Source organism: Ipomoea nil, unplaced genomic scaffold (assembly GCF_001879475.1).
Source record: "Ipomoea nil cultivar Tokyo-kokei standard unplaced genomic scaffold, Asagao_1.1 scaffold0642, whole genome shotgun sequence".
Taxonomy (NCBI): Eukaryota; Viridiplantae; Streptophyta; class Magnoliopsida; order Solanales; family Convolvulaceae; genus Ipomoea; species Ipomoea nil.
The window spans coordinates 6079216-6146985 of NW_017617070.1; the positions used below are offsets into that span (position 1 = coordinate 6079216).

Sequence of the window (67770 nt, forward strand, 5' to 3'; positions counted from 1 at the left end):
AAAATCCCCGAAGGGATTATTTTGCACAGGTAGATGTACCCGCGGGCGGAACGACGGGTCGAGCTCCACCCGTCGCCCACCTGCGAGGAACATAAGCCTCGTGGGTAGTGTACCCGCGGGCAGAACCACGGGTGGGAGCCTACCCGTGGGTCCACCCGCGGGGAACACGATGGCGTTGAGATGGGATTTGTTCCCCGTGATTTGTTTGACTCGGTATTTGGTCTTTTGGCTTCCCGTTGTTCTTTTGTGGAACTATTTGAGTGTCTTCTTGATGTTTCGTACGTCTAGAGCTATATGGTAGGTATCCATGTAGGACTTTGGTGTCTTGAATCGTGCTAAGTGTTCAACATTGTGTTTCGTTGGACCAAGAGATGTCTTGTGTGTTCCTCGGAACTATCTTGAGTTTCCCCGTTGATAAGCATGCTAGTTTGTTATCTTAATGCTAGCGTGTTTGTTGTTTGTACCTTCCGTTTGGTTGATGATAACTTGTGTTATTCATTGTTGTTGTCGTTGGGCTGTGACCTGTTCCTTGATTGAGTATGTTTCATACCTTCGTTGTGATCCGTTGTTTGACTCTTGTTGAGTTGTGGTGCGTGTGTGGCTCTACCTGGATTGCACGATTAGTGGTATGGGACACTAGTCACCAAGGTATTGCAGCGGTCCTCGTGGTGGCCGTGACGTGATTATGGAGTTATGGCCTGAGTGATGGGTCCACGTTTATGGGGGATAACATGTGTTATCCGGGCATGTGTTGCCGTGATTGGTGGTTTTCGTTGGTGGTTGTTGGTGGGGGACGACGGTCCCGGGGGAATAAGGTTGGACTAAGAAGTACAGGGGTCCTGGAGGTAATGGTTGGAAAGAAGGTACAAGGTTGGGGGTAGCCATAAGGTTGGAACAGGGCATAAGGAAGGCATACCAACTCGTGATAGGTGATATTGCGAGGGCTTGTAAAGCCGGCGTTGTGTGATCTTCTCTCGTGACGTGTGTAGTCACGGAGGCTTGTGTCGTGTTGGCATGTTGCCGTTGGGTGAGTTTTTATCCTTGCGTGTGGTTAACCTTTGTGGTTTGGGATGTGTTCCCGTGTTATCTTTGTGAGTGATGAGTCTTGTGTAGACAGTTGATCTTGGTTTTGACTTTTATATATTTATTCCGTTTCAAAAATGGTTTTTATGACTTATATCTACCTATTTATGATACTTAACGGTATTGGTGGGTTACCAGCATTATTCGCTGACCGGGCGTCGTCCCAATGTTTATCTTTGTATCTTTCAGGTGATGTTTAGACGAGCGCGATGTCTAGAGGCTGGTAGCTTAGCACCTTTATCCTTGCTTTTGTGTCCTGTGCGCCAATGTAGTTAGATTGATGTTTTGGGATAGATGTACACACTTGCAGATTGTTTACCGTAGCGTTTACCGTGTTTGGTAGACGTGGCGTGACACCCCGTTGGATTTCTTCTTATCCAGTTTCGTTTTTATCTTCCGCTATGCTAGTTTTGTCGCTTAATCTGCATGTGTTAAGGCTTTTATATAGGTCTTGTTTGGGGGGTGTTACACCGATTGTACGGCCTTAGATAAGGGTAACATAAGCACCCAAAGGCTCGTAAGAATTGATAGGGTGGTAGCTTTTTGTGGAGTCGGAAGTACGGACTTTCAAATTTTAAAGCCGAGGATGGGAGGTAATTGATTAAACATGTAGCGGTTTCAAAAGCGTGGTCCCAGTATTGTTGAGGGACCGACCCTTGGGCAAGAAGAGCCAGGCCCGTTTCTACAATATGCCTGTTACGGCGCTCGACTCTTCCGTTTTGTTCGTGCGTGTAAGCACAGGATTGACGGTGATTGATTCCAAGGGAGGTGATATGGAGTTTTCGGTATTCACCCCCTAAGTCCGACTGGATAGATTTGGTAGAGCGCGAAAATTGCCGCTCTACCAACACACGAAACACATCAAATATTTTATAGATGTCTAATTTTACCCTTAATGGATAAAACCAGCAAAAACGGGAATAGTCATCAACAAATAAAAGAAAATAACGAAACCCGCTAGACGAGATTACTGGAGCAGGCCCCCAGATATCTGTATACAATAAGTCTAGAACGTTTTGACTAGAATTGTGTACCTATCTAATTTAAAATGAGAAGACTTGCCGAGGTGGCAAGCCGTACATGACCCGAAACTAGTGTTATTTTTGTTGACCGAACAATGCTGAAAGATTTTATTCTGGACCAAACTGTGTGGATGCCCGAGCTTACAGTGCCAGATTGCCGACGTAGCACGGGAACTGACGAACGCGAAATGACACGGGGACACGGGAAGCTTGTACAGTCCTCCGGAGGTGGGGCCTTTAAGAAGTACCGCCTGAGTTTTGGAATCCTTCACAAGAAAACAATTACCATGAAATTCAAAAAAAACACCATTTTCATTAGCGAATTTTTGAACAGACAATAACGGAACGGTCAAATTAGGGACATGTAAGACATTAGATAGAAACAACTGTTTAGATTTTGACGGGATCGATGCATGGCCAACTCGCGAGATAACTAAACATGTACCATTTCCAACCCGAAGTGTGTCCGGGCCGGTGTAATCTTTAGAGGAGGCCATCATGCCGGCATCAGGAGTGGCATGCGTCGTAGCACCTGTGTCGGGGTACCATGTGTCGACCGGCGGTACGGGTGTTGCCGAGGATTCACCAGAGACCGCAACATGGGCTTGAGCAGGAGGTTGCGTGGTGTACCGTTTATAACAGTAAACCGCAGTGTGAGCACCGGCTAAAGGGTTGGGAGTCGCCGGTGGCGGAAGAGGTTCTCTCCGACGAATCGGCGGACATGGTTAGATAGGAAAATTTTGCAGTGAGGAAGGTGAGAGAATGGATCGTTTAGGGTGATACCAGATGAGAATTCAAACTTTCAAATCAGTTACAACAACAATGGTTACACGAGTGTATATCTCAGTATACCTCTAAACACTCATATCTAATAGGATACTAATCGTAGACTTATTCTAACACCACATATTACAAACTATAGGTTACAGAATAATAATAATAATAATACTATCATTCACAATTTCGGAGTCCTAGAGTGCATTTATTCCATGCAGATTAATAATAGATAACATCCTCATTGCACTAGAGGCATGCTATTATCTTCGTCGTAAACAAGGAGGCCGTGTTGGGTGGGCAGGATTGAAACTGGACATGGCCAAAGCATATCATAAAATGGGATGGGGCTTTCTCAAATACATGTTTATGACTCTTGGATTTGATCCCAAGTGGGTTAACCTTATCATGTTATGTGTAACCACAGTAAGCTATAAGGTTGTTGTGAACGGGGTATTATCTAAAACTATCATCCCTTCATGAGGCATTCAACAAGGTGACCCCCTTTCCCCATATCTTTTCATTGTATGTGCAGAAGATTTATCTTTGTTATTGCAAAGGGATGAATGCCATGGGAAGATTTTTGGGCTCAAAGTTGCTAGGAACACCCCTCCAATTACTCACCTCTTTTATTTTACAGACGACAGTTTGCTACTTTTTAAGGCTCAATTACATGAGGCTACAACCATTAAGGAGGTGGTACACACATATGAGATTTACTCCAACCAATCTGTTAATGTTAATAAATTCACTATCTGTTTTTGCTGCAATACCACTACAGCTTGCCAAAATGAGATTGTTACTATATTTGATGTACCCATAGATAATGATTTCAGAAAGAGTTAATTTTAGGTTTGGTCATACGACTATTGGGGTCTTGTTAATTTCAGTCCATGGGTTTCAAAACTATCAATTTAGTACCTTAACTATGTAATTTTTCTCAATTTTGGTCCATCAACCCCAATTTCTTGCGAAAAATAATTGAAATGACAAATTTACCCTCAAATTTTTAAAATAATAACTTAAAATAATTTTTTTTCCAATGCTATCGTCGGCAACCATTTCTCTGGTAACTATAACACAACCAACTTTATTGAACCTACGGCAAAGCGAAAGGGTGGCCGAAGAGGGAGATACGAGAGCTGTAGTGAGAGAGAGCTTGCTTGAGCGTTGGCCACGAGTCTCTGATGTCAGGACAGACAAGGTCAAAAAATGCTTCAATCAGTACGGAATCAACCCCGACGGCTCTTTCCTCGTACCAGAACCCATCATGCCTTGTTGGAATCGAAACCTGACCGTAACCCGCCGGAACAATCGTCAACACAACAAATCCTAACACCAACCCCAAAACCGTCATCATCTCCCGGCCACCTCCATCACCATGGAATAATCGAAGAAAACAAATGAATCTTTAATTATACAGATAAAAAGGAAAAGTCGATGTTGCCTCTAACATAAAGTAGTCATCTTTAATTATCAAATTTATTTAATTTGGTTCTTCTTTAATTTATGTATAGTACACTGAAGTGATTTATAGTGTGGTTGTGTTGCAGTTACCGGAGAAATGGTTGCCGACGATAGCAGCGGAAAAAAAATTATTTTAAGTTATTATTTTAAAAATTTGAGGGTCACCCATGGGGTAAGGGGGACCTCCCCCCCCCCCCCCCCCCCCCCACCCCACTCCCATTTTTAATAAATATATAGATATATATTATTATAATATGGATAAATTACACTTTTGGCCCCCCTCCTAATTTTTTTTAAAAAAATAATCTATTATGTATATATTAAATGAACTCGAAAGTTACACTTTTCGTCCCTAAGTTATGGGATAATTGTAAAATTCGTCCATAATTGTTGGCCATGTTCACTTTTCGTCCCTAAGCTATAATTGACGTTGCAAATTTCGTCCTTTAAATAACAGGTTGTGGTCACTCTTCCTTTCTAAGGAATACTTCGTTCCTAATGTTTTGTTAGTAAAGGGACGAAATTTGCAACATCAATTACGGATATTTTAGGGACAAAAAGTAAGCACGACTAATAATTATAAATTCTTCAATTACCCTATAACTTAGTGATTAAAGTGTAATTTTTCATATTTTTTACTATTGTATAATTTTTGTGTTATGTAAAAATTTCAAAAGTAGTGTTTGACAATCTTAACGATCATACTCATATAATTATATATTTCATATATTATTGCAAATAGATATGTAAAAAATTCAAAAGTAGTGGTTGCCCCCCCAACCCCGACTTTCTGGTTCCGCCACTGTTACTATATTTGATGTACCCATAGATAATGATTTCAGAAAGAGTTAATTTCAGTTTTGGTCATACGACTATTGGGGTCTTGTTAATTTCAGCCCATGAGTTTCAAAACTATCAATTTAGTACCTTAACTATGTAATTTTTCTAAATTTTGGTCCATCAAACCCAATTTCCTGCGAAAAATAATTGAAATGACAAATTTACCCTCAAATTTTCAAAATAATAACTTAAAATAATTTTTTTTTTCCGATGCTATCGTCGGCAACCATTTCTCCAGTAACTATAACACAACCAACTTTATTGAACCTAAGCAAAGCGAAAGGGTGGACGACGAGGGAGACACGAGAGCTGTAGTGAGAGAGAGCTTGCTTGAGCGGTGGCCACGAGTCTCTGATGTCGGGACAGACAAGGTCAAAGAATGCTTCAATCAGTACGGAATCAACCCCGACGGCTCTTTCCTCGTACCAGAACCCATCATGCCTTGTTGGAATCGGAACCTAACCATAACCCGCCGGAACAATCGCCAACACAACAAATCCTAACACCAACCCCAAAACCGTCATCATCTTCCGGCCACCTCCATCACCATGGAATAATCGAAGAAAACAAATGAATCTTTAATTATACAGATAAAAAAGAAAAGACGATGATGCCTTTAACGTAAAGTAGTCATCTTTAATTATCAAATTTAATTAATTTGGTTCTTCTTTAATTTATGTATAGTACACTGAAGTGATTTATAGTGTGGTTGTGTTGCAGTTACCGGAGAAATGGTTGCCGACGATAGCAGCGGAAAAAAAAATTATTTTAAGTTATTATTTTAAAATTTTGAGGGTAAATTTGTCTTTTCAATTATTTTTCGCAGGAAATTGGGTTAGATTGACCAAAAATGAGAAAAATTACATAGTTAAGGTACTAAATTGATAGTTTTTAAATTCATGGACTAAAATTAACAAGACCCCAATAGTCGTATGACCAAAACTGATATTAACTCTTTCAGAAAATATCTCAGTTTGCCATCGGTGGTCGGACACAATAAGAAGTGAGTTTTTGAGTATATCTTAACAAAATTATGAACAGAGTTGGAAGTTGGAGTAGAAAAGTTGTCTCAAAAGCCGGTAAAGAAATTTTGTTGAAAATCGTAGCGCAAGCCATGCCACATTCACCATGAGTGTTTATCTTCTCCTCATGACCTTATGTTAGGATATTGAGCTTGCTTTTAACAGGTACTAGTGGAAGGGAAAGTACACAGTTGTTGGGGGTATCCACTAGATGAGATAGGACATACTATGTTCCCCTAAGAAGGTTGGAGGCTTGCGATTTAAACGTATTCACGAATTCAATATTGCTTTGTTAGGGAAACAAGGATGGCGTCTTTTGTCCAGTCTGCTAGCCATGATGATGAGAGCTAAATATTTCGAAAAAGATGGATCATTCTTGGCAGCTAAGCTTCAACCAAACACAAGTTTTACATGGAGGATTATAATTGTAACACCCCATTTTTCTAAAATCTAAATCCCAAATAAATAAACTTAAATAAGGTAAATAAGCAAGGTTAGATAACTTAAAATCATTCAATCCAACAACTACGGGTGTTACCGCCACAGCCACCACTCACGGTGACTGAACATGCTACAAAATAGTTAACTAAAACTAGAGTCAAGCTCTACAACATCAATAACTTTGGGAAACAAACCCGGTGTCCACGCACCACAAAAGATCAGTTTAAGCATCATCTAACAATAGTCATCTAAGGTAGAAACTACTCTAGTATCTACCACCTCAAAACTACCCACTAACTACCACGTGCGCTCTCAAACACTGGGTCCACCTGAAAGGGGTTATAAAAACAAGTAGGAAAATAAACTCGTTAGCAAATTAATGCTAAGTATAAAACCACTCAACCCTGTAAAGTACTATAGATATAGATTTGGAAAACATTTGGCATTCACACGTAATCTCAAGTATGAATTTAACAAATTACAATACTTAGTCAACAATCTCAATAAATACTCATAAACACTTCTATATGCTTGCAACCTACAACTCATATAAACATGCTTTTCACAAATACTCAACTTTAACACATTCTCATGCTTCAAACATGTATCTCTAAACATAGCTGATTATGCAATACTCAAACTCAAACTGATAGATAAGAGATGACTGAAATTCAATAAGTAAAATCATGCTAACATGCCAACTCTTAAACAACAAAAAAAATATACTTTACTTCACGAAATGCTCTAAATGCAACTCATGCTAAATCATGCAACAAGATATGACATGATGCTTTAAATATAGATATACTCTCGCTCTTTATATAAAAAGAACATTTTATGTGGAGGTTTCTGTTGAGTCACTTGACTCGCTTTTCTCTTCTTTCTTTCTTCTTTTTCAATCTTTCTCATGATTATCTTTTCTCTTCTTTCTCAATCTTTCTCTTTATGCGAGGCAGGTACTCCGCCGTAGCGAAGTCCTAGCGAACGGTGCATCTCTTGCAACCAAAACATCCGTATCAACGGAACCTCTAACTCGTGGGGGAGGTAGGAACTTCACGATTCGTGAATGGACCTATCCGGTCTCGACAATCTAGCCGGCTTAAAACTCAACTCGCCGACAGATTTGGTACTCGTGGTTATTACTCTTTCTTTCTTTCTTTCTTTATTTGTGGAATCAGGTATCGTACTTTCAGTGTGCACACCCCCTAACCGGGATTCCAATCCTAGCGGGTAGTATCCAACCTAGCAGCCCTGGATTTTTCTACCAAGCTACTTCTAAAATATATGTCGGTTCTCTGTGATCGTTGCTTTCTTGCCAGGAATCTTGCCAGATCTTTTCACTGTTTTCTCGGTTTATATACCAATATTTTCTCTTTTCTTCCGAAAGGACATAGTCCTAACGGTCCTCCAAAACAAGGTTTTCCTCACATAAAAAGATACATATATATATCATGCAACTTCTTATCTCATGCTAATAAACTCCATAATATGCAGGCCTTGCAATGCACATAAATCTCAAACAACTTCTCTTTCTCACATTTTAGAAATCAAATTATCATGCAATCTTCTCAATGCAAATAGATAGACATTTTCCAAAATAGATATATGTTTTTGAAATAGAACTTAGGCTTTACTTAGAGCCAATAATGCACTTTAACTTGGAAATATGCTAACATGCTCATTTACTGTGAAATGGAACCAATACAATGTTTCGTGCCAAAATCTCAACAACTTAGCAAATCTTCTCAAAAAATACTATCAAATATTAAACAAGCTTCTCAAACATTTAAATACACAAATGCTATAAATTCCATTTACTGCCTCAAATACACAGAACAACAAACATATACAGAGCATTCATTCCTTCAATTCTTTCACTGCTAAACATGCTCCCTAACTCTAAATCAAACGAAATTAACTCCTACTAGCGCATCGTAACGAACCCGAGTGTTCGACCCTCAAGGACCCATGATTCTCGGTCCGAACAACACATAGCTGAGCCATAGAGGGCCCGGCCAGAACAAAATATGGCCTGGCGGAGCTTAGTGACAGGGCTTGTGAAGCCCCGCCACTTGGCTCCGCCAAGCAGCGGCCCTGGGCAACGGATCCTCCTAGGATCCATTCCCACGGTCCGCCTCTCCACGGGTCTAGCCAGCGAACCTTGCCTAGGTCCGTTGGCTAGGCCCGTGAGACCACCTGGTGCACAGACAGTGTGTACCAGTGTCTTCTTCTTCACCTGTAAACAACTCAAAGCAACAATACACACCTCCAAACCTCAATAAATCAATCATAAATCATCAACAACACATAAAAACTCATCAACAAACATTATCTAGCATTTCTAAACATCTATTTCACATTTCTAGCATTTAATAGAGTAAAAACTAGTTTGGGAGTCCATGGTTTATACCTTGTGCTTCTCCTTCTTCTTGTGTGGATCCCCCTTTCCTCTCTAACTCAGCTATCACCTCCTTCACTACTTATTCATCTCAAACAAGCAACACACACAAAACTTAAGGAGAGAACTCAGAGATTGAAGGCAAAGAATGGATGACCTTAAAGGAAAAGATGAAATGGATAGATGAGATAAAACTTACTGTGTTCTTCCTTCTTCTTCTACAAAGCTAAGAATTTGAGGGTGAAGAGACAAAAGAAAGGATCAGGGAACTCAATGGAATAGTGAAGATTAAATAGGGTCCAAAACCCTAGGTTGCAAATGATTGGGTGGAGGGCAAAGGAGTAATTTTGCTTGTTCTAAAACATCAGACAAAGTTTTTGACTTGTAGAAATATCAGGGTTCACCTTATATCATAGACCTTGATCTTAAAATAATTTTAGACAACTTGGGGTCAAAAATAAATTTTCTAAAAGATAGTTTGTAATTAAAACACTTGGTTCAAGTTTCACAGGTTTCACTCAGATTGACTCTTTGGGTCAAAACTTGGTACATAAATGTACCCGAAACTTAGGATTTTCAAAATAGGATAATTCTTGGTGTTGAATCGATTTAAAAAACTCGATTTAAAATATTTAATTCATACACCATTTTTGGATTTTTTTTTTTGTAAGAGTGAAAATAAATATTTTGGAATTTTATAAAAATAGAATTTAGGAAAAATATTTTTGGGTTGTCACAATAGTGGCTAGCCAAGAGCTTTTGAAAGCAAAGGTAAGAAGATGCATTAGCAATGGTAGAGCAACAAGGACATGGCAAGTCCCATGGCTACCCCATCCTATATAGCCCATGGTTTAGCGAGTTAATTCCTTTTTTAGTCCTAGACTTATTAGGCGTTGGACAGTTTTGGTCCTCCATAATAAAAATTGCCAATTTGTAGCCACGCTTATTGGTCGTTGGACACTTTTAGTCCTCTGTCACTTGTGTCGTCTGTTGACCGTGAAACTGAAGGAATTTTTGTCTTTTTATGTTTTCTTCTTCTAATCCTTATATTTCTCCATTTCAACGGTTGTCGACTAGAAGAACAGAAAAGTCGCAAAATCGAGGAACCCTATCACGTTCGAAGAAATTAAAATTGAGTGTTAAACATTGAGTCTGAATGGAAGGATCAAAGGGAGGAAATTGTAATTGTTCAAGTTCTTCAACAACAAGAAAGACCTACGTGTATGGGGGAATGGATTTCAATCCAAGTATGTGAATATGGTCAAGAACTGATTTTGAGAACATCATGAACAAATGAGAATCTGGGTATGAGGTATTGGGAATGTTCGAAATGTAAGGTTAGTATGAATTTTTTGTTTTTACAATGAGGGTTAATATATTACGCAGTGAGTGTTAATGTTGTGAAATTTTTAATTGATTTTTTTTTTTCAATTTTTGCATATTTTCAGGATGGATCAGGCTATAGGTTTGTGAAGTGGTATGATCCTTCAATGTACCCTAGGTCAAATAGGACTATATCAGGGCTACTGAAGAGAATTAACAAAAATGAAGAAGAAATAGCAAAGTTAAAATCCAAGCTTAGAAGTGTACCAAGAGGGGAAGATGGTGAAATGAAAGATATGCGTAGGAGCAAAAAATGTAGATCCATGAAGCTACTTGTTGTGGGTGGCCTTATTGTAGTGTTAATTGCTTGTTTTACAAGTGTTATAGGAAACAATGAGAGCTTAGGTTTTAGCAAGAATGTGTATATGCTCCCATAAGGGTGAATAGGCAGTGTTATGGGCTTTGACATTTGACAATGTTGTTGTCTTTTGCAATAGGCAGTCTTATGTTTTGCATTGAAATTTGGTTTGACAATATTATGTAAGGAATTTGACAATGTTTTGTAAGTGTTATGTTAATGGTAATTGTTCATTTTTGTTGTTAGTAATGGTAAGTGTTATGACAATGATAATTGTTCTTTTTGTTTTTGGCAGTGTGATGGCAATGGTAAATGTTTTGTAAGCCCTTTGGCATTTGACAAACACAACTAGTCATTCTAATATCAAACAACATTTGTAAATGTTCAAAACAAGGCATGTCATTCCAATCACCTTACATGTGTACAATGTTTTTATACCCTGCCACATTCTAGCAAAAAAAAAAAAAAAAAAAAACAATCCAGAATATGACCAAAGATACATCCAAGTATCAATGTCACCCTACCAAAAAACCATTCCACAATGTAACCATAAATACATCCATTATCAGTTTCACCTAGGGGTGAGCGTCGGTTGATTTTTGATTAATAACTGAAATAATCGAAAAATATTATGAGACTTTATAACCGACCGATTAATATGCATAACCGACATAACCGATACTGACGATTATCGGTCGATTTTGGTTTAACCGACAGACAAGAAAAATTGGAATACAAACATAAACACAACTAAGGAATAAGGTCCCTCAATATCTCACTTGTCTTAATTCTTTGAAGTATCAAAATGAAAACTTAAAAGTAACCTCAAAGAACTTCAAGGATAAGATGTTGTTGCCTTCTTCCTTACCCATTGCTGAACAGTTGTAGAACTCCTAATCTCAAACTGGAAGAGAAAATATATTGCTACTATTTTATCATATTTACTACTTTTTATGAATGATGGCGTGTTGTCTATATGCAATTTGTATCTATTTTATCAAACTGAGATGTATGTTACTGTTTGATATGTTTTCTCTATAAATATGTTAAACATATCAAACTTAAGTATGTTTTATAAAAGCTCAAATAGTTTTTAAAATGTGTCAATTCTTCAATCATTATACTACAGACAAGTTTGAAATTATTTATTAGAATTATTTATTTATCGAACTTAGTTTGGTACTAGATCTCATTTTTTATATAAATTAAGCCTCGGTTGTTTGGTCGATTATCGATTTTTTTTAAATAAAAAAAAACGAAATAACCAATTTTTTAACTATATAACCGAAACCGAACAGATAACCTAACATTTCGGTCGGTTCGGTTATTAGTGATCGGTTTTTCGATCAGTCTAGTTATTTTGCCCACCCCTAGTTTCACCCTACCAAAAACTAATTCCAGAATGTAGCCATAGATACAACCGTTATCAGTTTCACCCTACCAAAACATCATTCCAGAATGTAGGCAAAAATAAAAGCATCATTAAGTTCAATCAAGGGTTAGAGGGTTGTCAGAGGTGTTGGTGAAGACTTGAGAGTTGTTCTGGATCTTGTCATTCCTACCAACAGTAGCAGAAGTCTTCTGGATCTTCCTTGATTTTAACCCTAATGTACACCTTCTGGGAGGAGGACTAAGTTCAGCATGAGTTGTGTTTGGTGCATGAGTGTTGTTCTCTGCTTGAGTATTGTCAAATCCACCTTTAGCCTGAGTAATATAGATCTCTTCAGGCTGAGTGCCAACCAAACCTGCCACATTATTAACTCCAATTTCAGGTGTATTCTCAAACAAAGCTGCTAGTTCTTCTACTTCATTCCATAAGTCAACATTTTCTTCTATTAAAATTGTAGAGGCTGGTGGGGCAATATGAGTTTGAGGCACATAAGGCTCAACTGAACTTTTCTTCTTTCAATTCATTTTTCTTTTTGAAGTCATATACATGACTAGAAAAGAACAGTCCAGAACATTAAAGAACATTTAAATCAGTAAAATGACCAGAAAAGAACATTTAAATTAGTGACATTACCTTTCTTTGTCTTGTAGTTGGATCATCCGGGCATGTTCTAGAGTTATGCCCTGTTTTGTTGCATTTCCTGCAATGCTTAACAAGCAAAGAAGGGTTAACATGTGTGCCATCTTTGGTTATTTCATCTATGCATGTCTTCCTCAACTTTCTTCGTCTTCCAGGCTTGCTTGTGTACAATGGAGGCAATGGTGGTTCCTTGTTTGACTTGGGCCATTCTTTAGCACTAGCAAGTGGGTTAATCCTTTCTCCATAAGTATTCAAGTAGTAGCTAATAGAGTAGCAAGGGTGTACACAGTTATGTACTGGACCTTTACCATGTCTAATCCAAATGGCACACACAGCATGCTTACATGGTATTCCTGTTAAGTCCCACTTTCTACAGCTACAAGTAGCCCTAAACAAATCCACACAATGTTGCTCTATCCCCTTTAACCATGCACTTTATCTCAAATAAATTTTCATAACTTTGAGCCCCTAAACATCCACTTGCAACCTTCTCAACTAAAGCTATCTTTTTCGTAATGGTATGACAAAAAGGTCATTTCCATTTCATAGCTTTCTGTTTACTTTCGAACAATTTTGCCATCAATAATTTCCTAATAGTTTCTACACAAGAAATGAGTAGTTGCGCCCTTACATAATTTCCTAATATAAGTGCATTGAAACTTTCAGAAATATTGTTCACTAAGGCATCACTTTTAGAAAAGGGTGTGAAATGTGATCTTGACCATTTTGAAGGGTGTTTATCTCCTAGCAATTAATATGCCTCTTTATCCAACTTCCTAATTTCTGCCATAGCATCACTGAAAGTGTTGACTGTTGTGGCCTTGACTGCTGCCCATGAAGATGCCTAACACAAAATTTGTGTGAGGCATATGGAAGCACTTCTTCACCAAAAAACAAAACAAAAAAAAAACAAAACAAAACAAAAAAAAAAAACAAAAAAAAAAAACAAAAATAGGTTAGAAATTTATGAAGATGACGGGATAAAGAACTAGTTAGACAGTGTTTATACATGCGATAAATGTCAGTTGGTGTTCTGATTCCCTTGTTATTTGTAAGTCTCTCCTAATCAACTCCAAGAACCAGCTCTATGAATCCTTGGATTCTCCTTCAACAATGGCATAAGTTAGTGGGAAGATACTGTCATTTCCATCAATCCCCACATCAGTTAACAATTGACCTCAAAACTTGCTTTTTAAATGGCAACCATATACTCCAATTATCTTCCTACAGAACTTGTATCCCTCCTTGGAAGCCCCCCAGTAGAAATACATCCTTAGAAATCTAGGTTTTCTTTCATACAGTAAGTCAGTTAGCTTCACTATACATGTAGTCATTGGGCTTTTTTTTTCAATCTCCAAATAGTAGCTCCAAATTTTGTTGAAAAATTCTTTAGCTTCTCCTTCAATGACTTCCTTTGCTTTTCTCATAGCTCTATAGGCTTGCATCCTGAACAACTCAAATCCCTCATCCACTTTCACCTTATCTCTAAATTCTGCAGTGGTCCACTTGTTGTTGTGCCCAATCTCTTTCATCCATCTTTTTGTAATCCTAGCTGATTTAACCATGTTGTTCTCATAGACCCACCCACACCCCTCATGCACTTCATGATAACTTGTAATTCTCCAAGACATGGCATTTTTTACTTTCCAAAGTTTAATTTTGAAAGGGCAACCAGTTTGTCTACGTATAACATAAACCCTATTCTTGTCATTTCTAGTAAACTTCAATTCCTTACCATTGTTAAAAGCATAATTATGGACTGCATCTTTGAATTCTTCCTTTAATGCAAATATTAAGCTAACACATAATTTAGGGGATTGCATATGACTGCTAGCCCTAAATTCTGGCTATTTCAACTTTCCTTCTTCCTCACTATCTTTATTTCAACTTTCCTTCTTCCTCACTATCTTTCCCACTCTCTTCATCAGACAAATGTAGACCATGATTATTGTCTTGGCCTAAAACCCTAGTAGTCTCCTCTATTGAATCAACTTGATCACTTTCTCTTACCCCATCAACCAGAGCCAAGAAAGTCAAGAAGCTCATGCAGTCCTTGGCCACAGCCTCATAGGCAAAACCAACCACCGTCATCTTCTCAACCGTACTGTTCAAGAGGGTTTAGGGTTTAGGGTTTAGGGTTTAGGGTACTCATTTTGATATACATTTGCCTCAAACTCTAGGTCATTATTTACCATACTATCAGCACTATTTTCAAAGTCATCTAAATAATCACAAGATTCTGACTCACCCTCACTTTCTACTGATGGTTCACCCTCACCTTCTCCAGCACCTACTACCCAAACCTCAATCTATGTGGGAAACATTCCAACATTGCAAATAGCCCAACAATCACTATCATTTGCTAAGTCAAATAAACTATCACTACCAGTATGTGTGAAATATTTAAAGCTGTCTAACATGTTTTATCCCAAATCCTTAACTGTTTCCCTAAGAGTTATCACCCCCCCCCCCCCACCCCCCGACACACAAATCAATGTCCAAATTATAATTGTTGATAACCCCTCCTATATATCCTATTGACCTACTCCATGTCTTTTAAGGCTACCACCATGCCTTAACTTCATATTAAATTGAGCTGTGTTATTTCCTCCATCTAGGCAGGAAATTAAAACAGTTTACAAAAAGGCACTTAAAACAGTTTACAAATTAACATATTCTAACAAAGCAAATTGTGATTCCCATGTCAAAAAAGGGGGAACTGTCCCATGTGATCCACACCATCTAAATTTCAATACACATACAACTTTTCAATATGAAAGGGAGATGTATTGCACTTAATAAAGTGAAACACCAACCCCACCATACACAGAAATTCAAAGCAAATGTATAGCAAACAACAGACAACCAATGACATGTACAGAATATTTAAAGGTATTGCACGTGCACTTATTCAGTTCACTACATACACATAAATCAAAAACTATATATACAAGCAACAAGCACAACAAATAAACCTATTTCATAGCCTACCACACATTAAAATATCACCCATAACTAATAATCCAATGTTACCTAGGGTTTTGCAATTATTCCGTTCACTACATACACACAGCACTCAGAAACTATATATACATCCAACAAGCTACAACAAATAAACCTATTTCATAACCTACCACGCATAAAAATATCACCCATAACTAATAATCCAAATTTACCTGGGGTATTGTTATTGCCTTGTCCGACACCATCCATTGTGCTTGCTCCCTTCGTCCTCGCTTTCTACAATCAATGTCAAACCGGTTCCTTTGTGTGGGTATTCCAATTAGATAGCAATTGCTTCGAATTGGGTACGGAACGCTTCGAATTAGCTTGATATTTAGTTGATATTTAGTTCGAACTTATTAGGGTTCTTCGAGTCTTCGAACTGCTTAGATTGGTATGTGTTCTTGTTTAGAAGTAAAAACAATTGACTAATATGATTAGATTTAGGTGTAAACTTGAATGTAATATTTGGGAGTAAAGATTTGGATTTAGGAAGTGAATTTTTGAGGTTATAGATATATATATATTTTGTCAATGGAAAGTGGTGCCATTTGGTGTTTTTGTGGAGTGAGCAGTTGGAATATACTAACTCACTAGGGAGCCCAAAAACTCTCTGTTTTGTGGAGTGAGCAGTTGAGATATACTGACTCACTAGGGGGTTTTATATTAACTTCCCTGTTGTTTTGAGGAGTGAGCAGTGATGTAAAAGTTGACTCACTAGGGAGCCGAGAAAACTCCCTGTTCATGGAAAATATATTTTTGAGAATTTGAAAATCCTCCAGTTGGTACCCATTTCTTCTTGGTAATTTATATATATCAAGTGTGATTGATTTTGAGAAATTTAAACGTATTGTTGGAAGATATTCTCTTGGAAAGAGATAAATTGAGAGATTGAAATTCTCTCTTTGGTAATATATTTTGAGATCATTTTGAGATATTGAAATTCTCTTTTTGGTTATTATTTTGGGAGTTGGAAACTCTTTTTGGTTATTATTGAAAATTATCGTTGGTGAATATATTATGATTTGAAGAGATTCTGAGTTGTGATGATGTTATGAAATGTTGATGATGTTATAAAATGTTTTGAGGATATGGTTATATGGAAATGTTGAGGTAATTGTTATGTGATGAATCTTGAGGACAGAATAATTGTGGAATGATTTTGGATTATGGATAGGCAATGCCTTAGTCGTTTTGCTAGAAGTTGTTATGGATATTTTTGTACTTGAGTGTGTGGTTTCCTCAACATTTATATTTTAAATGGTTAAAGTTAAAGATTATTGGTATTGATGAGATGGTAAAATGTTTAAGGGGTTATTGTATGTGCAATTACATCCTCCTATATGTTACATGCTATGTGCAAAATGTTTTACGGGGTGAAGTAGATCTTACAAGCTTAATGCTGAATTTGTGTATTTCTTTGTTTTCTATTTTAATTATTTTGCAGGTACATCTTGAATGAAATTTGAAGCGTGAGAGCGATTCACCATCCTAATTTTAAGTTTAGAAGGTTTATATCATTTTAGAAAAATTTAGAACTTAATTTTTAGAGAATTGTATTTAATGCTTTGTAATAGAATTAATTTTGAGTTGTTTTAGTTAATTAGTTGTTTTTAGCCTTAGCCTTTGAAATATAAGAGAAATTCCTGAACGTGGCGGTAGCACTCTCCATTTCTTTTAGTTTTATTTTGCTTCCGCAATTATATATGTTTTAAAAAAAAATGTATGTATTTTCAATAGTTTATGTAGTTTAAGAAATGGGGGTGTTACAGCAAAACTCAAAGTTTTCACTTGGCGAGCCACTAGAGGGGTGCTTCCAACATGCACCAATATTGGCTATGAGAAGTCCCAATAGAAATCGATTGTCCAGCCTGTCCGGTTAACGAAGAGACAACATTCCTTGCTCTGGTGGGATGTGACGGGGTGTTCAAGCATGGAGATTGGCGGGGCTAGAGGATTGGCTACAAACAGAGATGGACTTTGGGGGATGGGTGAAACAAAGGATGGAGACTGAGAGCAAGGAAGAAATCATCAATGCCATTTTCCTTATGTACCATATATGGCATGCGAGAAATCGGCTGATTTGGGAAGGAAAATCCACGCTTGGGATAGAGATATGGCGAGAAGTAGAGAGAAATGTTGAGAATTGGCAAAACCAATTTCCTGAAGTGAATAGCCGAATCACCAGACAACATAGCCCGACTCATGCACATGTTGGTTATGTAAGATGCCAAGTTGATGCCGCCATCTTTCCAGCTACCAGTTCAACAAGCTTTGAGGCAGTGCTCCTTGACGATACAAGTGGTTTCATTGCTGCCACTTGCGGCCTAATCTCATGTGCTAATGGTCCATACCTTGCAGAGGTCATTGCTTGCAAAGAAGCCCTTTCTTAGCTTAAGTCTCGAGATACTAACAGAATTTGCCTTGAGTCTGATTGTCTTAACGTAGTGAATGCTATTACACGTAGGGGCAGAGATCTCTCATACTGTGGTCCAGTTTTAGATTAGTGTCATGCTTTAGTTAACTCTTTTTATGAGTCTTTATGTCGTTTTATTCATCGTTCAACGAACCAGTTGACCCATACTTTTACTAGGGACTCTGACTCTTAGTCTATACGGATCTCTTGGGTGGGTACTCCACCGAGTTGCCTTCTTTCTCTTTTGAGTTAATTAATAATAATAATTTTCTTCCACTTAAAAAAAAAAAACAAAACAAAACAAAAAAAACAAAGTGTATAAATAGAAATTCGATCCCGCGCCGGAGAATTGAATGAAATCCAAGCCGAAAGCGCCTTTTAGACAAGTGGAGCCAAAATTTGGAAGACCGGTCAAAATACAAAATCAAGCTTGTTTTTTTGGAGGGATAGTCTAAGGCGGCAAAATCACCACTGGCCGGCACGTGACTCTCTCCTCCCTCCCCTCCGCAATGTCCTCGTCGAGGTCTCTCCGGTCCTCCATCTCGCCGTTCCGGTCCAGGAGGCCGCCTTCTTCTTCTTCGGCATCCTCCACCACAGCAAAGCGTCCCACCACTCTTTCCTCGAGGCCTTCTACTGCACCTCCATCGAAGTCTTCACTTTCTCCGTCGACGCTGAGCTCCGACCACCAGCCGGATTCCGGCGGAAAGGCGACGGAAAGTGTGACGGTGACGGTGAGGTTTCGCCCCCTCAGGTATGGTGCTCCGTTGACCTCTGCCGGAGCGAACACTCCAAATGATTTTGATTGTATTGGTACTTGGTAGGTGAAATCCGGTAGGTTAATGCGTTTGTCTTAGCTTTTGACAGTGCTAGAGAGATTAACAAAGGGGACGAGATAGCTTGGTATGCTGATGGAGACTATACGGTTCGCAACGAGTATAATCCCGACACTGCCTACGGCTTCGGTTTGTTCACACCTCTGCTATTTACACTCCTTAGTTACTGATATAAGAGTTTCTATGTTTTAAATACAACTCATAATGCATTGGTGCAAGAAGATCATAAAGAGTGGTCCAGTGATGTCTTAGTCTTCAATTAAACCATTCTGATATTCTAAATAGTTCTATTACATGTACTCTCTATTTCTACTCCTGATGTGTCAATTGATGATTATTTATATTCATCTTGTGGGTCCCAAGAAAATGTCAACATCAAAATTTTGTGAGAGTGAGTAAAAATTGGGGGTAGAATTTGGGAGTAGAACTGTAGAAGTAGTATTTTCCTATTCTAAATTCTGTAACTTTATTGGGTCTAGAGTCAATTTTAGAATACATTGTTCCCTTGATCTAAATGTAGCATAGTTTGCACGGATGGAACTGCCTAAAGTGTTACCTGACTGAAATGATACATAATATATTACCCAAAATTTATACAATTAGATTAATGAAAGATGGCGAAGGACAAATGATTGGTCTTAAATCAGGAAGTGGTAGGATTCATCAAGGTTTGTGACTGGATTCTAAAACTTCTAAAACTTAAGACAATTTAGACTTTAGACCATTTGTATAAAATTGTGCACCTGACTGTAAGGATGATATCAACAGTTGGTATTTGGATATCAAATCTATCAATTCCAATATGTGCAATCTAACCGAGTAGTTAGAATTTTGCACCATGTGATAGGCTGGTTTCCTATGACATGATTTCTCTTTGCTATTAATGAGAGTTCATCTCTATACAATTTGGTTTCCTATGACATGATTTCTCTTTGCTATTAATGAGAGTTCATCCATATCTCTGTAATGTAATGAAAGGACAAGAAAAAAAACTGATAACTGTTTAACTTATGGTCTTAATGCCACTCTTATTTATTTATTTCTTGATTTTCATGATGAACAGAAAAGAATTATCATGGCATTTATTGTCATATACTCGTATTATGGTCTAGTTCTAGATGGGGATTGAGTTATATTCCCTTTTCTCCATTCTTTTGTTCAACATCTTTGCTTGTTCTTGGTGTTAGATGCATTAATTAAATTTATATTGGGTTTGTTATTGCTTTTGCACAGACAGAGTGTTTGGTCCTGCAACAACTACTCGCCGTGTATTTGATGTGGCAGCTCAACATGTTGTGAATGGGGCTATGGGAGGAATCAATGGTAATTCAATCTCAATTGATACAGAATATTACTGCTGGTTAAACTTTTTAGGAAAAATATACGTCAAAAGACCTGCGGTACAATAGTTGGAGTTAGTGGAATGGAACCATCCCTTTCCTTCCAAGTAAAGGAAAACTGAAAACCTATCTTAGGTGTTATTTTAAAATGTAAGGAAAATCAGACAGTTGGGTTGTAATTACATTTTGAAACTTTGGTTGCTTTTTGTACTAATCTTTAAACTGCACAAACACATAATAAAAACATTCATGTTTTGTAAAGAATAAGCTAGATTTTATTTGAAATTGTGCCATTATGAAGGCAATCTCCTCTTTCTTATTCTTCTGGTTAAATAATCAAGTAGACATTTTTCCATGCTTTGGTTTGTCTTCAATTTTCACCTATGTGAAGCATGGTGTTGTCTGTGCTTCTAGACTGCTTTGCTAGAGCCTAAGCCTTACTGCCACTACTGTAAAGTTCTAAATGAGAAAGTATTCATCACTATTTAATGTGTACATGGTAAAGTTTATGAAGCTATTAACAGAATCAGTGGTTTAATAAATATGCCCTGCTTTAGTTATATCCTGCATTCCTTGGTTCCTTGTTTACTTTGAATTTTTGTTTGCAGGTACAGTGTTTGCTTATGGGGTTACTAGTAGTGGGAAGACTCATACAATGCATGTATGTCCTTGAATAGATTTTATCTTATCATTTTCATACTTACCACTCAATGATAGGTTTATTGAAAATAATTAATGATTCAATATTGTATTCCTTGAATTCCCCTTGAAAAATATAATTAGAGTTAGAGATTTATGGTACCGGTGTTTCAAATAAATGCTATTTGTGCAGTGCTTTTGGCTTGGATGTTAAGCATTAGGTTCTGAACTTGTAGTGGACTGCGTCATTTGACTTTTAGAAAGCTGAGTTCAAAAGAAAACATTTTAAGAGAAAACCTGTAATTTTTTTTTTTTTTTTTTTTTGGGTGAACTATCTAGAAGTTGTGGGAACTAGTGCTTCCCTTAAGTTTTAAAGCATGGCATCTGAAGCTCTTTATTATGTGTGTGTATTTTTGTTATTGTTGTTGTTATTATTATTAGTACTGTTATTGTTGTTGTTGTTGTTGTTGTTGTTATTATTATTATTATTATTATTATTATTATTATTATTATTATTATTATTATTCAAGTTAGAATGTATGAAAAGAAAAAAAAAAAGTTCGATGGGCTTCTTTTCCCTTCTAGATTTTGAGTTTCTTCTAGGTTGTTTTCTTGTGCACTTTTGATTATCTAGTCTTCTTTAGATTGGAAAGGGACAAGGTATGCCATCTTTTCTATACTCTTCTTCGTTAAGTTCCATTGTAGCTATTTTATCTTAGGGCCTCACAAATCATGTCTATCCTCCACTATTTTGAAATTGTCATAGTATATGAACAAATAGGTTGACATGCACCTTCCTTCCATGAACATTAATAAATATTAAATGATATTCCTTGGATTGACCTTTTCCAGGACTATATAAGCTTCTAACTTCTATATGTTCATTAATTTTAAGTTCTATAATCTCTTACAAGGAGATATGTGCTGTGTAGAACTCTGAATTTTACATGTGAAGCAGTGCACTCCTGTTGCTAAGTCAATTATCTATTTTTCATTAAACCATCTTAATTTCTCTTCAATATCCTTTGTGGCTGTTTTCAGGGAGAGCAGAAGTCTCCTGGAATAATTCCATTAGCAATTAAGGATGTGTTTGGCATTATCCAAGAGGTATTTGCCACCAGCCGTCATTGTATTGTGAAGTTGGTTGTTTTCTAATCATTAATTGTATTGTGTCAGACACCAGGGCGGGAGTTTCTTCTCCGTGTTTCTTATCTTGAGATTTACAATGAGGTAAGTATTTTTAGTTTTTTACTTTTCATCAACACATGACTTTAGCAACTGATATCCCTTCCTATATTCTAATTCTTGTCATAGTTTATAAAATTTCTTATTGTCATGGTAATTTTTCATGAAACTGAACCAAGAAGAAAAATTACCTTATGGACATCAGAAGTGCCCAACTATATGACCCCCCCACCACCCATATTCTTGGTCTTGAATTCTGTATTTTTCTTTGGTGCAAATTCTGGTGGTTAATTTTTCTTTTAGATCTATTTTTTCAGTTCCCATATATACTTTGGTGGTTTCTTTTCTGGGGTATTCTTGTAGTCTGAGTTTTTACTTTTAGCGTCACTAATGAACCAGAGTATTCTTTCTAATAGTTCACTTTTGCATAACATAATGGAACCTATTTTCTTGTGTTTTTTGGTAGAATATGAACTGTCTATACTGAACTGATGAAAAGGAATTATACAAGACAACTATTTATACAAGCTAGTAGTAGGATTAACCAAGCTCTCAACTTCTTACTTTTCTCTCATAAGAAAAACCCAAGTTACCCGTGTATGATCATTAATGAATCTCACAAACCATCGAGTGCCAGAAACATTTTTTATCCGTGAGGGACCCCACACATCACTATGAATAAAAAAAGCAGTTGAAGGTTTGTATGGAAGTTAAGGATAAATTGTTCGAGTATGCTTTGCAATTTTACAAATTTCACAATGAAAAGAGGCTGGAGTTTTATTGATAAATAATTTAAGAAATAATTATGCGAGGTACACAAAGCTAAGATGACTAAGACAATGGTGTAACAATATGATTTCACTATCTTTATTGACATTGGAATTGGACACGGAAAATGATTCTAACATACTCTGAGATTGGACACAACTTGCATGAGAAACTTGATTTGAGGATCGACAACATGAGAAGAGATAGAGCCTGGAACACAGTTCAACACTACCAATCATCTTCCCAGATATCAAGTCTTGGAAAATGCACAAGTTTGGATAAAATTTAGTAACACATTGAAGATCACTAGCCAATTTGGTAATGGACAAAAGATTGCAATCCAAGTTTTGACATGTAGTACAGAGTTGAGATACAACTCTTTAGTAAGTTGAATGAAACAGTCATAGGAGAAATTGAAAATCACCACCAATCTCTCCTTTATTCCTAAAATATTTTCCTAAAATAAATTCCCTTGACTCCCCACTATTCAACAAGTAGTTGATAGGTATTCTCTCAACCTCCCTCCATATCCTCTAACAATTTCCATTTAATGTCTTATTTTATTAAAAAGAAAAAAGCTCAAAGTATCCTCCCAATCTCAATTTCAGGTCATCAATGACTTGCTTGATCCAACAGGGCAGAATCTCAGAGTACGAGAAGATGCTCAGGTATGTTTGATTGAACATTTCGAATACTTGTTACACTATTTAGATCACTGTGATGTTCTCCGGATATTTTCGTTTACAGTTTTAATGCTCACATGGTTTTATGTTAAAAAAATGCTGAATTCAAAACGTTGCCTAGATGGTCACATGTTATGTAGAGGTATGGTGGCTAGCTTGGTAAAGTTTTCAGTCTATAAATTAGTCATTAGCAGTCTCATCTTAGAGGGGCTTGGCAGTCATTAGAAAGAAAATCAAGTTAAGAGTTGTACAGAACTTGAATGTGTCTAAGCATATTTTGCTGTATTTTGTATTCTATTTTCTGTATACGTTAATGTTGTTATCTAGGCTGGTAAGTTCTCTAATCAGTAGTACATAATTTGGTAGTCTAGGATTAATGACAGATCCATTATACTTAAATTGTTTTTATTTTGAATCAAACAGTGTTGCAAAAATCGTGCCTAGGCGCTAGGCGCCGCCCGGCCGCGGCGAGGAAGGCCGGAATCGGCCGATTAATTAATTAATTTATTTATTTATTATTATTTGTGTTGAAAAGTGTAGAAACTTTGGCAAGGCATAACTTTTGACTCGGTTATCCGTTTTGGACAATTTTTTCGAGATCTATCCACCGCAAACAATGCTTTTTTTGCTCTTAATTTTAATTTTTTATGTATTTAGATGGTTTCAACAATATTTTGAACGATTTTACAACCACTTACGTAAATAATTTGTAAGAAAAAACTAGAGGAACCTTATGTTTTATTAGTGTATTTTAGTTTAATTTTTTTTAATAATTTTTTAAAAAAAAAAAAATCGGTGCCGAGGGGGCGCCTAACGTATTTTGCAACATTGGAATCAAAGTTTCCTATTTGATAGATTAGGCTTTAATTAGCTTTGGAAATCTTTGGTGAATAAGGAATTGAAATTCCTTAGCTTAGGTAAGAAAATTATGTGGCATTGTGCAGGGTACCTACGTTGAGGGAATCAAAGAGGAAGTTGTTTTGTCCCCTGCACATGCTCTATCACTAATAGCTTCTGGGGAAGGTATCTCTTAGTGCTTTGCTGAAATTCCTTCAATTATTCTGTTTCAAGCCTAAAAGTGGAACAATTTTAGCTATTTATGAACAATTCCTGCCTAACCTAAAAATTGTAACTGGTTTATATTATTTTGTAAGAACTAAAAAAGGAGAAAGTATATTATACGTTTTTGATTATTTCAAAACACATGGGTCAAACCACACTAAAAGATTGAATCCAACCAATTAGTTAGTCTAACTCATGGCCTTATAAACCCATATGTTCTCTCTTATTTTATCAATTTGGGACTCTTTAACATTAACAAATAACTGTGACCTTGATTTGACGTGATGCAGAGCACAGACATGTGGGTTCTAATAACTTCAATTTACTGAGCAGTCGAAGCCATACGATATTCACTCTGGTGATTTTTTTTTTTTTTTTGAAAGTTCACTCTGGTGATTGTTTTTATTTTTTTCTTGAATTTAGTTTGCAACAGTATTGACAATGATTGATTTGTACTCCTTTCTCTTGTTTTCATTAGTTTAGAGCTGGTTCACAGCCTTCACTCCTCACCGTGAGATAGACTTTTGGACATCTTTTTGGTTCTTGGTCTCATTTGATGAATTCTCTTAATATAGTTGATATAATCTTTTATGGAGTATATAAAACATAGTACAAAGACTTCTTCATTTTATTTTTAAAAAATATTTATCAAAATGCAATCTCAATCACTTTAAGCAGAATTGCTTATGTATTTATATCCACATCTTTCATTCTTGAACTTGTAAGATTCTCTATCAATTGATGGAGGTCTGATGAGTGTATTTCTCTGCCAGACAATTGAAAGCAGTCCACGGGGGGAAAATCAGGGTGAAGAAGTGACTTTATCACAATTGGTATGTAGTGCCCTTTTTATTAGTTTTCCGGCATTTGGAGATTTAATTGTGCAATTTGTTAATGCAATCAAATAAGTTCGGTAATTCTGATCCAAATTTGAAAATGGCTAAACAAAAAAGTACCTACCTACCTATTGTCCTATTGTCATTTCTAATATGGAAAAATATGGAAAAAAAAAAAAAAAACTGTTTTCAAATCCTTTGTTAAATTGGAAAAATGGAAAAATAGTTTTCCAGATGGAAAAATGGAAAACAGTGCTAAAAAACAGATTTTCTGGTGAAAAAATGGAAATTTTTTCTGGAAACTAAACCCTGATGTTTTTGTTTTTGTCATTTCTTTTTTACTTCTCAGTTTGTTATTCTTGTCAATTGAATTAAAAAATTTCTTTGTAGCATTTAATTGACTTAGCAGGTTCTGAAAGTTCAAAGACAGAGACAACTGGGCTGAGAAGGAAAGAAGGTTCTTACATAAATAAGAGCTTACTCACTCTTGGAACTGTATGATAATGCTTCTTAGTTTCTCCTTTTCTCATTCTTTGTTTATATAGTTACTTCATGCCTGCATTTTAAGGATCCTTTTAGTGCTACCATACCATAGAAAAAAATTGCATTGTTCTTGAATTCTATGTGTTAAGGAATATGATATATAGAATCTCTATATATTAGGCAGTTTAGGGTTTTAGGTAGGTAGGACATATGGAAACTTGTTTCCTATTCGTAGTTTTCTAGTACCTATTTATAGGGCTTTGTATTTTCTATTCCTATGAGAGTTTGATATAACATATGATAGCACATTAGAAACTCTCTCTCTTCACTTTCGTAACACTATGCATAGCTGCCTTTTTGTAAACCTTTGAAGACGAATTTCACTTAAACTTTACAATTTAATCCAGGTGATATCAAAATTAACAGATGGAAAAGCTACCCACATACCGTATCGAGATTCTAAACTTACACGCCTTTTGCAGTCTTCCCTGAGTGGACATGGTCGAGTTTCTGTAAGTTTTAATTAATCTTGTCAATTACCATTTCACTATACACTGTCAATTGGTTTTTCAATTTTCTCGATAACTAGTTAAGATTCTGATTTGTTAATTCGATCCTTCTGCAGCTGATTTGCACGGTGACACCTGCCTCTAGCAACACCGAGGAAACACACAACACATTAAAATTTGCACATCGTAGTAAGCATGTGGAAATCAAGGCTTCTCAAAATAAGGTGAGAGTTGAGTTATATACCATCATATCTACAATATGTTCAGGGTTTAATTTTCGCTATATCTATTTTTTTTATTTAACCTCTTCCAGATTTTGGATGAGAAGTCTCTCATTAAAAAGTATCAGAAAGAAATTTCCAATTTGAAACAAGAGCTTGAGCAACTAAAGCGTGGCATGATGGAGAATCAAAATGTGGCTCCAGTCCAGGAAGATTTAGTCAATCTGAAGCTTCAGGTTTGTCCTATAAGTCAGAGGCTATCTTTTTATATTATATGCAGTAGATGAATAGCTTACTCTTTTATTTATATTTATGTATAGTGTTAAGAGTCCCACATTGACAAAATAAGAGAGAAGATATGAGTTTATAAGGCATGGGTTAGACTAGCTAATGGGTTAGTTTTATGTGCAGTTAGAAGCTGGGAAGGTTAAGTTACAATCAAGATTAGAAGAGGAGGAACAAGCCAAAGCAGCTTTGATGGGAAGGATTCAAAGATTAACTAAACTGATTTTAGTTTCCACAAAAAGTACTATTCAATCAAATGTCCGTGAAAAGCCTGGTCATAGGCGGAGGCATTCTTTTGGAGAAGATGAGGTAACTATCTATTTGGTTATTCAGACTTGTGGTTTAATAGTCAACAAATTGTCTATAACCAGTTTCTGAGATTCATTGTTATTGCTGATGCAGCTAGCCTACTTGCCAGATAGAAAACGAGAATGCATGATTGATGATGATATTGGAAGTATTAATTCTGAAGTATCTGCTGATGGAAGGGTTGATGTCACAGATCTTGATGAACTGGTTAAAGATTACAAGAGGAACAGAAGGCGAGGAATGCTTGGGTGGTTCAAATTGAAAGTAAAATTCTCACTATCCCTCTCGTTTTTGTGTATGGTTTGAATTGAAACACTAACAGTAATGTTTGTGGGCAGAAACCCGATAGTCTGGTTGTATCGTCATCTAGTGCTGATTATGAAAACTCAGCAAACAGTTCACCTTCAACCTCGTCAAAATCTTCCCAAGGCAGAGTTACATTCGGGGCTACAAAGGATGGGCAGAGAAAATCGGTCAGTAAAAGACGTGAAATTGCTTTTTCTGCAGATTTTCTTCCTGAAATAACTCAGGCAGGTGATTTATTTAGTGCTGCCATTGGAGGCCGGCAGCTACCAGCGGTAAGAAAAATTGGTTTGTTGTTAAAATTGAAGCATGTGCTCCATCTCAACTAAAAGCCTAAGCTGATAGTTGGGTTGCACATTAATGGCTATATGCTCAACAGTTAAAACTTTGAATTTTTTGATAAACAGGACTTCTAATTTTCTTTTTTTATCTTCTACAGACGGGGACCACTATAGCTGATCAAATAGATCTTCTTCGTGAGCAAGTAAAAATGTTGGCTGGTGAGGTGGCATTATGTATTAGTTCCCTGAAGAGAGTATCAGAGCAAGCAGCCAAGAACCCCGAAGACTTGCACCTTCAGGTCTGTGGTCTTTTTCAAATTCTAATATTCTATTGCCTTATCTTTTCACTTCATCTTCAATTTTTATGACATGGATTCATATGATCATTGCTTGATTTAGGAACAAATGCAAAGGTTAAAAGATGAAATTAGAGAGAAGAAACTACAGATAAATATTCTGGAACAGCGCATGATTGGATCTGTCGAGATGACACCAAAAGCATCAAGCAATATTGAAATGTCACAGGTAATTATTAGAATTCATCTTTACATTTTTTTATGAATATTTTAAAGAGTTAATACCATTCGAGGTCCTCCCAGTATAGTGGTTTTGCCACGTTTAGTCCTAAACTTTCAAATTGGCCATATGTGGTCCTTCGACTTTCAAATTTAACCATCCATGGTCCTTCAACTATTAAATTTTAACCAACCATGGTCCTTTTAAGAGGACCACGACTGGTTAAATTTCGAAACTTGAAGGACCATAGGTGGTTAACTTGGACCACGGATGGTTAAATTTGAAAGTCGAAGGACCACAAATGGTCAATTTGAAAGTTTAGGACTACACGTGGCAAAACCACTATACTCGGAGGACCTCAGATGGTATTAACTCATATTTTAAACTATTGAAATATATAAACATTTGGGACTGCATTCTTTTTCTTTTCCCTTCATGCAGGCTTTGTCCAAACTTGCTAGTCAACTAAATGAAAAGACATTTGAGCTTGAGGTATATTAATGCTTATGTGCTTAAAGTTGGCGTCTTGTTGAATGCAGCAGAACTGACATGGATATTTTACCTTTGTAATTATTGGCAGATTAAATCAGCTGATAATAGGGTGCTCCAAGAACAACTAAAAATGAAGGTAAAATTGAACTAGTCTCCTATATTTGGTACACTGGCATCTGATGACATAATTTATTGGTTGTTTAAGGTCTCAGAGAATGCTAAGATGCAAGAGACTATCCTTCTGTTAAGACAACAACTTGATGCCGTATTGTCAGACAGAAACTCGAAATTTCTACAACAAAGTTCTGAAAATGAAGATACTTCGGAAATATGTTCAAATGGATACATGGAAGCAAAAACTCTAAGAAAGGATGGAACTTGCTTAGACTCGGAAACGATTACTAATGAAAATACACCAGCTAGTTCTGTGTCCTTGGATGAAAAATTTATGCATGAAGATACCAAAGTGTGCAGAGATTTTGCAGTTTTGAATTCCAAGCTTCTTATGCAAGTAAGGTTCTCTTTTATAAAAAAAAAAAGAAAAGAATAACTGTAGTTTTCTTGTGACACATTCAAATTTGGTCTGTGAATAGTCAACCATTACAGGGCGTTTGGTTGAAGGGAATTTAAATTCCCTTCCCACTTAATTCTCACCTAATTCCAAAGGCCACAAAATTCCCTTGTTTGGTTGAAAGGAATTGCAATTCCCCCATTTTCATGGAATTAAAATCCCATGTCCCCCCTGGGATTTTAATTCTTGGGATTTTAGGATGAAAAAATGATAGTGATGAGTCAAAATTACCTCTCCCTTTTTTAACCTAAAATTAATACCTGACAACAACAATGGACATTTTGGACTTTATACTACATATTCTCTTTCAATTCCCATGTATACCAAACATTGGAATTGAAATTTCCAGTAATTCTATTCCTGTAAACCAAACACTAGAATTTACATTCCTACTTTATTCCCAGTAATTCATCTCCCATGGAATTGCAATTCCTTTCCCACGTAATTCCCCCTCTCCAACCAAACGCCGTGTTATATTTTGTTCTTTATATGCTCTTCATATCTTAGGCTGCTGAGATAGAGTCCTTGAAGCAAGAGAAGGTGAAAAGCACTGAAGAGAAGGACGGGCTAGAAATTCAATGTCAAAAACTAGCCGAGGAAGCTTTATATGCAAAAGAGTTGGCAGCAGCAGCAGCAGTAGAGCTCCGGAGTTTAGCTGAAGAAGTAACCAAGCTTTCATACCAAAACGCCAAATTGACTGCTGGAAAAGATGCCTGTCAAAGATTCGCTTCATTTGGTACCAAGCAAAATTAATAATGATAGCAGTCGAGCTAACGCACACTTGAGAAAGCCGCAAGATGGTATATCTATGGAGGAGCTGGAGCAGGAACTCAACGTACGATACCAAAGAGAAGCGTCATTGGTTGGTGCATTGTCCGAGAGAGATAAGATAGAAGCCGAACTGCGTAGAAGACTCGATGAAGCAAAGCGGCATGAAGCAGATCTAGAAAACGAGCTTGCGAATATGTGGGTGGCAGTTGCAAAGACGAGGAAATCTGGTACTGATTGTCGCAACCCGTTGGAGGAGTACGATGCATCCAAGATTCCACAACCGAGATCTGCAAGTGAATTTTCCCCGTCCAATGGGCATGCATGCAGTGAATCTAACGAGAATGAAATATATGACAACGGTGATGTGGGTTTTACACCCGAGGTGTCCAAAGCTTGCTGTCATCTAGAAAGGCAAAGGTGTAAGGAGTTAGAGAACTTTGTTTCAAGATTAAAGGTAAATAGTTCTGCAATATAACTTTAGTTGATCGTCTTTGCAACTTTCTTCCAGCTTTAAATTGTCTTAAGGTTTTATTTTATTTAAAAAAAATAAAATTCCATTTTGCTATTGCTTCTAGGGTGATGATTTAGGTGGCTTGGATATGAAAGAGCTTGAAGAGCTGCAAAATCTTCATGTTGATGCCATTACCAAGATCTGTTATGCTAAGGTGATAAGCATGCACTTTTGCTCTTGAAATTCTGTGGTTTTTTAGAGCACATCTTTTCTTCAAGATGATTATTTATCACTCCTTCAGACTTGCTTGGCTCATTTTGATTAAGAAATTGGACTTATTGCTCATCAGCTTTATAAAGTGGGTGAGGTGAATAAAATGGCAAATCAATATTTTTTTGCGAGGAAAAATTAAAATGACTATATTACTTGCTAATTGATACAATTACACTTTGGGGTAAAAAAGTATTTGAAATAATTTTGCTATCACCTTTGTTTAAACAAACTTTCTTCACACTCTCATGTTTGATTGAGTTTTTAGTTGTTATATGAAGATTTAATGTGATGATCCTTTGAATATTACTGACATTTTTCTGCATGGGGACTTACATTTCTTATTTTGCAGTGTTCAACGGATGTGTTGTAGCAGATTCCCTTTAACATGTATGTAGTTTTAATTTAGATTTTGCATTAAAAATATTTGATGCACTGTTGATTATTTTTAATGATGTGACACTTTTATTAACCATTGATGTGCAAGTGTTATACACAGGCAAAAATCAAATATTAATCTTGAAAAATTAGTTTTTCAATGTGGCCACTTTGTAGTTTGTATAATAGTTTTGGTCTCTCTTTGTCAATTTTGCTATTTATTTTCTAATTTATAAATCTTATTAATGTGTGTTATGAAAATTTTATCTTTTATAAAAGGAAAAATCACTTTTTGTAGGCTTGACCGCTTGATTGGGAAGGTGTTGTCAAGAATTGAAATTGTAACATTTTAATACAAAAATTATGTTTTACACACTTTCCAACTCTTTTCGGGAAAATTCATCATATTTTACTTCAATGCTTAACATTCCGTTCCCGAAACTCATTTTGAAAATGCTTATGTGCCATTTTCTAATTAATCAAAAATTTTCAGAAAAAGTTTTGATTCATCTCCTAATTAAACAAAAAAATAAAAATCAAAAACATCTTTCTTGGATTGGAAACACGTTTCTAGTCCATCTTTAAAAAAAAAAAAAAATCAACCTAAATAACAAATTCGGAGATGTGTTTACGACCCATTTTTTTAAAAATAATTTTTGCCCAAAAAGTTTAAAAATGTATTTCCTAGATTAGAAATAATTTGGAATGTTGGCGCCCTTCAATTTACCAACTAATCTTTAGATAATTATAGAGTTTGTATTTTTTAAAAATGTTTCTCTGTCACACAAATAAAGAAAAAAAAAAGAATAGTAACCAACGATGAGAACTGTATATTATGAACGGAGAATCACAAGGAGACTGAATATGGAGTCATACTATGACTCAAATACAAGAATCTTAATATTAGTCCTAATACTCCCTCTCAAGCACATGGTATACTTGTAACTTATAGCTCGTCTCAGAGAAAAGAAAATCTAGAACTATGCAATGCTTTCGTAAATATGTCAAGTTGATCTTTTGTTGAGATGAAGTTAATTTGAATTTCTCCAGCAGCAACTCTATCGCGCACAAAGTGATAATCTATTTCTACATGTTTGGTGCGAGCATGAAAGATGGGGTTGGCACACATATATGTAGCTCCGAGATTATCAAACGATAATTTAGGGATTGAAATACCTGGAACATGAATTTCGCGTAGAAGGGACATGACCCAAATTACCTCAACACAAACATACATCAGTAGAAGATCTAGCAACAATTCGTTGTTTCTTGCAGACCCATGATATAAGATTAGACCCAAGAATAACAGCAAAGCCACTTGTGGATTTTCTATCCTCCAGACAGCCAGCCCAGTCAAAATCAGAGAAGGCATGAATTTCTCTTGAGGATGACTGCCTGACACGTAGACCAAAATTAACAGCTCCTTTTACATACCTTAAAACTCTCTTCAGTTGTTCCTAGTGAGTAACCGTAGGGGCATGCATATGTTGACACAACTGATTGACTGCAAAGGAGAGATCAAGACGAGTGATAGTTAAATACTGTAATGCACAAGCTAAACTCCTGTACTGTGTTGGATCATAATGCAACACTGTACTAGAAGTCACGAGTTTTGACGTGGGAATGGGGGTGGATAATGGTTTGCATTCTGCCATTCCAGCATATTTTAGAATATCATGCATGTATCTCTGTTGGGAAATTAAAGTAAAATTCCATCACTGCATTTGACTGCCTCAATTCCAAGAAAAAATCTTGGCTCACCAAGATCTCTAATTTTAAAAGCAGTAGAGAGTTTCGAAACTAGGTGGGTAACAAGATTCGTATTGCTGCCCATCATAAGTATATCATCCACATAAACCAATAAATATACACAATCAGATCCCCGAGAGTAGTAAAATAAGGATACGTCCGTTTTTATGCTTGAAAAACAATAGATAGTAAAAATGTGTGCAAACGATTAAACCAGGCTCTAGGTGCATGTTTTAATCCATAAAGAGACCTTTTTAATAAACAAATATGATCCGGATAGTAAGCATCAATATAACCAACGATGAGAACGGTATATTATGAACGGTGAATTACAATGTACATGTAAGGGGAAAATATATACAAGAGGAATCACAGGGAGACTATAATAGGGAGTCATACTATGACTCAAATACAATGTAAGGGGAAAATATATACAAAAGGAATCACAGGGAGACTAGAATAGAGAGTCATACTATGACTCAAATACAAGAATCCTAATACTAGTCCTAATACTCACCCTCAAGCACATGGTATACTTGCAATGTTGCAAAACACGTTAGGCGCCCCCTAGGCGCTGATAGGCGACGATTTTTTATTTTTTTATTTTCTATTTTTTTAATTAAAAAAATTAAAAATTAAAAATTATCAAAGTTCACTAATAAAACATAAGGTTCCCATAGTTATTTCTTAGAAACTATTTACGTAAGTGGTTGTAAAATTGTTCAAAAGATTGTTTAAACCATCTAAATACATAAAAAACTAAAATTAAGAGTTAAAGAAGCATTTTTTGAGAAATTAGTGGGCCAAACTGCCTACAGTTGTTTGCGGTGGATAGATCTCGAAAAAATACGCGATTTGAATTTTTTTTTTGTCCAAAACGGACAACCGAGTCAAAAGTTATGCCTTCCCGAACTTTTCCAACTTTACAACACAAAAAAAAAAAAAAAAAAAAAAATTAAACGCCGGTTCAGCCAGCTAGGCGGCCTATGCGGCCGCCTAGCCGGCCAGCCGCGGAGGAGCGATTTTTGCAACACTGTATACTTGTGGCTCCGTTTTTGAATTTCACTTGAAAATTTTGATGATTGAAAAGTTCACATGCATGTGCATTTATCGGCTCTACATGATGAAGTGTGGGAAGTAATTTCCAGAGGGACTCTTGAAATCCTGAAAGTCAATACATCATTTCTTCTATCACCATATGCTCCTCAGTACGTACAAAAGCCAAAATTGGAGTGGACGTCTGAAGATAGAATTCGAAACAATCTTGACAACATTGTCAATGATATTCTTTTCAAAGCTGTAGATGATACTGTTTTTCCAAAGATCAGAAAATGCATAACCGCGAAGGAAATTTGGGAAACTTTTATCCAGATCGGAAAAGGAGATGAGCAAGAAAAAGATAACAAGCTTACAATTGCCATTAAAAAAATTGAAGTTTTTAAAATGTTTACAAATAAAAGCATTAGCGATATGGAAGTGTTAGGAATAATTGTAATATAGTTTTGATGAGTCAAAATTGTATTTTTAAGAATTCCCCATATTTTATTTTGAGTATAGTGTACCAACTTCTAAATAGACTTGAACCAAATATCCTATGAAATTCCAAGGAAAATAGAGGGGTCGTTTACTTCATTTCTCTGTTTTTCCATTTTCCAGTTTTCCTTTTCTATTCCCCCGGTTTTTCATTTCTCCATTCCTCCAATTTTCCATTTCTCTAATTTTATGGTTTTATTAAATACAATCATCCTATATAGCATTTGTTTCTACAACAAAGATAATAATAATAATAATAATAATAATAATAATAATAATAATAATAATAATAATAATAATAACAACAACAACAACAACAACAACAACAACAACAAATTTGTATGCATAAGGAGGAAGAAAAAGGAAAAAGAAAAAAATCTAATAATAATAATAATAATAATAATAATAATAATAACAACAACAACAACAATAATAATTTAATAATAATAATAACAACAACAACAACAACAACAACAACAATAATAATAATAATAATAATAATAATAATAATTTAATAATACTATTAATAATAATAGGAATTTAATAGTAATAATAATAAAATAAAAAATAATAATAATAATAATAATAATAATAATAATAATAGTTGGCGTTAAAGTTAGAAGAAGAGGCGATGAAGTCTGAAGAAGGAAATAGAAGAAAATCTGAAGCCAGCATCCTGGGATGTCAAGCATTAACAATCACTATTCACCCGTGTGTTTTCATTTCTCCATTTGGAGAAGTTGGTTTATGAATTCTCCAAATTCCTTAAGAAAGTTACAGCATGTTTGGTTCACGAAATGAATTTTAAGGTAATAGGAATGCTATTCCATAAGGAATGGAATAGGCAAGGAATAGAATATGAATTATATTCTGTTGTTTGGTTCGCGGAAGGAATAGACTTTAGGAATTATATTATAGTGTTTGGTTGATTTAAGGAATAGAAATGAAATATGTTTTAAAAGATATAAATACCCTTATAAAAACATGTGATGGTGGCGGTGGTGGCGGCGGTGTCGTAGGCAGTGGTGGTGGTGGCGATGGTGGTGGTGGTGGTGGTGGTGGCAACGGCGGTGGTAGTGATGGCGGTGGTGGGGTAGTGGCGGCGGCGCTTGTGGCGGTGGTGCTACTGGGGTAGTGGTGCTGGTGGCAGTGGCGGTGGTGGGGTAGTGGTGCTGGTGGCGGTGGCAGCGATGGTAGTGGCGGCGGCGACGACGACGGTGGTGGTGGTGATGGTGGTGGCAGTGCTGGGGTGGTGGTGGTGGCGGTGGTGAAATAGAAAATAAATTTAATTAGGGGGTAAAATAGGAAATAGAAACTTTAGGCTATTACATTCTCAAGAATAGCCTAATACCAGGACCCCCCTAGGAATCTCTATTCCCCTTGCAAGGGGAAGATGTCATTCACGGGAACAATGTTCCTGGGAATACAAGTGGTTACCAAACAGAGGAATATGCCTATTACTTGGAATGCTATGTCATTCCAGGCCTATTCCATGAACCAAACAGCTCATTAGAGAATGGAGAATGAATAAGATTTTGGAGGAATAAATTTAGTAAACAAGTTTTTCATTTTTCATTTTTCTACTTTTTTAGAAAATCCTCCGTTTCTCTACTTTGGTAAACAACCCCAAAACCTCTCAGAATATTGCTACTTAGGTATTATTTACAGTACTTGTATTAAAATTTTTTAATAGGTTAATGGGCAAAGCTTGGTGATATTTTGTGTAAGATCTTATGTTCGAACCCCATTGAAATTTATTTTGCAAGAGATAGCAACATCAACATCAGAGATGACCCGTTGAGAACTGTATCAATTGGTAATGAATGAGTCAATATTGCCCCTCCCGTCACGGATATGGGGTTTAAAACGATGCCGTTTTAAAATTACAATTTTCCCTTAATTCAAGAGTCATTATAATTGACATATTATGGATGAACATAAATTACAATTTTCCATTTTCAAAAAAAAAAACAATTACAATTTTCCATTTTCAAAAAAAAAAACAATTACAATTTTCCCTTAATTCAAGAGTCACATTATAATTGACATTATGGGTGAACATAAATTATAATTTTTGCTTATTATTAATCCGGGCATTATTTATTGAAAAATAATTTTTTATTTAAAAAAAGCTTGTGGAGAAAACAGATCGGAGCACACAATGAGAAGTGCTTTATGGAATGGTAAAGCTCCTTCCCTTGTGGAGGCAATTTGGTGAAAGAATACCAGTCTGGTTATTGAGAGAAAGAAATGATTCTACCAGTTTTGACCCAAATAGGGTCGAATTAAATCCTAAACGGGTCGAATCCAAAATTTTCTAACGTATATGTAATATCATCCCTGTTCAGACTCCAGACGCTCAACCCTCTGCATTTCCGGCACCATCTCTCTCGGTTTCTGCATTTTCGGCTCCGGCTCACCTCCGTGATACCTTTTCGTTCTCCTTTTTTCGATCGCCTCTCTTCTGTTATCTTGTCTGGAAACCTGAGAATGAATTTATTATTATTATTATTATTGTTGTTGTTGTTGTTGTTGTTTTTGTTTCTGAGCTTAGGCGTCTTTTTAATGCCAAAATGGAAGTATATGATTCTGAGATGCACATCAACCAAGAATTGATCTCCAAGCTATCTTATCTATAGGAGGATATTGAAAGATGCCACAATGAGATATCCAAAATGGCTATAAATTTGGCTCGGAAGAAGGCCAAGGAAGCGGAACTTAACTATAAATTGGAAGAGGTCACATTTGAGTTGCAGAATTCAGATCTCATGAAGAAATCTGTGAAGGACATGAGGACAACATGGAGCCACAATCCAAAATAGTTTTAAGTAATAGGTTGAGAAGCAATAATAACTATTTTAGATATCAGGACATGTAGAGAAAATAATATGAGGACATATTAGTTTATATATATATATATATATATATATATATATATATATATATATATATATATATATATATATATATTTATATGACATTTCCAAACTCAACGAACAATGAAATAACTATTTTCAATAATTTCTTTTTTTAGAATTTAAGTTCATTAATTCTCAATTAATATTAACCAAATAATGGAGTACAAAGCATACTAAAACAGTTATGCAACCGCTGTATTCTTGCTCCTAATTCATTAATCCTCTTTTTCAAAAGATGCATTATGATATCAGTCTCTAGGTGCTCGAACAAGAATTCATCCAATTTTTCACAGACAAGAATTCATCCAATTTTTCACAGAGTTATTTCACCTCATTCTTCAGCCTAACAACTATGAATGGTGCATACTCTTAGGCTCTTAGCACACCCAATGCAACATAGGCAAATACCTCCCCAGCACATTCTAGTAGTTCGTTGGGTGTGCTTGTGTAATGTATTATGGAAGTCCTAGTCAAGAACATTGATTTTGCTACAAGAGTAGATAAAGCCACAAGATCTGGTGTTCCAGATGAATGTCCAAAACTCACCATGTAGCCACATGTTTTTAGGCCTTCTAAAAATCCCTAAAAGGTGAATTTCCCAACAGATTTATAGACAACTTCCACTCCATTGCTAGATGTGATCTCATTAACACAGGAGACAAAATCCCCTTCCTTGTAGAGTATGGTATGGTAGCAACCATCTTCTTTGGCTTTGACAGCGTGTTCTTTAGTTGAGACAATTCTAATGATAGTTGCCCGGAAAGCATTTTCCTATTGGCACATAAGGGAGCCAACTCCACCTACTACAACATAAACAAGAACAATGTGTCTAAGGTTATCTTTGGATTTTTTTTGGAAATAGGGGTGTTACAAGTTGGTATCAGAGCTTAGGTTACGAAAACTTCAGTATAAGAAATTGATTTGATTAGGCTCTGATACAAAAACAAAATTAAGAGAAAATGAAATAAGGGCATATTAATTTTTATATACATTATTTTTGGCATTTCCAAACTCAACGCACAATGAAATAAATATTTTTAAGGTATCATGGAAGTCCTAGTCAAGAACATTGATTTTGCTACAAGTGCAGATAAAACACATCAAGGTCTGGTGTTCTAGATGAATATCCAAAACTCACCATGTAGCCACATGTTTTTAGGCCGCATTCTAAAAATCCCTGAAAGGTCTCTTACCCAACTATTCAGTGACAACTTCCATTCCTTTTCCAGATGTGATCTCATTAACATAGGAGACAAAATCCTCTTTCCTTGTAGAGTATGGTATGATAACAACCATCTTCTTTGGCTTCGGTTGCGTGTTTTTTAATTGAGACAATTCTAATGAAAGTTGCCCGAAAAGTATTTTCCTATTGGCACATAAGGGAGCCAACTCCACCTACTACAACATAAATAAACAAGAACAATGTTTCCTGGCTCAACCTTGAAACATATGCAAAGTAAGAACTGAGTCGCCATTCCCTTTACAAGTACATATGCTGCTGTAATGGGGTTAATAGACAGAGGAACATGCACAACTTTATATGCAGGGAGGATTTGTTCTTCAGCATATACTCCCTTTGGTTAGCCACCATTATAAGCAACAACATCCCCAACTTTTATTTCAGTTAATCCAAAACCAACGACTATCACCACACCAACATCCCCCATGCTAGCAGCCTTGCAAACCTCCTGGTAGAAATCTACATTTAGAAATTAAAGACAGAGTGCCTAATTTTTCACCCTGATCTCTCCTTCATTTGGATCTCCTACTTCAACATCCTCCCACTTGAAATCTCAAAACCACCGAGCTCGTGAACCCTAATAGCTTTAACCATTTTTGCTACGGCGGCTACTATTTTCGACGATGTAGATGTAACACACTCAGAAAGAAGACAGAAATGGGGGAAGAAAAGAAAGAAGATTAGGGTTTAGGAAAAGAAAAAAGAGAACTTACTCATGCAATTTGTGAATTTCTTTTCCCTTGTTTTGTTTTTGGCTTCCGCATTTATAAATGATATTTTTCAAGTTAATAAAAACAAATTTTCTAAGGTTATCTTTGGATTTTTTGGAAATAGGGGTGTTACAAGTTGGTATCAGAGCTTAGGTTATGAAAACTTCGGTATAAGAAATCGATTTGATTAGGCTCTGATACAAAAACAAAATTGAGAGAAAATGAAATAAGGGCATATTAGTTTTTATATACATTATTTTTGGCATTTCCAAACTCAAGGCACAATCAAATAAATATTTTTAATGTATCATTGAAGTCCTAGTCATAGAAGTCCTAGTTAAGAACATTGATTTTGCTACAACTGCAGATAAAGACACATCAAGATCTAGTGTTCTAGATGAATATTTAAAACTCACCATGTAGCCACGTGTTTTTAGGCCGCATTCTAAAAATCCCTGAAAGGTCTCTTTCCCAACAGATTCAGTGACAACTTACACTCCTTTTCCAGGTGTGATCTCATTAACACAGGAGACAAAATCATCTTCCTTGTAGAGTATGGTATGATAACAACCATCTTCTTTGGCTTCGGTTGCGTGTTTTTTAATTGAGACATAAGGGAGCCAACTCCACCTACTACAACATAAATAAACTAGAACAATGTTTCCTGGCTCAACCTTGAAACATATGCAAAGTAAGAACTCTGAGTCGCCATTCCCTTCACAAGTATATATGCTGCTGTAATGGGGTTAATAGACAGAGGAACATGCACCACTTTATATGTAGGGAGGATTTGTTCTTCAGCATATACTCCCTCTGGATAGCCACCATTATAAGCAACAACATCCCCAACTTTTATTTCAGTTAATCCAAAACCAACTACTATCACCACACCAACATCCCCGGCCCCATGCTAGCAGCCTTGCAAACCTCCTTGTAGAAATCTACATTTAGAAACTAAAGGTAGAGTGCATAATTTTTCACCCTGATCTCTCCTTCATTTGGATCTCCTACTTCAACATCCTCTCACTCGAAACCTCAAAACCACCGAGCTCGTGAACCCTAATAGCTTTGACCATTTTTGCTACGACGGCTACTATTTTCGGCGATGTAGATGTAACACACTTAGAAATAAGACAGAAATGGGGAAGAAAAGAAAGAAGATTGGGGTTAGGAAAAGAGAACTTTCTCACTGATTTTCGTAAGGAAGGTCTTAGATTTTGGATGCTTCAGGTAAGGTTTATGTTAACCACTTTTACTAAACCTCAATGTGATGCTCATGGTATTTGTGAACCCCTCTTCTCTCGTTTTGTTTTTGACTTTTGCATTTATAAATAATGTTTTTCAAGTTAATAAAAATAATTTTTCCAAGGTTATCTTGGATTTTTTTATTTTTTTTTATTTGGAAATGGGAGTGTTACTAGTTGCTTAGGTTACGAAAACTTGGGTATAAGAAATTGATTTGATTAGGCTCGAATAAAAAAACAAAATTGAGAGAAAATGAAATAAGGGCATGTTAGTGTTTATATACATTATTCTTGGCATTTTCAAATTCAACGCACAATGAAATAAATATTTTTAATAATTTTTTTTATTTAAAATTTAAATTTTATTAATTTTCAATTACTATTAACCAAATTGTGAAGGGAGTACAAAGTATACTAAAACAGTTTTTAGACTGCTTGTATTCTTACTCTTAATTCATTATTTATCTTTCTTTTCATTAGAAGCATTATGATATCAGTCTCTAGTTGCTCGAGCAAGACTTCATCCAATTTCTCAGTGAGTTTTTTCACCTCATTCTTGAGCCTATTACACTAGCTAACCACGGTGCTTACACGAACTTTGAGTCCAGCACTCACCGGCTCCTAAATCCTTATCTTTAGTTCTAGTTGTTCATTCAATCTTTTTAAAGACTTAATTCCAAAATCAGTATCAGCAATAGAACGCAAAAGATCATCAACAGATTTGACCATAAGTCACTGCGATAGGCAATTTTGTATTTACATCTGCAAACATAATAAGAGCCAATAAAGTTAGGCCATTAACTGCAACTAAAAAAGTGTTGATATAATTGTTTGTTGAAATGAATGTTTCATATTATTTTGATTTTAATTTGACTTGTCCGAGGATTACAAATTACAAATTTGCTGATACGTTGTGTATCAGTTTACACACTACTTCGAGCGAGTGCAGACTCCAAGAATGAAGAAAATGAGAATAGTGCAGGAAGAAAGATGAGAAGAGAAATAACAAAAGGTGGTAGAAGAGATAATTCTTATTCTGCCCATTGCTTTAGCCGGTAATAGCTTTTATACAAATATTCTACCAAAGACTACTGCATAAAATAAGGAAAAGATATGCATAAATAAGGTAAACCAATATTATGTAATTTTAGGAATGATTCTAATGCCTTTCTTATTTGTAAACAAAATTATTGTCCTTCCATTCATGACTCCGTTTCTTGACCCGGGTGGAACGTCGTAACCCATTTGTCATTAACTCATCCCGTGGCATATCCGTTGGTGTATCACTCCCCACTCCTTGAGAAGGCACTGTAACACCCCTGATTTTCAAGACATTTAAAACTTAATAATAAAGGTAATATCTCATTAAATCCCAAAGCGTAACATAAGTGTACGGGGTGCTATGCCACACCTGGGCTAGAGAACCCAGGTGCACAGGCTGTCTAACTACTATCCTCTGAAATATAAAAGCATAACATGGCACGCAGGCCGAAAGGGAAACTATACTACTTCTACGCTCCAGTTCTAGCGCGCTCCAGTGCTCTAATCCTCTGTGCCTGAAAGCCAAATATATCTGTTCAGCGAAAGATGCTGGTAACCCACACCAACGCGTTGAAATACAATACATATAGAGATATATATAGAAATACGAAAACCATTTTGAGCATGAAGATATATCCTACGAACTCTAGCTTTTAAAGCCGGGAATGACTCGACAGGTAAGGCCAGACACAAGCAACAGTTATAACAGTCATATGCGGTTCGCAATAGATAAGGCAAGGCATAACCAATGATCACCACCCATCATAATCAATCCCCAACATAAATCCCACAGTCACATTTCTCCAAGACACTCATAATCACAGCTCATCCATATCACAACTCATAGCACACTTTGTTGGCGCCACAGGACCAATCGCATGCCCATACATGAGGGTCAGCGCATATAGCTCTGACACGGCCCCGCAGCACCCTGCCCCGTATCGCAACACGGAGGGGTCGATCGCAACCGACCGATGAACCGCAGCTCATCATAGTGTTTGATCGCAACCAAACAGTGGACCGCAGCCCAAGAGAGTGTGTTATCTGACTGTAGCCAGAGATTCCCATCTGACCACAGCCAGCCTCTGAACCGCAGCTCAGGAAAGATGTCATCTGATTGCAGCCAGGAATTCCCATCTGACTACAACCAGCTTCTGGACCGCAGCCCAGGATACCGCCATCCGACTACAGCCAGGAATTCCCATCTGACCATAGCCGACTTCTGAACCGCAGCTCAGGATAACCAATCCGATCGCAACCGAATTGGGGTAACACGCACACATAACACATGGCAAGCACATGCAACCCACATTACACCTTGGGAAGGGGGATAAAACGTATAACAAAACCTATGCGTGATCCATCACTTACTAAGAATAGTCCTAAGGGGTTCATACTTCTTCCACCTAGGTCAACGGGATACCAATTCAACTAGCATGCAATACAATAGACTCATAAACCTACGAACGGTACCCGAAACATCAAACTAGACATAGGCACGACAAACGGGGTCCGTTGGGACACCACGGGGATCGGGGAAACATCAAACGGGGTAGCCGGGGTCCCGAGGGGGGGAAAATTCCAGCGGGTAGCCGGTGGGTGGGGGTCCACCCGCCGGCTGCCCGCCGGACAATACTGTTCCGGGCAGCGGGTCGCCGGCGGGCAGCTGCCCGCCCGCCTGCTGCCCGCTGCCGGAACAGTGTTCTCGGCCGTGGGTAGGTGGCGGGTCCCCTACCCCCCACCTACCCCCCACTGACTCTTTCATCAAGTTTTCGTCCCGGGAACCGTTGTGGAACCCGAAACCATGCTTAGACACTTTTCAACGTAATTAACGACAACACATAGACAATTAACGGATCGAATATGATAAACGAACGGCACATAACCTATCATGCTTTTCTAATCATAATCCACACCCAAACATGTGATTTCCCCACCCGATAACCCAAGAATAATAACATACGATACAACCTAGGGTTCTAATTATTTTTATATCAACAAGAATGCGATTCATCTTCTAATTGCAAGATTCGGTAAGAATAACACATAAACATCGAGGATGCCAATTAATCACCAAGAACATCATAATCATCAAGAACAACACATAATCATCAAAATCCCAATTAATCATCAAGAACATCATAATTATCAAGAAACTCCCAATATCAAGATTATCAAGATTCCCCATGGAATCATCAAATCAACATCAATAATAATTACCATAATTTCGCCATTCACAATAATATGGGGGAAACCCTAAGGGGAAATCATAGCTATGAAAATAGGTTTTGTTGAGACATGGGTTACCTCTTAGCCTTAATTAATTCCTTGGCTATGAAGGATCTTTCTTTAAGCTTTCTTGCTTTCTTGATTTCTTCTAAGGGAATTCTTGGAGCTCTCTTGGGGTGATGGGGCGTCTAGGCGTGTGGGCGGGGGTTTTAGGTGCTCCCTAAGTTCCCTATTTATAGATCCAAGTGTTTATTTAGAGTTTATTCCTATTGGGTTTAGGGGTTGGGTTTATATAATTGGGCCCATGGGCTATGGTGGCCTTTTTCCCTAATTAACCATTATAATTTATTCTTTCTCCTGGGTTATTAATTAATTAATTAATTAATCAGTTGGTTTTAGGGTCCGTGACACGGGGTGTTACAGGCACCTTGTCCGCAAGGTGAATGGTTGGAAACTGTTGACGAATGCTGTCTAAATCTTCCCAAGTGGCATCTTCCAACAATCCATCACTCCAGTGAATCAAGCCTTGTTCTACTCTCTTGCCATTTACGAGCACCTGCCGAGTTTCAAGAAGTGCTATAGGAATGGACATTAGATGGTTGTCAATGGCATCCGCAGGCAGCGAACTAGGTGTATCACTCTCATCCCCCCGAAATGGCTTCAATGTTGAAACGTGAAAGACTGGGTGAATACGAGAGCTTGGGGGCAAATCAAGGCGATATGCTACTGCACCAATGCGCTCTAGAACTGTAAAAGGACCAAAATATTTTTTGGCAAGCTTGTTAGAGGATCTGTTTGCCAGTGTGGATTGTCGATAAGGTTGCAATTTGACCAACACCCGATCACCCACTGCTAGCTCTAGTTCGCGGCGCTTCCGATTGGCTTTTTGCTCCATGCGGTGTTGCGCTCTCTGTATGTTTTCCTTCAAATTGCGAAGGAGTTCATCCCGACGTAAGAGGATGGAATCCACAGAGTCAACTGTTGTTGAGTGCTTCACATAAGGAGGAATAGTGGGTGGAAGGCGACCATACAAAGCTTGAAATGGCGTCATTTGTATGCTGCTATGAAAATTAGTATTGTAACTAAACTCAGCCCAACACAAATACTCATGCCATGACTTGGGGTGATCTTGAGCAAAAGCACGCAAATACTGCTCTAAGCCACGATTAATAACCTCGGATTGGCCATCGGTCTGTGGATGATAAGCGCTACTATGCTTCAAAGTTGTTCCACTCAATTCAAATAACTTCTGCCAAAATTTACTCATGAACACCTTGTCTCTGTCAAAGATAATAGAACTAGGGAACCCATGTAACTTAACAACCATTGTTGTAAACAATTCAGCAGCCTTAGATGCATTAAAAGCTCCCGGCAGTGCACCAAAATGAGCGTACTTCGTTAAACGATCCACTACCACCATTACTACCGAAAATCCATGAGATAATGGCAAGGCTACAATGAAGTCCATTGTAATGTCATCCCATACTTGGGACGGTATAGGCAGGGGTTGGATGAGACCAGCTGGTGGTTGAGTTGACGATTTAATTTGCTGGCAAGTTAAACACTCAGACACAAACTTTTCAACATCCTTTCTCATTCCCTGCCAATAAAAACTAGTGGCAAGCCGAATCAATGTTCTTTTAACCCCTGCATGTCCGGCCATTGGAGTGGAGTGAAATTCCTTTAATAACGGCTCACGAAGTGCAGACTCTTTGGCAATGTAAAAACGATTTTTGTACAGTAAGAGTCCATCATGCACAGAAAAATGCAGAGATAATTTCTTATTATCCAACTTCAGGTGTAGAGCCACGAGTTCTGCCAACACACTATTTTCACTGCGTAAAATAGCCAAAAAATCTGAAGTGGGATAAGATGCAATCATTGACATCATGGATGGAGTGTTGTCACCTGAAGCAGCTTCATGTATACGTGATAAAGCGTCAGCCACCCGATTGGAACTACCAGGCTTGTATTCAATGCGAAAATGGTATCCCAACAATTTCCTAACATATATTTGTTGCTCTGGTGTTTGAACTACTTGCTGTAAGAGTTCTTTAATGCTGCGATGATCTGTACGGATGACAAAGAATCGGCCAAGTAAGTATTTTCGCCATTTTTGCACTGCCTCTACAATTGCATAGAGCTCTTTATGATATGTAGAAGCTGCAGACATGCGGGTACCTAGCTTCTTACTAAAAAAAGCGATGGGATGATCCTCTTGCATTAAAACAGCCCCTACCCCTACATTAGATGCATCTGTCTCGATGATAAAAGGTAACTCAAAATTTGGTAAACGCAGAACCGGAGCTTGAGACATGGCATGTTTAAGAGCTTGGAAGGCTGACTCAGCTGCCTGGGACCAATAAAATCCATCTTTTTTGAGAAGTTCAGTTAATGGAGCTGTAATGGTCGCATATCCCCGTACAAACCGTCTATAATATCCCGTAAGGCCCAAAAACCCACGGAGTTGCTTCAAATTTGTGATTGCCGACCAATTAAACATAGCTTCAACTTTCTTTGGGTCTGCATGAACTCCCTTGGCATCAACAATGTGACCTAAATATTCAATGGATGACTGGCAAAAATGACACTTTGAGAGTTTCACAAAAAATTGATTAGATTGCAGGCATTCCAGAATAAGCTGTAGATGAGAAACATGGTTGGACAAGGAAGCACTATAGATCAAAATGTCATCAAAGAATATTACTACAAACTTACGCAAGTACGGTGCCAACATTTGGTTCATGGTTGCCTGGAATGTGGACGGGGCATTTGACATGCTGAATGGCATAACCAGGAACTCATAGTGACCTTCATGAGTTCGGAAGGTAGTCTTGTAAACATCTCTATCACGAACACGTATCTGATGATACCCTGCACGCAAGTCCAACTTAGAGAAAACCTTAGCTCCCCCCAATTCATCAAACAATTCATCAATAGTTGGAATTGGAAAGTGGTCCCGAACTGTTACTGCATTCAGAGCTCTATAATCAACACAAAATCTGTATGTTCCATCCTTCTTCCGAACCAACAACACTGGAGAAGAAAAAGGACTCTGGCTTGGTCGTATAATGCCTTGATCCAACATTTCTGCCACTAGTTTTTCAATTTCAGCCTTCTGAAAATGAGGATATCGGTATGGACGGACATTAACAGGTTTGGTACTTGGGAACAAATGAATTTGGTGCTCAAGTGACCGTCGAGGGGGTAATCCCGAGGGCGTGGAGAATACTGAAGAGTATTGTTGTAGAACACTTAAAATATCTGGGGGCACGGAATAATGAAATTCCAATTCAAAAGGTTCTTGATTATCAGATTCCTGCAATAAGTACAGTTCGTATATAGTATGGGTGTCATTAGAGGAGACCATAGCCTGCAGCTGATTATAAGATATCCGGGTAGGATGTAATTCATTATCGCCCTTTAATGTCACTGTAACTCCATTCCAGCAGAACTCCATGGATGGTATAGAGAAATCTTGAGCCACAACACCCAAGCTTTGTAGCCATTGAACGCCTAAAACAATATCAGGCCCTTGAATGGGTAGTACATATAGGTCCACTGTGAATTGAGACCCTTGCATGACTAGTCCAACTTGTTGGCACTTGCAATCACATACCAAAAAGTCACCATTCCCTACGAAAACTCGAAACGTCGGTGTTGGCATTATCGGCAACCGCAGCTTCTCCGCTATCTTGGGGTGGATTAAATTATGGGTACTCCCACTATCAATAAGGATATGCATATTATGCGAATTAACCATTCCCCATAGCCGCAAAGACCGCGGACTACCAGGACCTGCTAGAGAATTTAAACTACAAATGTCACCTGTGATCAAAGTATCATCCAACTCAGGCTCGATATGATCGTCTGGTGTCTCATCTATGGTATCATCCGCAGCTACCAGCAACATAAAGGATTTGTTTGGGCAGTTGTGGGATTGAGACCATTTTTGGTCACAATAATAACACAGGTCTTTTGCTCTCCTTTCCCTCATTTCAGCTGGAGAACGTGGAACGGGTTGACTTGGTGGCACCGGTAAGGGCAATGCTACTGACATAGGCAGACCATTGGGCTGGTTCCTGATTACTGGCAATTGTGATGGTGGCTGTTGAACCGACGGCTGCAATGTTTGTTTATTTGGCCAGCGTGAGGTAAAACGACTATTATCCCGGGCTTCAAAAGCACGAGCTAAGGAAAATGCTCCATTCAGTTCACGTTGTAGCATTGGCTTAAGGCCAGATATGAAAAAAGAAATCAGTAAAGATTCTGAAATACCCGTGACACGGTTCATCAACCTTTCGAACTCTGCCTGATACTCTGCTACAGAACCACGTTGGATGAGTTTAGATAGAGCTCCTTGGTGATCCTCAAACTGGGATGGTCCAAATCGTAGCTGTACTTGTTGGAGAAAATTTGACCATCCAGAAATTAGGCCATTATTTGACATATACTGGAACCATTCAGAAGCTATTCCATCCAAGTTGAAGGCAACAATCCGAAACCGCTGGTCATCTGGAGTTCCTATGAAATCAAAGTACTGCCGAATGCGAAAAATCCAAGTGAATGGATCCGTTCCATCGAACCGTGGAATATCTAGTCGTAACGAACGGGGTATATCTGAGTCTCCTACCCCCGTTTGGCGCGAAAAAGGGGTATTAACTGGTGGTGTTGGTAACAATCCAGAGGAATTCCCATCATGGCCTTCAACAGATTTTCCTTTGACATGAGATTGTAGTTGATTGATCTGTTGGTGTACTGTTTCGATCGCTAGTGCCTGTGAGTCATATTTTCCTTGTAAGGCTTGAATCTAAACGGTGAGGATATCAACTTGTTGCTTTACCGTTTGTTGGAGTGCAGCCAACAAAGCTTCATTAGCGGAGTTATCCTGGTTGGTAGACATGAATGGAACGTGAGAACGAATCAATGAAAGCACCAATTGATACGTTGTGTATCAGTTTACACACTACTTCGAGCGAGTGCAGACTCCAAGAATGAAGAAAATGAGAATAGTGCAGGAAGAAAGATGAGAAGAGAAATAACAGAAGGTGGTAGAAGAGATAATTCTTATTCTGCCCATTGCTTTAGCCGGTAATAGCTTTTATACAAATATTCTACCAAAGACTACTGCATAAAATAAGGAAAAGATATGCATAAATAAGGTAAACCAATATTATGTAATTTTAGGAATGATTCTAATGCCTTTCTTATTTGTAAACAAAATTATTGTCCTTCCATTCATGACTTCGTTTCTTGACCCGGGTGGAACGTCGTAACCCATTTGTCATTAACTCATCCCGTGACATATCCGTTGGTGTATCATTTGCATAGCTAGGTTAGTTACATTATCCTATCCTAATAATAATAATAGTAGTAGTAGTAGCAGCAACAACAATAATAAGGATAGTAAGAATAATAGTAATAACAATAAAAAAACAATTTATAATAATAATTAAAAATAAATTATTATAAAATCTATTACTAAATTCTAAAATATGTTTAATATATATATATATATATATATATATATATATATATATATATATATGTGTGTGTGTGTGTGTGTGTGTGTGTGTGTGTGTGTGTGTGTGTGTTCCAGCTTCTATGAGAATCATGCCTCATATGAGAATCGGTGGACAAATTCAAACCATCGATCTAGTAGATTTAACAGTTGAAAATAAAGAAAAAATGAGTCATTTTTCATAAATATTACAAAAAAAAAAAAAAAAAAAAAAAAAAAAAAAAAAAAAAAAAAAAAAAAAACTAAAATCACCAACTGCCATGTATTGTGATGGCATCTAGGTTACTTTTGGGCTGAAAATGTTTGAGAAAGTAGAATAGGAAAAAATTGCCAACATTTGGATGAGGTCTTATAGTTTTTGAAAAGATGATGAATTTGCTAGCTAACACACAGCATTAACTCTCACATAATATTAAAATGAAAAGAGCAGTGAGGTGCATTTATTAACTCCCACAAGTAGGTCACCATATCATTACAACTTACAAGTCATTGATTTCTGGTGGAAATCAATGATTGGATAATATAATTCAGCTAGTATAGTATTAGGCCGGTGTGGCAATGAGAAACAGATTATTCTTCCTCTTGGAACTGGCCCCAAACACCTCAGTCATATCCACATCTGCAGGCTTAGTTCCATCAGGGAGCTTCCACCTAAAGTGGTAGAGCAAATTAGCAAGAGGAAGTTCAACATTGGCTAAACCAAAGGCTATGCCAGGGCACACTCGCCTTCCCCCTCCAAATGGAATAAACTCCATATTCTGCCCACCCGTCATGTATTCCATCCCGTCGTTGTTGTCTCTAAACCTCTCCGGTTTAAAGCTCTCGGGGTCTTTCCAGTGCTCGGGGTCCCTGTTAATCGCCCAGGCGTTAACGATGACTTTGGTTTTGGGTGGTATGACGTACCCCTCGATTTCCCTTTCCTCCCTGCACTCCCTTGGGAGTAACAAGGGAATAGGTGGGTGCAACCTTAGAGTTTCTTTGATCACCATTTTTAAGTACTTCAGTTCCTTCACATCAATTTCTTGGATTTTGTCTTTCCCTTTCACCACTTCTCTCAGCTCAGCTTGTGCCTTCTCCATCACTCCTGGATTTCTTAGCATTTCTGACATGGCCCATTCGGTTGTTGATGCTGAGGTTTCTGTTCCAGCTGAAAACATGTCCTGCATAACTCAATCATATATATATATATATATATATATATATATATATGCATGACATCATTATATTATATTCAAACTAAAAATATTTCTCCTGAAAATGTCAAATATACCTTCCAACTTTATACCAGAAGGAAATTAAGTCCCTAAAATTTTAAAAGTTGCAATTAAATGCTCACTTATTAAAATTGGTCAAATAAGTCTAACTTATGCCGGTCATCATTGACCACTACTGGAGGCCGTTGACCGTCGTGGTTGATAACAAAATTGCCCCCGGTTAACCGGCAAATTATTGTGTGGACCATGGTCCACACAATGTTATGTGGATCATAACAAAAAGTACATTTTTAATATACTAAATATACATTATTTTTGTACCGTATGTACATTATATAATATAATGTATACTCAGTACAAAAATAATGTACATTCCCTGAATACAATATACATTATTTTTATACTGAATGTACATTATGTTACACTATAAAATATGGTTCATACAACTTGTGTGGACGATAGTCCACACAATAATAATTGCGATTAACCGGTCTGGTCTCCTTCCAATTGACCAAGAAGGCAACCTAGTGATCACCTTCACATAGAGAAGCAACCATTTGGATCGCCTTCTTTAAAGACAGCTTGTGACCGTGGCCTATATATAGTCAAAATTGCGGGAACCTTACCGACCTATTTCTACAGCTCATTAACCCATTTTGGAACTTCAATGTAGAAAAATAGTGTAGTATGTTCATGAGCTTAAACGCAGATCGAAGGTTTGATTGATTAATGTTCCCTGACCTGAATGACAGCTTTGATGTTGTCGGTTGTGATAGGGAAGTTAAAGCCACCCTTCTCCTGGAGTCTAAGAAGCACATCAACTATATCTTCGTCGCAATATCCAATATTGTCGTTGTGCTTCTGTCTATGCTGGTCGATGATTTGATCCAATATTTGATCAATTCTACGGCGCAGCTTCCTCAGTCTGGGCTCCATCCCACTCAGTACATGCAGAAATCTCCGAGAAGGGAAAAGATCAGCCACGTCGAAACCTCCGGCCAAGGCAATCCCTTCATTTATCAGCGACAAAACTCCCACTTCGTCATTGATTTTCGTCCCAAATGCTGCTCGGGAAACCACGGCGTTGGTATACTGAAAGATTTTCTCCGTCAGGTTGACTGGCGATCCCGAAGAGGATTTCATGTACTGAACCAACTTGGAAACCTCGGCTTCCCGGATGGGCGAAAACGACGACACCATCTTCGAGCTGAGGAGCTCTAAGATGCAGATTTTGCGCATCTGTCGCCAGTACTCGCCGTACGGAGCAAACGCGATGTTTTGATTGTTGGTCATGATCTTGGAGGCTAGGATTTCCGGCCGGCTGGCGAAGGCGACGTCGTGGGTTTTCAGTACTTGTTTCGCCGCCCGGGGAGTCGATATCACCACGGCGGAAATCTCCCCCAGCTGGAGGTGCATTATGCCGCCGTGTTTCGTCGCTAAATCTCTTAGAACATGATTGGGTGGTGCTGAGCTGCCTGCCAGATGGTGGATACTTCCTATAAATGGTAATTTCCACGGTCCCGGCGGCAGTTTTCCGGCGACACTACTAGTTTTCTTGGATTTCTTTGTAACGTTCTTGATTAAGTTGAATAACAGGAAGAGAAGGGTGATGAAAGCGATGATGAGGGAAAATGGAAACTTAATTTCCATTTCAACGAAAACTAAGAGAGGCAAAGAAAGGTGTAGGAATTCATATAACTAACAATTTTGAGCGTTATATATAAGTTTTAACTTCAAACTTACTGGTCAGCATCATACCTTAAAAGGTAGACTTAAAATTTATGAGACACAAGAGAGGTAAATTAGTGTAAGTGTGTAACGTAACAAACTCGATCAAAAGGATAATATTCATACTCCACCCACTAGTCACTAAGATTGGTGATGGCCACAAGGCCAAATTCACCACCTTGAACCCTATAAAAGCAAAGCCAATAAACTTATTTTGAATTAGTTGATCTAAGGCATCATAATTTGGACATTATTTAGTCATCCCTAAACATAATGAACAAAAGGAGTTTAATTACCGCGGAGTGTTATAATGTTCATTAAATTGAACACAATATTTAGCATTTTAATGGTACCTTTGAAAACACAGCAAATAATGTTTTTATGAAAAATGATTTTTTGTGAAAAACATTTTCATTTTTGTTATTTGGGTTAAAGTAAAAAAATTGTATGTTTCTATTTGATTCATTTTTCAAGAACATAAATCTATTACAATTTTTTTAAAATATTAATTATTTTAATGATTATAATAATTATTTATATTAATAAAAAATTATAAATTAAAATTTATAATAGTTATAAACATTAAAAATAATTATAATAAATAATATATATATATATATATATATATATATATATATATATATATATATATATATATATATATATATATATATATATTTTAACTTACCAAGACTATGTGGTCTAATGGTACCCGGGTTGGACTTTCATTTGGAAGGTTGTGAGTTCGAGCCTTAGAGTCTATTATTATAATAGAAATAAATACATGAATTGATAAATATAATAAGTATTAATTAAAGAAAGTGAAAAAATTAATACTTTTTTAATGTAGGAAGAGCCAAGCTAGGTCAAGATTTTTATTATAATAGTTATAAACATTAATAAAGTAATAAGTCTAAATAAAATAAAAATTAAACCTAAAATATTTTTGGAGAAAAGTACAAATAAGTCAATGAACTATTTAGGGGATAGCAATTAAGTCATCCAACTCGAATAAGCTCTAAATTTATCCATGAACCCAGAAAACCTATTACCATTATCAAGTATTTGATTCTCATTCCAATTCCGATTCTCATGTGGGAACTGGGAACCAAACACACCCTGATGATGTTGCTGCCTTTTGGTTTTTATTCTAGACATTGAATTGAACTTAGTGTTGTTAGATTGGCAAATTATGCCCTGGACCCGTGTCCACAATGAATTGTGGACACGGGCCCAAAACAACGTCGTTTTTAAAAAAAAAAACGCGTCATTTAGTTATAAAAAAAAAATTGCGCGCGTTTTGCCGTTAACGGCGTTATTTATTTATTTATTTTTTTTTTTTGGATTATGAATGTACAGTTATGCCATTATGAATGTACAGTTATGCAATTATGAACACAGAGCTCTAACATTATGAACTTACAATTATGAACATATATAGTGATAAAATTATGACCATGAAGCTTTAAAATTGTGAATATAGAGCTTCGAAGATTATGAATGTACAGTTATGGAGTTATGAATGTACAGTTATAGAGTTATGAATCTACAGTTATGGAGTTATGAATCTACAGTTATGAGATTATGAATCTACAGTATGGAATTATGAATGTACAGTTATTGATCGAATTATGAACAAAGAGCTCTAACATTATGAACTTACAATTATGAACATATAGTGATAAAATTATGAACATAGAGCTCTAAAATTGTGAACATGGAGCTTCGAAAATTATGAATGTACAATTATGGAGTTATGAATGTACATTTATGGAGTTATGAATGTACAGTTATGGAGTTATGAATGTACAATTATAGAGTTATGAACGTACAGTTATGGAGTTATGAATGTACAGTTATTAACATATAGTAATAAAATTATGAACATATACTCCTATAACGAAGCGGTCTGAAATTAAAAAAAAAAAAAAAAAAGATAACAGTGCCTAACGACATTGTTACCCGTGTCCAGCAAGCATGCTGGACACGGGTCCAACGCATAACGATTGTGTTAGATTTTTATATTTTAGACTCTATGGATTTGTGGTTATTGGTTGGTTTTCATGTGAAGTATTGGACTAATGGACTAGTTATTGTTAGTGCCAGAAGATGGCATTTTGGTTCTAGACCTAATTCAGCGCTTAAAAAGACTATATAATAAGCCTGAGTGTGAGATGTGCCATGGTTTGGAAGAATCAAATTTGTTTTTGAAATGATATGGTATGTCTAGGAGAATATCCTTGGTTTGGCAAGTAGCCTTAAATTTTGTAAAACTAGTAAATTTTAAATTGGATATGTCATGTGTGATATAAACACTTGCATTGATGATTGCTCATTTGATCTGATGCACAAAACAATTTGAGGTCACACACAAGCTTTAGACCTTTAGGAAAATAAGAAAAAAAAAAAAGAAAAAAAAAAGAGCGTACAGCTGGTGAATCTTTATTGTGCAATTTTGATGATTTCTTTCGGATGTCTGGTTATTTAAGTTTTGTATCATTGATGGAATTGTACTGATAATTCGTATTTTTCGACAGGCAAATAGTTGGCCAAATACGAATGGGTGTCAGGTATGTCTTGAATGGCCAGTTCTGATCTGAGTCATTAAGTATCAACTTCAATAAATAATACTACAACGGTTTTTTAAAATCGTTATCTTTACGCGTCCTTTTTTTTTAAAGTCAACTTTTTATTAACTGTTGTCGTTTGTGTATTGTTCCCGTTTTTCTTGTCGTTGGTGAGTTGTTTTTAAACACACTTTAATACACAACATTTCAAAGGCAACGATTTTTTAACCGTTGTCTCTGTGTGTTTTTTTAACCATTGTCTTTGTGTGTTTTTTTAGTCGTTGGTGTGTTGTCGCATACTTGAACACACAACACTTCTAAGACAACGATTTTGTAAAATTGTAATGTAGAGGATACCCATTTATAATCACCTCCTCTGAGGTTCAAACTCATCACCTCCCAAATAAGGAAGCAATTTGAACCTCATCACCTCCCAAATAAGGAAGCAATTTGGAACCATTGAACTACAAGATCCTTGGTAAAATTAGTGTGTTGTCTTTAAACACACGTTGGATAAACAACACTTCAAAGACAATTATTTTTTTAAAAAGGTTGTCTTTGTGCGTTTTTTTGTTTAAATTTTTTTTTACGTGTACAACGACTTTATTTATGTGTTGTCATTAGTCTTTTTGTCTTTAAATATGAGAAGATTTTGATGATACACAAAAATAAGAAATAATTAAATAATTAATTTTTCTCAATTATTTGTGAAGTATATTTTTTATAATCATTAAACGACATAATTTTGAAAATTTACATCTTTTGATTTTAGTTTCTATTTATTTAATTACTTATAAAACATACAATGTGTTAATTACCAAAATAGTCCCTTGACTATAGCAAAATTACCAATTAACTACTACATAAAAAAAATTCAAATTATCCATCAAACTACACACAAAAGTGCATTGAATCATTTAACTAAAAGAGTACTATTAAATCTCATTCCCCTCCTTGTCACTGACGTGGCGGTCATTTTATTAAAAAAATTATTATTTTTAATTTATTTTAACAATTTCAAATAAATAAAATTTAAAAACATACCACCCCCTCCATGTCTTTGTCTCCAATCGAATTCTTCATCTCTAGGCCGGAGATGAATAAATTTTCGTCTGAACATGCCAGAGACGAAGAGCATATATTTGTCTCCTGCCCGGAGACAACGTTTTCTTCGTCTCCTGTCTAGGGGCAAAGACGGAGAGGAGTGGATTTTTTTAAGTATTAAAATTAATTTTAATAATATTAATAGGATGACCGTCAAGTCAGGGATGACAAGAGGAACATGTTAAATTTGATTGAATTGCATAATTTTGGATAGTTCAGGTACAATATAGACTAAGATGACAATTAGCTATTTTAAGAGAGCTAATAAACTAATGGCATGTGTCCAATTATGATTTTCTTCATAATTTATTCTTTTCAACTTTCACCTCTATGATCAGTTGAGCTGCATATGCAAACAATTTTTTCATAATTTATGGTTGTTTGGTTGGATGTAGTTGCAATTCAATTACAACACAATTCTTTGACCACCCGAATAATAGTGTTTGGTTTGAGTGAATTACAATTTCCTCTATTTGTGAAATTGGAATTCTTGGACGCCCATAGGAATTGCAATTCGGAGCACTGGGAACAGAAAAAAACTAAGGAAATGTTCCTTTTGCCCTTTTTTATTATTATTATTATTATTATTATTATTATTATTATTATTATATAATGACATTTTAGTCTTTATATAACTTTTTTCCTTTCAATTCTCACAAATTTTTATTCATCCTTATCAAACAATGTAATTTAAATTTCTATTTTATTCCACCTTATTTTTATCACACTGAATTACTATTCTTTTCCGGCTTCCCTTAATTCATTCATTTCAACCAAATTAACACATGCTATAATTGAATATTGTGTGATTCTAATTGATTCCACGTGTCCTCTAAGGTCAATGGCTAGATGCCTAGATTGATCGGGCATCCCAAGTATGCTCTGTCACGTAGGTCTTTGGGGCGTTTGGTTCAGATAATCTGATTCTGGTAATGTTATATTACCTTGTTTGGTTCAAATAATGAGATTATCTGGTATATTACTTGAAGTTGATGTGGTGGTATGTTTTTAGGTAATGTGACTACATCCATTTTCTTAGGTAATTAAATTACCTCGAATTATTCCAACTTTATACTTGTTAACTAATCCTTATGTATAATAATAATAATAATAATAATAATAATAATAATAATAATAATAATAATAATAATAATAATAAAATATATATATATGTTTATATAATAAAATATACATGTGTATATTTATATATTATTTTTTAATATTCAAACATTGATATACATTCATACATATAAATAAATAAATAAATAAATACACACACATAAATAATATATATATATATATATATATATATATATATATATATAGAGGAGGATTCCAATGAGAACACTTGTGCATCAATCTAAAAACATAAATTGATAAATTATAAACATTAATAAAGTAATACGTCTGAACAAAATAAAAATTAAATCTAAAATATATATGTTTTATCTTTCGGGATATAGAGTATGTCAAGATTTTTATTGTTTGGTCTAACTTAAATATACTCATATTTTAACTAGACCAGCCCAGTTCAGTTCAAATAATAACTAAACATATACTCGATCAACCCCTGTTTGACACAACTCAGAAGGAGAGAGAGAATTGAGCAGCCTGAGATAGAAAAAATTTGAAAAATGTCTTTGAATAAAAATCTTGAAAGACATTTTCTAACAAAATGGGTCATTTCTTTCTCGGACTAGAAAGGGTATCTTTTTTGACTATTTTCATTCCCTTAATAACCAAACATTGAAAAATTCATAAAATAACTTCTAGAAGTCATTTTCCAGTTTCAACCGGACTCTATATAAGTGTCATTCCATCACTCTTTATTCTCAAACTGACTTAGATCATAATTGTAATTGTTATATCATAGACTAGGTCCACTTTACAATGTGGACTCTGATCCAAAATGACATTTAGATTATGCATTCAAAATTAATAAATTGTACATCTACTACAATTAACACATTATGTACCTATAATTAACATAATATGTACTTGCAGTTAATAAATTATGTACTTATTACAATTAACGTATTATATACATGCTACTAACATATTATGTACTTTCAGTTAATAAATTATGTACATATTACAATTAATATATTATGTACCTTCAATTTATTTATAGGTACATAATATGTTAACGTAAGATATATAATATGTTAATTGCATGTATATAATTTAAATGTTATTTTAGACTATGGTCTACATTACATTGTGGACGTACCATGCATACCTAGCTAGTTAATGCCCAATATTTGACAGGAGGCACAAATTGTCATTGGACATTTGGACCACAATTTGTCACATTTTATAGTTGTTAGTTGTAAACATCAAGGATAATGAATAGAGTTTGCTAGTAGTACAGTGTAACAAAATATAAAAAGAAAGAATTGAAATATCCGTTACGCTTTGCCATTTTATCTAAAGAAGGCCAAGAAGTCATTTTTCTTTTAGCCATTAAAAGAATCATAATAATGCAAATCACTATATTAATTAATACAATTAAGAAATTATTTATATAAAAGTTGTGTAAAATATTGTACTAAATAATATTCCGTATAATTTATGCAAAATGTTAAGTCTTTTTTTTTTTATTTTTAAATATTTAGTAATGAATTTAATTAGTTTTGACGAGAACTATTGCTTAGAATTCCCCCTCTGATCAGAGGCCATGGTTTTTTATACATATAGTGTAGATACACATTTGAGAGCTTAGAGATTGACTCAGTTTATTTTGTTATTTGAAGCCAATGAAAACTAACCTGACCGCATAGCGCAGTGGATTAGCGCGTTTGACTTCGGATCAAAAGGTCGTGGGTTCGACTCCCACTGTGGTCGGTTTCCTCCTTTTCCCCATACGTTTTAATTGCAATGCGTTTTTCCGCTCGTTTTCCCAAGGAACCAATTTTATTGTTCTTAATTGCAGTGCGTATTGCAATGTGTTTTTCCGCTCGTTTTCCCTAGGGAGAAGAAGCTAGTGAGAACCAATTTTATTGTTTCTCAATTGCAATGCGTTTTTTTCCCAATTGTTATACCAAGGTCCATATTACATTGTGAATTCTGACCCAAAAATTATGTCTTTAGACTTAACATATTTTGTACTTACAGTTATTACAAATAGGCACCTTAAGTAGTAAAATGACACACCTTAAGTATAAAAATGGCACACCTTAAGCATTGAATTTATGCACCTTAAGTTTATAACTGACGCACTTTAAATGTCAAAATGACGCACTTTAAGTGTTAAAAAAACGTACCTTAAGTTATGAAAAGACGCACCTAAAGATTTAGAATGACGCATCTTAAGTTTTAACAAAAAACACACCTTAATTTTCAATTGAATAACTGCCGCACATTAAGCACAGAAACCACTCATCTTAAAAAGGAACACGATGCACCACCTTAAGTACAAAAACTACACACTTTAAGTTTGACCAAACGAAAAATGACCAAATTGTCACCACAATTTTTTTTTTTTTTATCTTTGTTAATCCTAGAAGTTTCTGTACCTATAAGAAAATTGAAGGCACATAATATGATAATTACAAACACAAATTGTTAATTGTAGATACATAATATATTAACTGTAGACACATAAGATGTTAATTAACATTCTATAAGTCTATAGTTAACATATTTTGTACCTACAATTAACAATATGTGTGTATGTAGTTATCATGTTATGTGGCTTCAATTTATATACAGGTACATAAATTGTTAACTGCAGGTACGAAACGTGTCAATTACAAACACATAATCTGAAGGTTATTTTTAGATCAAGGTCTACAATGCAAAGTAGACCATGGTCCATGGTATAATTAGTCCCTTTTTCCGTGTTAGGCTTAGGTTTCTTGAGTTAATTGGACTTAAATGGGCCAACCATTCTTGTTATATCATCGATTAGGGTCCACCTTGCAAAGTAGACCCTTGTCATAAATTATGTATTTTTAATATTGAAATTGTAAACTTTGAGAATATGAATTGTATTTCTAAGTTTTGGAAATTTGTTAATATAATACAGGGTCATCACAAATTGTAAATTTTTAAAAAGTAAATTGTGAACATTTAATATGTAAATTGTGTATCTTTAGAGAATAATTTGTCCCCATCTCCTATAATGCTATAAATTAGGGCAAATTATTGTGTGGACCATAACAAAAGTACATTTTTAATTAACTAAATGTATATATTATTTGTGTATTGAATGTACATTATACAAAATAATTTACTTTCAATACTCAAATAATGTACTTTCCCTAAATACAATGTACATTATTAATATACTAAAAGTACATTATTTTTGTACTAAATATACATTATTTTATAACATACAAAATATGGTCCACACAACTTGTGTGAACCATGGTCCGCGTTATGCTGTGCAACTGTGTACACCATGCATGGTGCACACGGTTGCAAAAACGACGTCGTTTTGATGTCCAACTTTAAACAAAAAAAATCAGTTTCGATTGCCATTAACGGCGTTATGTTGTGCATAATTTGAACTATACATCTATAACTTCATAACTATACCTTCATAATTGCATAACTGCACATCTATAACTTCATAACTATGCATTCAGAATGTGAAATTATAACTTCATAACTATACATTCAGAATTGCATGCATAACTACACATCCATAACTTCATAACTATACATTCAGAATGTGAAATTATAAAAGTATGAACATATGTTTACGTAACGTAACGAAAATTGAAAATAATTTTTTTCAAAAAGTAAAATGATGCCATTTTTGTAACTGTGTGAACCATACATTATGTACACGGTTGCACAACATAATTTGCCACACAATAATGATTGATAAATTAGACGACTATAAAATTACGCCAATTTGTATAAAATTTAGTAATACGGATACCTAATCGTGCTTAAACAATTAAGCTAATTACGGGGCAACTAGGATGTCTACAAAAAATTCACGTGAGAATCATAATTACTTTTAGATAAGCAAGTATATTGTGCTTTGATGACATCACTACTTTTAGTTCTATATGAAAAGTGTAGGGTCTATTTACTAACGCAAAGATTTCTCTAATTTTATGAAAATTTGAAAAATTGAAAAATTGAAAACAGAAAACATGTTTACTAGCACATTTTTCTATTTTAAAAATAGGAAATAATTTTTCAATTAGAAACTGTTTTCTAAATAGAAAATAGAATCATCTATCATTTATTTGGCTATATATTACTATAAGCACATTCTCACCATTATCTATTTACATATTTATTCATTACTATGATTACATTCATTATCATCTTCTTTTACTTATCACCATCTTCTATCTTTTTTTACTTGCATTACTTATTAAAACATAATAACTTATTTGCTTATGCTTAAAGTTATTAGTCATTATTCACATTATCAAAATTAGATTTTCACTTGTGCGATGCATGAAATAGATTTGTTATAATATATTAAGAATATTAGATCGATATACAATTATTTAAATTATAACATCAAGTATTATATAGTGCAATTAAAGATATGGTTTGGATTGTTTATGTTTGTTGATGTTATCATTGCTTGAATTCGAGTAAATAATTGTTCAAATTAATAGTTAATGTGTAGATGTATGCATGCATGCGGTGTTGTAACTTTAGAGATTTTATATATCATTGTTTATAATTTTTATAAATTGGGCAAATGTGCTCGTTCTCTAGCAACCTAATTATAGTAATCAATTGCGATCCTAATTCATTTGTATAGAGGATATATTTTTGTCTAGATATATAACAATTTTGTCATTTTGAAAAAGAAAAAATCATTAATTGTATTTACACATTATTGAAAACCTCTTTGTAGATGACATTGGTAGTCGCAACAAAATCTTGTCCATCCTCGTCTAGAGCTAACACCTTCAGGCCATTAGGATGAGTGACTCGGGATAAAGCCACGTACAAGTGGCCGACACATAGTAATCGGATGGCGCATACTGACCAAGCGCCAAATGGACGCGCTGAGAGGGTGGGGCATCAATTTATTGAATAAAATAAAATAGGGATAAGTGTCAAATAGACCCTCCAACTATATACCCAATGTGTAATTAGACCCTCAAATTAAAAAAAAAAAAAAAAACATCCAATTAGATCCTTAAATTTGTTTAATTTGTGCAATTAACTTTTTTTTAAGGTTTGTGCAATTAACCTATTTGACTTATAATAGTATGTTACTCCTAAATCATCTGTTACATAGGATGCCACTTAGATTAACATTTTAAAAAAATTACTATATATATTTTTATAAAAATTAAAATAATACTATTTATTTATAAAAAATGAAATTGCATTTAAAAAAAAAATTGGCAACCAAGCTGCCATGGACGAAGAATCTTGGGGGCATCTCCATATCAGCTGTTGTCATGGCTTCTCGTCCATGGCAGCTTGATTCTTTGTTCATGACAGCAGACGAAGAAAGTTTAATGGAAACGGAAAGTTTTTTTTTTAAAATTAATTTTTTTTAAAATTTTAGTTTAATTTTTTTTTTTTTAAATTTGTAAATAGGATTTCACAAAAGATGATATGTAAGTAATGTTAACATGTTAGTTTTTGATAATTTGTTAAATAAGTTAAATGTATAAATTTAACATGTTTAAGGGTTTAATGAGATTATTTTTATTTTCTTTTTTAGTTTAAGAGTCTAATTAAATTTTGATATATAGATAAAGAGTCTATTTGACCTTTATCCTAATAAAATAAAACAAAGCAGCCTCAATTGAAGCTTGAGGCTGCTGTTTATGTTTAAAATTTGTGACATCAACGGTCATCTGACCGTTGAGGTCACAACATTTTCTTTTGTATTATATTTTGTGACTTCAATATTTTTTGTATTATACTATGTTTTTATGAGATTATATTTTAAAATTTAAAAATTGTTTTATTTTGTTACCTAAATTTATTTTAATTTAAAATCAAAATATGAAAATATAGTTATAAAATTGAAATTATTAAATATATAAATGTGAATAAAATAATAGATAATGTATAGGAATGTAGGGTTCGTAAACAAAGGAAGAAAAATGAGAAATGATTTGAGAAAAAATTGGATATGAGATCATATGATGATGTTAAAAAAATTGGACCCACAAAACAAATAATAATAATAAAGCGCAGAAATACAGATGCCCTTAGGGCATCCACAAGACCACAATGGTTCTTCTCTTATCTTCCTATTTTGTAGGCTCAACTCATCTTTCTCCCATTTTAATTTCCAATTGTTATGTCATGGATCGTGTCCACCTTGCAAGGCGGACACGGGCTTAATACGACGTCGTTCTGCAATTCGGGAGTAACGGCGCCGTTAGTGGCATCGTTTTCTTTTGGGAGAACGAGATGATGAATCTCATCATCCATGTCTGTTATTTCTGTTATTTCCATTTCCCTTTCCTTTCTGATGTATAAAAACGTCTTCAGCTCCCAGTTGACTGGCAATAATGAAATTCCTTCCTTTTTTCAATCTTGTTCATCTCTGTTTCCTTGCTACTCCGAAACATGGTATCAGAGCTCACAAAGTGAGGAACAGATTCTACCTGAACTCTAATGGCAACAGCGTGGCCTTCGATTGGAAATCCTTTGGATCAAATCAACAATTCAGCAGGAGCTCCTCCGCCGAAAGCAAATCCGCCAAATGGAACCACGGCACCGTCTTCCTCTACGGCGGCGACCGGAGCAAATGCGTCTGAGGTAACTTTCAATTCGCAGACTCAGTCTAATCCGTATTTCCTGCATATGAATGAGAATCCGGCTTTAGAGTTGGTCGCCTTTCCCTTAGATGGCTCAAATTACCACACTTGGGCTAGGGCTATGACCACGGCCTTATCTTGTAAGAACAAGGCCCCTTTTATCAATTGAGTCATTAAGAAACCATCTACGGATAATAAAGAAGTATATGGCTTGGGAAAGATGTAATAACATTTTTTCCTCCTGGATTGTTCGATCCTTATCCCCAACGATTAGGCGTAGTGTACTGTGGATTGACACAGCCTATGGGATTTGGGATGATTTAAAAAAACAAATTCAGTAAGCAGGAACTATTTAGGATTGAGTTAATACCTAAAATCGTCCTCGACTATAGTGGTTTTTCTCAATTTCGTCCTAAACGACTTTGGTGACCTAATATCGTCCCAGACTTTTGTGTTTCGCTCAATTTAGTCCTCCATTTGTTATTCCGTCAAATTAGTGTTAAATAAAGGGACAATTTAGTAATGTCAATATTGATCTCTCTTTACTTTCAACTTGTGAAGTACGAAATTCCTCTTTTTTTGTACGAATTACACCTAGAATTACTCCTGGACCTGCAAATCAAATTTTATATCCGCAGTTTTAGGAGTAATTCTGGGAGTAATTCGTAAAAAAAAAGGGATTTCGCAGTTCACATGTCTATGAGTAAAGAGATGGCAATATTAAAATTACTGAATTGTCTATTTATTTAACACCAAATGGACAGAATAACAAATGAGGGACTAAATTGAGCAAAAACACAAAAGTCTGGGACTAAATTGAGCGAAACACAAAAGTCTGGGACGATATTAGGTCACCAAAGTCGTTTAGGACAAAATTGAGAAAAACCACTATAGTCGAGGACGATTTTGGATATTAACTCATTTAGGATTGCTGAAATAAAGTGTGAAATATACCAAACCAAGCAAGGAGATAACTCATTAAATGAGTACGTCACTAGGCAGAAGCTCTTGTGGGATGAGCTGAGCATTCTTAGACGTTTGATGTATTGTACCTGTGCTGTTAAATGCGATTGTGGGAACAGGATCGACAAACTGAATGAACAATCAGAGATGGATAAATTGTCCATATTCTTGATTGGTCTACATGAGAAGTATACAGGAGCTAGGAATCAAATCATGCTAATGAGACCTTTACCAGATGTCAATGAGGCCTACTCAATGATCGCACAGCAAGAAATACAGTTTGAATTAGCCAATACTGGTTTTGGAAATCAATTATACCAAGCAAGTGAAAGCAATGCCACATGAAGTGTGTTTATGGCTAGAACAGATGGTAACTCTCAGTCAGGGTTCAAGAAGTATCCAACCAACAAGAAACCTATGTGTACATATTGTGGGTACACAGGTCACACACATGATAAATGTTATAAGAAACATGGTTATCCACTGGGGTGGAAACCAAAATCAAGAAACCAAGGATTTGCAAATTAAGCACAAGATCCACTAGTGGTGCAGCAGCCTAGTACTAATGGGGTTTCCTTTACTCAAGATGATTTTAAAAGGTTTCTAGAGTTTATGCAAATCAACAAGACATCGAATGAGAGCATGAGTTCACCTGTTATTCAGCCCACAAGTCATACACAAGCCTTGGTCAACACCATAGCTACTGACTTTAATAATGAAGGTATGATTCCTTCACTCAATTCGGTTGAAATTGGCAAAAGTGAGTGGATTGTTGATAGTAGTGCCACTCATCACATAGCCTGTGAGTTAGATTTATTGAGCAATTAGAAGGATGCTCACAATCTGCATGTCAGCCTGCCTAATGGCCAGCAGACTGACATTGGTTGCATTGGATCAGTTTTCCTATCTGATGAATTTGCCTTGCACAATGTCCTATATGTTCCTGGTTTCCATTATAACTTGATCTTAGTAGGAGCTTTTGTTAAGGACTCCAACTATGTCATGAGAATGTATTCTGATGAATGTGTTGTACAAGATGATGTCCTTGGGAAGGTGATTGGAAGGGCTAAACTCCAAGATGGCTTGTACCATTTAGTGTTTCCTATTAATACTGTTTCTGTATGCAATTCAATTTCAGCTAGTAACAAATGTATTTTGAGGCATGCCAGGTTAGGGCATGCCTCACAGTAAAAAATACAATACTTGAAAGGGTTGGAACCCAAAATTCAAATAAATAAACAATTGATATGTGACAGTTGTCACTTTGCTAAGCAGAGAAGATTTCCTTTTCAGCACAGTACCTTTATATATGCTAATTGCTTTGATTTTGTGCATGTTGATATATGGGGACCCTACAAAGTGGCTACTACCAATGTCACCACTAATTCCTTACCATATTGGATGACCATAGTAGAGCTATTTGCGTATACTTGATGAAAATGAAGTCTGAAGCCAGGAAGCTACTTGCAGATTTCTGCAACTTAGGGTGTGTTTGGAAACCCGGAAAATGATTTCTGGAAATCATTTTCCGAGTTTTTGGTGTTTGGCTAGGCTGGAAAATGAGAAGTCAAAGGAAAATGAGACATGGTCAACGGAAAATGAGCTCAATTTTCCGGAAAATGACTTCCCCTTTTTTTTGGGGGAAGTCATTTTCCGGAAGACTTCTTTGGCCTACAACAACAACCACCTTCGTCTGTCTACAACAACAATCACCGTCATCTCTGTCTACAGCAACAACTAACACTGAATTCCCCCCAAATACTGTTCTCTGGTTTCCGCCGGAAACCAGAGAGCAGTGAGCAAGTACTGCTCTCTGGTTTCCGGCGGAAACCAGAGAGCAAGTACTGTTCTCTGGTTTCCGCCGGAAACCAGAGAGCAATCCTCTCTGGTTTCCGCGGGAAACCAGAGAAAAGTTCTCTGGTTTCCGGCGGAAACCAGAGAACAGTACTTGCTCTCTGGTTTCCGCCGGAAACCAGAGAGCAGTACTTGCTCACTGCTCTCTGGTTTCCGGCGGAAACCAGAGAGCAAGTACTGTTCTCTGGTTTCCGCCGGAAACCAGAGAGCAAGTATCTGGTTTCCGACGAAACCAGAGAGAACGGCGGAAAACCAGAGAGTTTTACTCTATGGTTTTCGTTTTTTTTTTTTTTGGTTATTTTTTTAAATTTTTTTAGTAAACATTATTGTTATTATTGTAAATTTAATATTATTATTATTATTATTGTAAATTTAATATTATTATTATTATTATTATTATTTATAATATTATTGTAAATTTAATATATTTTAAACAAAATAATTAATTATATAAAATGTTTAATTATACAATTTTACATCATTTTCCAGAAAATGAGCCAAACAGACAAAGACAGTTTTCTATTGTGCAGCCAAACACGAGAAAGGAAAACGTTTTCCGGAAAATGACTCATTTTCCGGAAAACATTTTCCAGAAGTCATTTTCCTGCTTTCCAAACGGACCCTTAATTGAGAATTAGTTTGGAACCAGTATCAAATGTATAAGGTCAGATAATGGATTGGAGTTCAATATGGTGGATTTCTTTGTTCAGAAGGGGATTGTTCATCAGACATCATGCACCTATACACCTCAACAAAACAGTAGAGTTGAGAGGAAACATGGCCATCTATTGTCAACTGCTAGAGCTCTCATATTTCACGCAAATTTACCAGAATATTTCTGGGGTGATTGCGTTTCACATGCTGCTTACATTATCAATAGACTACCATTTGCTGCTATTGATAACAAAATTCCATATCAAGTTCTAATCAAAAGGACACCACAATATGATAACTTAAAGGTTTTTGGTTGTCTGGTTTATGCTACTACAGTGGAACACAGATCCAAAATGGATGCAAGGGCAAAGAAGGCCATTTTCCTTGGTTAAGCCAGTGGTACAAAAGGTTATAAAATATATGATCTCAT

The 67770-nt window shown here is 35.9% G+C and overlaps 2 protein-coding genes, 1 non-coding gene and 2 pseudogenes across 3 annotated transcripts; 2 read left to right on the forward strand and 3 right to left on the reverse strand.

Moving 5' to 3' along the window:
• Positions 1-18552: 18552 nt before the first annotated feature.
• Positions 18553-31529, forward strand: LOC109174635 (kinesin-like protein KIN-7C, mitochondrial). The gene is given in 26 exon segments (XM_019323902.1): positions 18553-18927; positions 19041-19138; positions 20243-20332; positions 20958-21010; positions 22030-22095; positions 22165-22218; positions 23550-23609; positions 24569-24647; positions 24977-25044; positions 25460-25519; positions 25913-26017; positions 26413-26517; positions 26631-26738; positions 26828-26971; positions 27147-27329; positions 27423-27593; positions 27668-27907; positions 28072-28212; positions 28313-28438; positions 28871-28921; positions 29010-29057; positions 29127-29432; positions 30000-30239; positions 30241-30717; positions 30839-30928; positions 31337-31529. Coding segments are annotated over 26 exon segments (3426 nt in total). The 5' UTR covers positions 18553-18685; the 3' UTR covers positions 31358-31529.
• A 6402-nt stretch (positions 31530-37931) lies between these two features.
• On the reverse strand, positions 37932-39396 carry LOC109174637 (annotated as a pseudogene).
• A 415-nt stretch (positions 39397-39811) lies between these two features.
• Positions 39812-40609, reverse strand: LOC109174478 (annotated as a pseudogene).
• A 9350-nt stretch (positions 40610-49959) lies between these two features.
• On the reverse strand, positions 49960-52449 carry LOC109174636 (premnaspirodiene oxygenase-like). The gene is made up of 2 exons (XM_019323903.1): positions 51503-52449; positions 49960-50707 (listed from the first exon to the last, which is right to left on the reverse strand). The coding sequence occupies exons 1-2, from the start codon at positions 52409-52411 to the stop codon at positions 50090-50092; spliced, it is 1527 nt and encodes a 508-aa protein (XP_019179448.1). The 5' UTR covers positions 52412-52449; the 3' UTR covers positions 49960-50089.
• Positions 52450-58930: 6481 nt separating this feature from the next.
• On the forward strand, positions 58931-59004 carry TRNAR-UCG. The gene has a single exon. It is a non-coding gene; the product is annotated as a tRNA-Arg (tRNA).
• Positions 59005-67770: the final 8766 nt, after the last annotated feature.

What these genes read in the sequence shown, in the direction of transcription:
- LOC109174636 (XM_019323903.1), bottom strand. Translation starts at nt 52,411, where the DNA reads ATGGAAATTAAGTTTCCATTTTCCCTCATCATCGCTTTCATCACCCTT. An exon ending in ACATCAAAGCTGTCATTCAG is followed by an intron (nt 50,708 to 51,502) that starts GTCAGGGAACAT and finishes TGAGTTATGCAG; the next exon opens with GACATGTTTTCAGCTGGAAC.